The sequence below is a fragment of the Amphibalanus amphitrite genome, unplaced genomic scaffold, assembly GCF_019059575.1.
Source record: "Amphibalanus amphitrite isolate SeventyFive unplaced genomic scaffold, NRLGWU_Aamphi_draft 000511F_arrow, whole genome shotgun sequence".
Taxonomy (NCBI): domain Eukaryota; kingdom Metazoa; phylum Arthropoda; class Thecostraca; order Balanomorpha; family Balanidae; genus Amphibalanus; species Amphibalanus amphitrite.
In genome coordinates this window covers 11483-83571 of record NW_024882005.1, presented here as the reverse complement: position 1 = coordinate 83571, position 72089 = coordinate 11483, and the positions used below count along the sequence as shown (strand labels likewise).

General features: G+C 49.5%; 1 protein-coding gene across 2 annotated transcripts; it reads left to right on the top strand.

Moving 5' to 3' along the window:
• The first annotated feature begins 19365 nt into the window (after positions 1–19365).
• Positions 19366–53085, top strand: LOC122392996. Of its 2 annotated transcripts, none has more exons than XM_043388437.1 (7): positions 19366–19950; positions 47435–47595; positions 49533–49655; positions 49990–50094; positions 51167–51412; positions 51673–51772; positions 52201–53085. In XM_043388437.1, exons 2-7 carry the CDS (start codon positions 47440–47442, stop codon positions 52389–52391), a joined length of 921 nt encoding a protein of 306 aa, XP_043244372.1. In that variant the 5' UTR covers positions 19366–19950; positions 47435–47439; the 3' UTR covers positions 52392–53085. The 2 variants fall into 2 exon arrangements, with proteins under 2 accessions (XP_043244372.1, XP_043244373.1); XM_043388438.1 differs by lacking the exon at positions 19366–19950 and adding an exon at positions 20496–20831.
• The last annotated feature ends 19004 nt before the right edge of the window (positions 53086–72089 follow it).

Below are 72089 nucleotides of genomic sequence, written 5' to 3'. Positions count from 1 at the left end.
ATTTACACTACGTAGTAGATTTTGTGTATATCACACCGGGGTGGGTGTGATTTACACAAATGGCCGGTATTGTGTAAATCTCACCGTGGTGTGATATACACGGTCCCTTTCCTTTAAGCTGCTTATAGCAGGTCACGTGATTGCTACCAGATTATGTGCTCAGAAAGCATCTTTTCAACTTCGATTTTGAACAATTTTTACCTCCTTTGAGGCCAAATGATGGACGGTTTGAGGCACACGATGAAATGCTGAATCTATTGATGCCAAAATTTGTTCGTTTTTTGCATTTTTAGACTAGTATATCCTGGCTCAAACTTTGACCAGTTTGTGTGTAAACCCTATGGTGAAGGGAAAACTTCACGCCCAGCAGGCCTCATTACAGTGCTGCCAAATCGTGTTTGGTGGGGGTCGTGACAATTTCTGTACAAAATTTCGATAACAAGTAGGGGGACTATTAAAGCATCCAAGAGCGCAGCATCCAAAATACGCAACAACCAAAACCGCAGCATCCAGCGATCAAAACCTCCAAATAACATCCAAAATCGGCCCTTTTGGGAGCATTCAGAGCATCCAAGAGCGAAACACCCAGGGATGCAGAATCCAAAACCGTATCATCCAAAATGGCAGCACGAGAATATCTGAGAATCGTATCATCCAGGGACGGTTCATCCAAGAGCGAAACATCCAAGCATGCAACATCCAGAATCGTATCATCCAAAACAATACAGAAAAGATGGAGCCACTCAAGAGACTCAGTAGCGCCACCTGGCATATGTGTTATAAACTATTAGTTTTAGGCTTGCTTGACAGGTGGCGAATGTGTCGTGCTTAGCGGCACATCTTCACGATGTGACGTCACTAGGTAATATGACGCCACTAGGTATTCTACAGTGGATCCCCATTATATCTATTAACAACCAGAGCCGACTGCCGGTGGCTGCTCTGTGCTCCCGCCGCCGCCGCCGCCGCCACTCTGTCTCCCGCCAAATAGCAGGAAAGCGCGGGAACCAAAAGCGCGCCAAATCGGCGCGCCGCGTGCTAGCTCTTCGCTCGCTAGGTGCAGCTGCACTTGGCGCCGGCTGCGCGCCGCGTGGCAACTCGTTGCTCGGCCGGTACAGATGCACTTAACAAAGCAATGAATTGCGGACAGAGCTGTTAGCTGTTGGCGCCTGGTGGCATTACCGAAAGGTTAGGAGGTCGATGGTATTTGGTTTGATTGATAACTTTACTAGAAGTTATTTGTTGAGGCTGCAGGCAGGGGCGTCGCCACGGATTTTTGACTGGGGGGGGGACGATCGACAGAGGTGAAATCTATAAAAAAACATAAACACTGCTCTCCGCTTTCTTTTCAAAATCGCTGCATCACATGTTAAACCCGCTCCTGACTTCATAACGTGACTGCCTGAGGGGACAGGGCGGGGGGGGGGGGTACATTGGGCTAGGAGAATAGGTACATAAGGCTGTACATACAGGGGAAGCCGGGGTAACCCCGGGCGCGGGGAAGCCCGGCCACTCCGTTTCCGGCTAAATTATTCATTATAAAGTGCTTTGTCCCTTCAGCGTAGCAGCTATAAAGCAAAAATGATATTTTAAGGGTTTCTAGCTAAAAACTGAGATATGTTGCACTGTTAATCCTCGCCGGCACAAGGGGGGTTGATGCAGCCCCCCTAAGGTTTTTCGCGAATTTCTCGCGTAAAAAGCGGCCGATCGCGACGAAACTTTCAGGACCCTCGCATTGATAAATTTTACACCTACCCTCAAAATTTCATGACCCTGACCCGAATGACCTTTGACCTGTGACCTCTTTTCCGTGACCATGTTTGGCCGAAATCGCGATTCGGCGCATGTCGGCTCGCATTAGCCGCGCGTTTGCAAGCTTTTCGTGGTTTCAAACGTTCAAACATGTGATTTGATGTTGCTCCCATGCATTACGGTGGGTGTCAAGGTCACCTGAAGGTCAGGTCAGGTCATTGACCTTTGGTGACCTCGGATGACCTCGGTTCACTTTTTCGAGTTTTACATGTTTCTAGGCTAGTTTTTTTAGCTGAATTCGAATTTAGCAACCATTTGTACATTTACGGAGTAGTTTTGGTGCCTTCATAACATGTTACGAAGCTGTCAGAGGCGGTTGACACGTATTACGAATACCCGTCACGACCCCTACCGGTTGACCTGACCTGACCTGACCCAACCTGGTCTAAATGCTTAAAGACATCATCTCTGATCAAAACTAACACGATATTCGTGATCAGCACCCCGGAAAACCACCTAGCAGCCACGCTTAACGACTTTCTAACAGGTCCCGATTTTCCCGGTTTTCGGGCCATTGACCTGACCTGGAAGGTCACCCGATGACCTAGGACCTTAAAATTGAGTATCATCGGCTTCCTCTAGTGACGAGCAACACGCTCGTTCTTTCCGCGAAGCTCTAGCTCGATCAGGGGCCAAACGCGAGGTGGGTCGAACCAACCCCCCCCCCCCTTGTGCCGTCGAAGGACGCAAAATGGCCTGTGCCGGCGAGGGTTAATGACTAATGTTATACCATACAACCCTTAGACCCATGGGTGGAGAACCTGCCCCGGCCACCCCGGCCGTGGCCGGGGTAACTTTCAGCCTACCCCGGCGCGGCCGGGGTAACTTTTCTACTCTTTTAACTCCTAAAAGCTGTCTCCATACGAGAAAAGAAAACTCACGCTCTTCGAATGTTGACTTTCATGGGCGTAATATTGCAAATCAGGTAGGTATTTACCATTTACTTAACTTGCCATAATCTCCAACCCTAAGACCCGCGTGTGGTCGCCAATGCCAAGATTGCTCTCACATCCTGTTCAGTTTCGAAATTTTGGCGCGCCTTCGGCGCACTTTTTCAAAACTACTGTTTGACCTCCTTGCCTTCAACTGACCTGCCACCAACCGCAACCACACCCGTTTATGAGCGTACCCGTCAGGGTGCTCATAAACACCGAGCGGCCATCATGCTTCGAACTCGGACTGTTGTAACCGGGCCGCGTGCTCTCGCCACGCGGAATCCAACGCTCTAGCAACTGAGCTACGAGACCGGGACCGGTCGATATTCCTGGATCGACTCCCTGTTTGTATTATAAGAGCCGTCCAACATTGAAAAAGGCTACGCCCGTGGATTTCAGTGACCTATTTTAGTGCTTTGCTTGGTTCGATCTGTCAATTTCTCTGTAAAGCTTCTACTATGGTGAGTTGTCTTTTTGTAGCTATTTTGAGACACAATAAAAAGCTGAAAACGCAACATTTAGGTACTCAAAATGGCATATGGTTTGGTTTGGGTTCGGTGTGAAATTGGAAGTTTAAGTAAAAAGAAATAATAATTTAAAAGGAAATTGCCTTTTCGATCATTCCAAAAATGTTATGAATAATACGGTGTCGGATACAACGCTCATCCTTGAGCAAACACAGCATCCTATTCCATGCGTCAGAATAGGGGTTTGATGATGACCGTTGAGAACAACGTGAGTATATCGTCTTCCCGCGACTATCGGTCGCCGGCCGGGGTAACTTTTTCAAACATTCTCCACCCATGCTTAGACCCTAATATTTATACGAATGTTATGAAAGGATCGTTTAAGTGTTTGTAGTGAGGGGTGACGAGGCAAGCTGGCTTAAGTATGACATTTTTTCCAAACATCGCTGTTCTAAAATAAAATTAGCACATTGGGGTAACCCCGGGCGAGTGGGCGAGCTTACCCCCAACCGAGAGCAATGCCACTATACCACTGTTTTCCATGAGATGATATGTACTGAGTAGGTTTGGGTTTGGTTGCCCAAAGATAAACTTCGAAAATAAACATGTTATCATAGACAAAGGCTCTTCGGCCTGTCGCTCTATTCCAGTGCCTATACCTACCTATCAGGTATGGATGAAAGGCGATTGCTTGCCTGGTTTTTACTGTAAAATATGGGAGATATCCGCTCCATTTTAACGGTTTTTAGTTACCCTTCATCAGTTTATATCAATAGTGACTAAGTTTATGTTTGCATGCTACAAGAACAGTCATGTCACTTGAGGTCAACTAGGGTCAAACTACGTTTTTGCAGATAACGCGACAGACAAAAATGGTGTCGTTGTGTTCTTATTCATCAGCCGAGTCGTATGATATGCAATATGATGCATTTAGGTAAATAAAAAATGGTTTAAAGGAGTTTTGAAATACACATTTTTGTCAATTTTGCATCACGATTTTCATCGAGCTGTGCTCTATATGTGATAGAGGCTAGTTAAAATACCAGTCGTGACATAAACTGTAAGATGTCTAGAGCTAAACAGTACCTTAACCCGCGCCCCACTGGGGGGGGGGCTATTTATAGCCCCCCCCTCCCGTTTTTCTGCAATAACTTCCAAACCGCTGGACGTATCGACGCCAAACTTTCAGTACCTTTGGCTGCATCAATTTGACACCTTGTGTCAAAATTTGAACTTCGTAGCTACCATGGGTCGGCCGGAAATGACGTCAGAGTGACGTCATGTTCGTTCGATTTCGACGCAAAACATTGAACCACGGCAATCGCTCCCAAGAGCTCAGTTTTTAAGCTAGATCCAATTTCTTTGCATGAAAGGACTCAAAATTGACCGCGCTATCAAACTGCTATCTCGGATTTTCAAAATTTTGAAAATTTCGAAAATTTCATATAATAATATTCAAAATTTATATTTTTATATTTTTTTCAAAAAGTTTTTGACTTTTCGAAAAAACCGGAATATATGTGAAAGAACGTATGATTAACTATGATACGTATGATGAACGTATGATAAAATCATGAAAAACGTATGACTAACTCTAGCAAGTTTTAGCTAAATATCTTCAAAAATGGCCAAGTTATACGCATTATTGCAAAAAATTCACAATTATTAATTTTTCAAATCACTTTTTCAGTACGTATTTGACATCGTACACCAATATAAATGGCACCATCGTGTTCCTGAGCTCAAACTGCATCCAATAGACACCTTTTTTGTTGAAAAATTTTAACTTCAAAATTTGACCTTTTTTGACCTGAAAGTGACCTGACCTAAGCTAAATTCGACTCAAAATGACCTCGAATGACACAGACGACATCAAATTCGAAATATATGGCCTAAATGGACCATAAAACATGTGTCACGTGACCGACGCATGATATAATATTTTCGTGACCTGTGATGACCTGACCCTGACCTGAAAATCAAAGTACAAGCTTGGTACCCTCAAGGTATCTAGAGCATCTGTTCACGAGTGTGGAAACCAAAAATGAGCCTGATCTGACTTGTAAGACGGCGGCCAGAGCCCAAAATGTGAACAAGCCAAAGTGCTAATAATTTTTACTTTGACCTGACCTGTGACGTCATCGGTGACCTCGAGGTCAATGAAATTAGGTTTCGCTCGACAGTTTTTCCGGGGCTATCAGACGCCGTTTGAATTTTGACGATCGGCCCAGTAGTTTCGGAGTTAGGAGGGGGGCTATGAATAGCCCCCCCCCCCAGTAGGGCGTGTTATACACAGACCCCAGTGGGGCGCGGGTTAATATTTCACTTTCCGTCAATATTTGGAAGACACATAATGGTTTCATCAACTCGTTGTAAAGCGCTGGAAAAGTGGCCGGCGTTACCCCTATGCCGGGCTTACCCCAGAAAAATTAATACTTTTTTTAAAACTCGAATTTTGCAGCTTTATGCTATTTCCACAAAACCAAGTTTTTGGGACAACACGGCCAGTTAACTTATCAAGCTAACAGGGTATCAACATTTTATACATCACGCAAGGTATGTCATAAAAATCAAAAAGAGCTTATTATGCCGGGCTTCCCCCGGCTTCCCCCACTGTAGGGTAAGGTGCCTAATTAGCGACCCTTCCCTATTTGCGACCTACCTCCCTACAGAAAAGCTGGGAAGATAAATCGGGGTAAAAACAATGTCAAAAGGTCTGCCATACTTTGGTTATCAAACTAAATTCTTTTCCGGTTGTTGGTGCTTCTGGTGGAACGTTTTAGGGGAGTTGCGATAAAAATGGCCAGTTTCTTATCCAAAACGTGTGCATTTGGACCCTATCTGATGAAAAGCGATGCACATTAAGATAATGCACCTTTTTTATTCTAAATCGACAATCCTTTTCCAATTGATTGCCGTTTTCCCGTAGGGAATCACGTTACTGTGCACTGCATGGTAGTCAAAAATGTGTCGCAACCCATATTTCCTATTTGCGCCCAACACGGTCGCAAATAGCTTAAGAAGGGAAAGAAAGGAAACAGACAGAAATTAAAATGAGTTGTTGCTGAAGTTTGCGATGTGTGGCGGGTGATACCAACTGTCGTCGCCGACTGCAGGGGTGCCGATGCCGAATCCAGGGCGGGCCTCGAATATCATGCGAGATAGCCCGCAATATAGATATGGGGGTTTCGCCTTATTTTTGCCTTTGGCGCATCACGTGATCAGTTTTCACCTTCATTAAGGTGTTGGACAAACGCTCCTGTTCCAATGATTGAGTGCTTTGCGTATAAGTTGCTTGTTTGGAACCATATTGCAAATTTTCAGGCGTCGCATTTTTTTGTCATTTTTATTATGGGAAAACCCACAGACTTATTAGCGACCCTCACCGTGGTCGCTAATCGGGACGAGTTCCCCATTAGCGTTTTTGCAATGGTTTGTCAAAATGCTCAGTGCAAATAAATTAGTGGATATTGGTGCAGAAAATGAATGGATTTTAATAGCAAAATGTACGATCTCTTCGAAGATCAAGCCAGTAATACAGTGGCACCCATATAGAGCGTGATCAATGACGGTTCAAATTAAGGGGGTCGCTAATTATGCACCTTACCCTACAGATCCATATGTAATGTATTCTGAGTTCTCTCATCTAAGAAAAATGATTAAGTTAAGAAACTAAGCTCTTGGGAGCGATTACCGTAGCTGAATGTTTTGCATCGAAATTGGCCGAACATGACGGTACTCTGACGTTATTTCCGGTTGACCTATGAGAAGCGAAGAAATTTTCATTGGAACACGAGGTGTCAAAGTGATGGAGCCGAAGGTTCAAGGTACTGCAAGTTTCGTGTGGATGGATACGCCCAGTGGTTTAACAGATGTTGCAGAAAAGCGAGGGGAGTTCTCTGTAAAGTCCCCCACCCCCCAACCCCAGCGCGGGTTAATGGCAGCCGACCGATTACCTGTACCTACATTTGCAACCCAATAATTCAACTTAGTACGGTTACAGGCAAAGCCTCTGGGCTTCAATCATTATCGTCGCCACGGGGATGGGGGGGGGGGGGGGCAGGCGGGGTAGCTTCCCCGCCCAAGCTCCGACCGTTTTAGCTTAATCGTTTTGAACTCGTTAGACATAAAATTTGTACCATCCTTTTTCCGTCGAGATGGTTCGAAATATGTATTTGATAGACCTCGGTAGTCGGTAAGTCACTTTCACTATTCGACCCAGGTCAAGGTCAGGTCTTGTCTTGACCCAAGCAGGTCTTTTTGCACCTAGCGATCGACATGTCTTGACAGTTTGGTACCACACTATTCACTAGTTTTAAGCACCATTATATCGTGGAAAAACTACTTTTTACCATATTTGACCTCAGATGACCTATTTATTTCAGTAAATGGTATCCGGGTCATCCTCACCACTCCAGAGCCACTGAGGGCCCTTAGAAACTGGCGTGGGGCCAGCTGGGATAACTGGGCTTTTAGGTACCGGTGCGGGGCCCTCAGACTTCGGCCCCAAGAGACCTAAGGGGGCTGGGGCCCTTAAGAGCCGGCGAGAGCCTTTCGATACTGGCCCATGGGGCCCTGAGATAACCTGCAAGATAACACCCGCACGTACAGCCCACCGCTAAAGTAATGTGTGGTTTTACCAATCTCAACAGATGGCTTTGGCCGACGATTTTTAAATGCGGACTGATTGAAGAGAAGACGTCAATAGATAAAGTTGTAGATGCAAGGGTGAAGATACATGTAAGTTACATTTTAAGTCTCGTTGCAGTCTGGCTAATCGTTCCTAGGCTTCAGAAGCAGAACATACCCATGACTGAAACCACACATTACTTCTGCTGTGGACTGTACCTGTTTATTAAAGTTCCGGTGCGGGGCCATCAGGCTCGGGCTGGGGCTCTCGAGCATCGGGCTGAGACAAGCAAGCGCCTGTGAGAGCCCTTATTGTTATTAGCCCGCATGAGCCCCGCAATGAAATGTGGATGTGCAAAAAATAGTGTTTGCAGTTTGCACACCTTGGGATTTTCACCGTCTGCAATTGCACATGCCCTGCCTCCCCCCTCGCCGGAATCCGCAGCCCCATAATCCAAAGTGTTTTTAAAAATATAACTATTCTTTATAATAAAATATCAAAATCAGCGCAAAAGATCTACACGTAAAAGCTCTACAGTCTTGCTTTTTATAGAACACTTAACACTTAAGTATGTTTAACGTTACGGTCCGTTTGAAAACTCGGCCCGTATTAATGCTGCCCGGCCCGTATCAATAATGACCGTAAGGCCGGCCCGTATAAATTCGGGCCGGTCAGTAGGTAATCGGCCGGTAGGGCAGTTCTAATACCGACCGGGCGGTATTAGAATCCACTGTTTTCCTCACGGCCATATCAAAACTCGGGCCATATCAAAACTAAGCAAATAGTCACTATTCGATGTACCTACCCATTAGCAACGTAGGCCTGCAGTGGACTTATTTTTTAATGCTGTACAGTGGAATCCGCTTAATAAATCCTCGAATAATAAATCCAGCCGCTTATTGTGGCTGCTTGAGCCATAGGCGGCGGAACGGGGAGGGCACCGGGGTACCGTGCCCCCTTTTGATTTTGGCATTTTAACCCTATTATTATAGTGGCAGGGGGGGGGGGGGGGTGTTTTCATCCACCCCTCAGGTTTTTCGGGAATATCTCCGAAACCGCGGAAGCTATGATGCTGAAATTTCCTGACTTTTCCGAAAACTAAATTGGGCACATTCCCTGAAAATTTCAAGTTCATAACTTTACCAGGGGCGGCTCCAGAGCACTGGGAATTGGGGGTCCTATTCGTGAAGCGAGTCATTTGGGCGAAGATCACGATGCTGCACCAGTTTTACGAACAGTGAATGAAAGGTATCATGTGATAACATATACAAAGTTATTGTGCATCCTCTTTTGACACGTTTTTGCTATAATAGGCGGATCCAGGCGTCCAAAAAGGGGGGTTATGTTTTACCTCCCAACATAGGTGCCCTGACACCGCTTATGCATGACCAATACAATTGTAGTCGTTCTCTCATAAGAAAATTGTAACATAACAAGACCATTACCACCCTTTTTAGAAACAGTACCAACAAAAACCTTATTTACTATACTTTTTGTGTACCACCAATCTCAATGATCTGTATCCGCCTATGATTTTTGAAAATGCATATTTTTAGGATCCATGTGAATTCCTGGTTCATTCTCTATCGATCGGCAAAAGTTGCGTTAAGATTGGTTCAGAAACCTGGCAGTGATAAACAGTCTAAAATGTATCTGCAATTTGCCCGTTTTTACCCCCCTCTACCCCCCCCCCCCTATTGACATTTTTTAATTTTTATTTTTTAGAAATGTAGATCACGTTAAGCGAAATCGAATGCCGTTTGAATTTTGAAAATCGGCCTGTTAGATCTCGAGATAACAAGGGGGGTCGTAAACAGCCCCCCCCCCTGCCACTAATAGGGGTAGCCAGGAGCCTGCCACTAACAGGGTTAACATTAACCTTATGGGCGATGCATGGAAAGAATGGGACCAAAAGTCGGCAGTGCCCCCCCCCTCCTTAATTGAAAGTGTTCCGCCGCTACTGGCTTGAGCTGTTCCCGGATTTTCTCCATAGATATCCATAGTTTATTAATCCGCTTAATAAATCCACGCACTCCGCTTAATAAAGCCACTTTGGAGTTTCGAAGTCTGCAGTGACGTCTCCCGACTCGAAATGTGGCATCCAACCCGCTCCTTAACTAAGGTCCGCTCCTTATCACTTAACTAAGGTCTGGGCACAAAGTCAAGTAGCCCTCTACTAGAGGGCTACTGAAAAAAAATGTGGTCCTTTAACCGTATAACTTATTTCCTAGAAGTTTGAAATTTTGTGTAGTGCAAGTGCAGGACTGCGGGATCGGAGCCGGAGCTTGACAGCTCGTCAGCTTGACTTGACAGCTCTGGCCAGAGTCGGAGCTGGAGTCACCGAAGTCGTTTGTACTTCGACTCCGAAGTCAGAGTCGACATTCTCTGGCTTGAAGTCATGCTCATTGCTCTTAACTGGTTAGTCGAAATTTATGAAGCCGTTTTAGCCGATCGTGGGCAGGTGGGATAAGAGCTGTAGGTTCTGTTGACCGTTGTGACTGGTGGACGGTGGTTGTATCAGTAAAGAGGTCAGACCAATATAGGCCCACACTGAGTATTCAAACCTCCTGGACCCTCTCATACCACACACCGTTCCGTCATTTCTATCCTCAGGACAGTCAAATCCCTCTCCTCCACGCCTCAACTCCTTGTTCCGGGCTGGACGGGCAACTTTATTCCATGCGGGAACCCCCGATAAGAGCACGCCCGTAACCGGGTGCGGTGACTGGTGTGTGCTTGGGGTGCTGGTCAGCCTGCCCTCTGGACGGGCTCAGCCTCGTCGACTCACCAGGGTGCTCGCCCAGACCAAATGTCCCCCCGCCCTCCCCCTAATTCCCATCTCCTTCCGGCTCTGAAATGGTCTCGTCAGACCGAAAAGTCCTAACCCAATAAAAAAATCCCAGACCGTGGCGAGGTCCTCTGACCCTCACACCAGCATCAGGTACTCTAAGGTCATGGTGAACTGGTGAGCCCCTTCGGCTGTCGTTTTGCCTAGCACGGGAGGATGGCCGTTTAGAAGTGGGGTTCTTGCTTGAGTATTGTGAATACTCGAATGTGTGGCTTATGCAGCTGTCACCCCACCCAGAGGACCGAACTTCAGCCTTTGGTGGGTGTACCTGAGCCGCTGAAATGTCTGAGTTCTCAGTTGTACCGTCGAACTGACCAGCATCAGTATTCTTTAAAAAATGGTTTATTTCTGTTTACATGACTCCATATTGAATGACCGTTGCAAATAGTCACTTTTGAAATCCTTTATGGCTGATTTTTTGGAGGGGACGTCCCCCCGGATTCCTCGACTGCCGGCGGGGGGGGGGGGGCGTCCCCCGCCCCCCCCCCCCGCTTTCGACGCCCATGCTATCTACAGGGTGTTTCACTAAAAGTGTCAAAAAGTAAAAGGTCATAATGCACATAATGACAATGTTTTCTAAGGAACTTTGCATATCATTTCATCCGCAATTGTTGGACATTTGAATATATAAAAACGATATCACCGTCACTCAAACCTATTCCACATATCCGCCCCTTCTTTTGATGCACCGTTTCGGCACGTGTCCGGAGGTGCCTCACAGCCCGTTTTCATCCTCAGCGTCCAGACTGTCGGCAAAGCCTTGAATTGTGCTCTTCAGCTCCCGAAGTGATGCGACTTGAGTCTTCCTCAGCTCTGCGAGAGCTACTGAGTCACTGACCAAACCAGAGGCTTAGCGGTGACAGATCGGGGCTTCGCGCTGGCCAGGGGCGGGCGGCGAGGCAGCTGATTATTCGGCCCAGGAGCTTCTGGTCCAGTCAGTTCCTGGTGGCTACAGCTGTTACAGTGGTTGATTTTAATATCTTGTAAGGCCCTGGCTATTTCTGATGTTGGAATTAGCTTCTTGTTATCTTCAAAGGCCCTCAAAAAGACCCTGACCTTCTCAACGGTTTCCGCCGAGAGGTGGGGGCGACCCCGCTTTTTTTTTGGACTGGAACCGGCATCGAAGGAACCCTTTTAAACCTCTCAACAAGCCCTTTGAAACTTGTATAATCTGGAACGTAGCGAGGTGAGAGAGTAAAAAGTTTCCTGAAAAGTCGGCATACGGTTTCAATGTTTCTGATGGCACCAAATGTAAGTGTAATTCACCCCTCCTGTTGCGGTGTAAATAACCTGTTCTTGTTCTGCATAAGGAAAAAAATGACTAGTAACTTTGGCCTCCTGCCCTCGCTCCGTATGAGTGTAAAATATATCTTAAATGGACAAACAATAAATGTCCAAAAATTTGCAACAAAGCCACGTGCGCAGCCACGTGATTTGCATATTCTATATATCTTTAATAAGCATTTACTTTTTGACACTTTTAGTGAAACACCCTGTATAAACACTCTCAAACATCGGTTTATTGGAAAACATGACACACCCGAATATTGCACCCGTTACCCCTCTGTGTGACCCTGAGGTTATCTCGGGTCATGAAGGGTCACCAGTTTTTTTTTAACTATTTCTTTTGAATTGATATAAGAGACGACAGACGTGCTAGAGCGGTAAAAACATGTCAGATGTGTTCAACTCGGCGATACGGATCGACTGATATGCAGCATGACTCTTTCCGGTCAGGCCATGCCCTGACCCGAGGCTAGATTTTCCAAATGACCTTAAAAGTCCGAATTTCATTCGACGCGACTCGACGAGGGGAACACGTTGCTGGCAAAAGTAATGCCGTGGCTCCCTTTAGTCAAAATCTGTTACCTAAAACTTTTTTTCGTATAAACCAGGGATGCTGAGCCGTGGAAATTTCAGACGGTCCGGCTCCGGCTCCGGCTCCGAGTAAAATGGTCCGGCTCCGGCGGCTCCGGCTCCTTCATGCGATTAATTAAATGCCTACGGGTGGAAGAGAAAGGGCGATTGAAATTGGATGGGTACACGTTGCCTCTGTATTTGCATAACAAGGCTAATTTGAATAGTGAATACCACATGGCCTTGTACTGTCAAACCGAACTAGGTCAATATTTTTTCCTCTTAAAAAAAGAGCCGGAGTCGCCCCCTTTTTTGACGGCTCCGGCTCCGGCTCCGGCTCCGGGCTATATTACATATTTCACGGCTCCGGCTCCGGCTCTGGGCAAAATATGCCGGCTCCGGCTGCTCCGGCTCCGGCTCCGCACCCCTGGTATAAACGGCTATTTTTTATATTTTTGCCCTCTGGAACATGAAATATATCACATAGGACAGGAAAAAAGTTAACTGTGAAGGAACGGGAGGAGCTGACGATGATAAGCGCGATCTGATGGTGAGATGAAGATCCTTACGGAGGCTTGGTTACGGGGATAGTGGACACTACACGACTTATTAGGCACTTCTGGTGTGAAAACTGAAAGGGCAATAAATAAACCCACTTTCGGTATCGGTCTCCATTATCGACACTTCAGCCTACCTACATACGTGCCGCGCTTGGATACGCTGCAATGCGTCTTCATGTCATCTGTCAGGTTTGTAGTGGTATCGCAGCGATGTCGCTACCAGCACCTACGCACCTCCGTCTTGAGGATGTAAGGTCATTATAGGGATGCCACTGTATAGACTCAGTGATGTCATACAATTCCGTCACTTAGGAACCGTACGTGCCACCACCTATCGGACAGCCATTGAACTAATAGTTTCCAGCTTGTGCAACAGATGTCACTATTTTGGATGATACGGTCTTGGATGCTGCGGTACCAAAAATGTTTTTTGGATGATACGGTTTTGGATGCTGCACCCTTGGATGTTTCACTCTTGGATGCTGCAATTCCTCGTCCTTGGTTGCTGCCAATTTGGATGATACGGTTTTGGATGCTGTGGTCCTGGATGTTGCAGTTTTGGATGTTTCGCTCTTGGATGCTCTGAATCATCCCTAAGGGGTCGGTTTTGGATGTTATTTGGACGTTTTGATCGCTGGATGCTAAGGTTTTGGATGTTGCGTCCCTTGGATGCTGCGCTCTTGGATGCTTCAATACTCACCCAACAAGTAGCATCGACTAGAGAGGGTGAAAATTGGCCAATCAGCGCTCGCAGCAGCATGATGTTCGTACGGTCGTCGGTCGTCAAGTAAGGTATAAGACGTTTGTCAAGCTAGATTTAACTGAATCCTAATCTTCACGGTGACTATAAATACTAATCTTTAAAGGGATCCTCCCACCTTAACATTAGATTTGAGTTGAGATAGCCAAAATGGGGTCCCTGGCTCACAATTACCGGTTTCGGCACTCACAACATCGAGAAATGCCTTAAATCTGAAATATTGAATTTCAAAATTGCAGCATTTTGATTCAGAGGGGCTAATGCATAGGAATACCCCTCTGAATGTGTGACGTCAGCGCAGATATCTAACGATTTTTAAATGTTTGACTAAAACGTTTTGTAGCACGCGGTGGTATATGCTGCTTTGCGCGCAACATCTGCCGCGAACGCCGCACTTCCAAAATTAAGTCGCTAGGAACAGCGGAGATCCAAAAAAAGTAAACAAAAGTAAAAGTCTAATATCTTGAAAACCGGTAAATATTTTTCGGTGAAATTTGGTACATATTCGTTTTTGCTCTTTCTGAATCGAGCGACATCACTTTCATGCTAATTCATTAACTTTTTTGAAGGTGGGAGGGTCCCTTTAAAGGGACACTCCCACCTTAACATTAGTTTTGAGTTGAGATAGCCAAATTGGTGGCCATGGCCTGCAAATACCGGTTTGGGCACTCACAACATCGACAAATGCTTTAATTCGGAGATATGGAATTTCAAACTTGCAGTTTTCGGATTCTAAGGGGCTAGTGCATTGGTATGCCCCCTTAGAATTTGTGACGTCAGCGGAGATCTAACGATTTTTAAATCTTTTACTAAAACGTTTGGTAGCACGCGGTGGTATATGCTGCTTTGCGCGCAACAAATGCCGCACTTTCAAATAAAGTCGCTAGGAACAGCGGAGATCCCAAAAAGTAAACAAAAGTAAAAGTCTAATATCTTGAAAACCGGTGAATATTTTTCGATGAAATTTGGTAGATATTCGTTTTCGCTCTTTCTGAACCGAGCGACATCACTTTCGTGCCAATTCATTAACTTTTTTGAAGGTGGGAGGGTCCCTTTAACCCGCGCCCTGCTGGGGGGGGGGGGGGTGTTTGAACACCTTACACCCCCCTTGTGGTTTTTCGCGAATATCTCAAAAACGGCGGCGCGGAGCGCCGCCGTTTTTTGTTACACCTTATTATACATCAATTCTACACATGTTGTGAAAATTTCAGACCAAGGTCATTCAAGGTCAGGTCACCAGGTCACTTCAAGTGACCTCACCTCATAAAAAGTTTCAATGTCTGCCATAGCTACACCGAGTGACCGATCGCTTTGAAACTTTCAGCGATTGTTAAGAGCAATAGCATGTACAAAATGTTTATCTCAGAATTTTGATATCGATGACCTAAGGTCAGGTCAATTTTGCGATCTCCCCATTACCTATAAGTCAATGGGAGAAAATTGAAATGCGCCTCTTTTGGACGGAAGACATTATTAACACTCCCAAACACCGAATTACAAGTGGATTAGACACATTGAACATGAAAATGTTGTCCGTGACCCTTGCTTATGCCCTGAGGTCATCTTAGGTCACGAATGGTATCTAACAGTTTTTCGCAAATAACTTTTGATAGAGGCATGCTAGAGCGATGAAAACGCCTTAGATGTGTTCAGCTCGACGATACGGATCGACTGATATGCAACATGACCCTTTCCGGTCAGGTCATGACCTTGACCTGAGGTCAAATTTTCAAGTTGACCTTTCAAAGTCAGGTTATAGTTCATTCGATGCGTCTTGACGAGAGGAACACGATGCCGGTAAAAGTAAGCTCGTACAAGGCTTGGGTCAAAAGTTATTGCAGAAAAACTATTTCCGAAAAATCGGCTATTTTTGCAGTTTTTGCCCCCTGCAGGCAAAACCGTTGACGTTAGGTCAAATCTGAGAGCATTAATCAGAAAGGGCGTTAATAGGGCTATCGAATGCGTTTTTCCGCGGCGCTGTAGCTCTATTGGTTCCCGAGTTATGCGTTGGCTTCTTGGAAATTTTCGACATTCGACCTGGAAATCGGCGAAATTTTGCCTTCAATGACCTCTGGTGACCTGACCTTTGAACTGACCAAAAAATTGACCGAAGTGATTTCGTCTTTATTTTTGACGCTCTTTCTAACGCCGCCTTCCGCGTATCGCTACGTGGCCCAGGAGCCGAGTTACAAGGGGGGGGGGTGTTCAAACACCCCCCCCCCCCAGCAGGGCGTGGAAATCCATGAGGACCCCCAGCCGGGCGCGGGATAATATAAGATTTGTCGTCAGGCGATCCCCTCCGATTTGGACCAAACTTGATCAGTAGATAGAACGTAACGTCCTAATTACGATGCATCCAAAATCTGAGCTCAGTCCGCCATATTACCGAAGTTGCGGAAGTTTAAATTTCAAGGTCATTTGGGTGAGCCCCTGTGAGCCCCTTATGCGGGGCTGGGCGCTGTAGGTATATGCGGTGTGCAATGAATGGACAGAGATGAAGTATTGCATTCAGGGGTGTAATTTTATTTTTATATCTCTTTGTGGGGGCAGATGCACCCACACTATCCTGAAATATGCCCCAACAATGATGAAAATGCACCCACAAGTCTTCTTTTACAGCCTTTCGAGAGCACGGCGCCCCTCGCATGCTCTAACGGCGTCCTCCTGACCGCCTCGCGTTCCTGGATAATATAGCGTTTTTAATTACTCGCCGCCATTCTGGGAGAATGGCGCCCTTTTGACAGCACTGCGACCTTCTCATGATCCAACGGCGCCCGTCTCGCGCCCTTATGTCTCTGTCCACCGTGCATCCCTCGACTGTTCGGCGCCCTTCTGACCTCTCAGCGCCCCTGGACCTCATATAGGGTTTTCAATCACTCGACGCCCTTCATAGGAGAATGGTGCCCTTTTCATGGTCTCACAGCGCCCTCGTAACCGTCTGGCGCCCCTACGTCCCCACCAACTTAGCATTACTTACTGTGCGGCGCCCTTCTGACCTCTCTGGACTCTGTGCCCCTGGATCATAAAGCATTTTTAATCACTTGGCGCCCTTCTGGGATAATGGCGCCCTTGTCATGTTCTCACGGCGCCCTTGTAGCCTTCTGGCGCCCCTGGTCCCCTAAGCGGCCTGGCGCCCCTACAGCTGGGCACCCACAATCATTTTGGGAAAATTACACCCCTGATTGCATTTTAATTCCTTATCATCAGCAATCGGGTGGGGAGAGAGAACGTTTCTTAATCGAACTTGGGATGGGGAAAATGTCACGATCGGCTAAGAGCTCCGGCGGGGCCGGGCGCCGTACGTACCTACGGTGTGCAGGTTCCTGAACTAGGGCCTATATGCGAGCATACGCCTTCTGCACGAATCTCGTATAGGTACTGCCTTTCCCGAAGCACTTGAGACCAACTGACTGTATTAATGCGACTAATCTCGGGCATTTGTTGCGAGCTGCGCTGGTCGGTGAAAGAACCTGGCCGTCTTGCCCTACCCATGTGACCGTCTTACCCTATGGGGTGGGGTAAGACGTTTTTTTTGCAAGGTCTTGCAAGATGTAGTTTTTTGTTGAATCAGCTCTAAGTCTCATCTTCTGGCAAATGGAAGTAAAATGTCTAAAAAAGGTTTTCACTCAGTTTCCCGTTTCTATGATGTTTCTAACCGGCCGAAAATGGTTCCAAAGTTAAGGTGCCCGTCTTACCCAACTTTCCTCTAACTTATATCATTCCAAGCTGTCACTATAAATCTTGCTTGTCAAAGTGAGCTGATGTCTCCTGAACTGACATTCTACCGAGTGGAGCTACAGGGTGGACCAAAAAGGATGGAAACATTTTGAACTCGCACTAAACGTGCATTATTGCATGTATATTGTACACACAGAAAAATATTGACACCGTTAGCGGTGTAATTGCACAGTACATATCTGAGCACTTGAGGAAAGTTAATTTAGTCCCTTCCCCGCTTAAATTACTCGCGCTTCTAAATGAACACCAGGAAGAAGGTAATAGAACACTGTTAGGAGGGTTGGGTGTTTTACTACATGTACAGTCCACAGCAGAAGTAATGTGGGGTTTCAGTCATGGGTATGTTCTGCTTCTGAAGCTTAGGAACGATTAGCCAGACTACAATGAAACTTTGAATGCAGCTTATATGTATCGTCACCCTTGCAGCTGCAACTTTAGCTATTGACATCTTCTTTTCGATCACTCCGCATTAAACAATCGCCAGTCAAAGCCAACCGTTGAGATTGGTAAAACCCTACATTACTTTAGCGGTGGGCTGTACATGTAGCAAAACACCCAACCCTCCTAACAGTGTTCTATTACCTTCTTCCTGGTGTTCATTTAGAAGCGCGAGTAATTTAAGCGGGGAAGGGACTAAATTAACTTTCCTCAAGTGCTCAGATATGTACTGTGCAATTACACCGCTAACGGTGTTAATATTTTTCTGTGTGTATATGACTGGCAATGGTACCAAACGAGAGTACATTTCGTGGAAAATCATAACGGCATCACTTTCATCTGCTTTCTCTCGTTTTCAGTCTCTCACAGCAAATGTTCGAAAAGACCGCCTTCGCGAGACAGGCACAGAGCGGCCGGTCTGGTGGCTGACGCGATAGCCCTACGACACATGTTCGCTGGTGCGGCTCACACAGTCTTGGTGATCGCTCTCTTCAGGTCACAGAGACCTTCCTTGTAGACCTGGCCCTTGAGATGAGATGATAAAGAAGTCGCTGCACAGCAGCAAGGTCACTGAAATGGTGTGCCCTCAGCGGAAAAGGAATCGTGGGTCCACTTTGGTTCGAGGAAGGGAGCGGCGACACCATGACAGTCAATCAACAGCGCATACCATGGGCGGCGCTGAGGAAGTTCTGAGAGCGAGTCCAAACGAAGCATGGCAGCCCCATCATAGACCTTATGTGGTTCCAGCAAGACGGTGCGCCTCCTCACTGCGCCTCCTCACATCGCAAAAACAACGCTCAAGTGCATCGAAAACCACTTCGGTGACCGGCTGATATCCCGCGGTGCCAGTCGGGACTGGCCTACCTGCTCATCCGACCTGACCCCTATGGATGTTTTACTGTGGGGTCATCTTTAGGGTCCCCACAAAGTCTACATGAGGTCCAGAAAGCCTCTGAACTGAAGAGAGCGATCAGCAAGGCTGTGTGAGCCATACAAGCGGGCTATCGTGTCAAGAGTGATGCCATTATGAATTTCCACGAAATGTATTCTTGTTTGGTATCATTCCCAGTCACATGCATGCAATGATACATGTTTTATACGAGTTTATAATGTTTCCATCCTTTTTGGTCCACCCTGTATGTAAGTTTACCGAAATACCATGCCTTTGCCGTGTGACTTGGTGAGGGCGAGTAGAGGGGAGGGGGCCCGGGCAGAGGCCGGGGAGGGGTGCGTCTGGCGCGTGCCACGAATCACTCACGCGGGTTGTGGGGGGGGGGCGGGAGGGGGGAGATGACTGACTGCAGGCCTCCGATCGGACCCAGTCGGCGGCTGGCCGTGTTCGCCGTCACAGTGGCGCCGAGAGGAGGTGGCAGATCCACGGCAGAACGCGGCGACAGTGGGGCCAGCCGCTGCGCAACCAGTCACCAGCGCAGCAGCCGACCAGCTGCGCAACCAGCCACCAGCGGAGCAACCGACCAGCTGCGCAACCAGCCACCAGCGGAGCAACCGACCAGCTGTCAACCAACCACCAGCGGAGCAGCCGGCCAGCTGCGCAACCAGCCACCAGCGGAGCAGCCGACCAGCTGTCAACCAGCCACCAGCGGAGCAACCGACCGGCTGCGCAACCAGCCACCAGCGGAGCAGCCGACCAGCTGTCAACCAGCGGGGCGGTCAGACTGCGCGACTAAGGTCAACCAGTAGATAAGTCAGACTGCGTAAGTCGAGACTAGCGCAGCTACGACAGTGCGCGGAAGCCGGACGGAGGACCAGCCTCACTGCGTGCTGAGGCCGGCTGGTGCTGGAACAGAGGAGCAGTTCCACCGCCGCTGGACTGACCGGCAGGCCCGGGCCGACTTCACCGACTACCGAGCCTAGGAGCAGTGAGCACTGCGAACACCAGAGCTGGTAAGAAAGGCGCGCTGATGATGCGATGATAACCGGTGAGTGAGTGGTGATATGTAGATGTGCTTTTCGAGGACTCTTATTGCAAAGACAGTGAATGAAGGGCTAACTTCTAATTCAGGCAAAGGTTTTCGTTTCGGCCTTCCATCAAAGGTGAGCCTAATATTAGTGACGAGATTTATCACTATAATTTCTCTCGATTATGTCTTCTAGCATCAAGAAAGAAATTAGATATAGGCCTAAGATCGTTTCGAGATGATATCGAGAATAGGTGTTATCATCAAAATGCCGAGACTAGTCAGGATTGACCATTTTCTACGAAATGACACGAAGCTGCATGACGCGGTCGTCGAATATTTATCAATAGTTGCTTCCGCAATCCGCGATAAACATTATTTATTGTTCGCTGTCGTCTCTCTGTGTAAAAACATGGGGACGGGATCATGGCGGACGCCAGGTCATCTCCACAAAAAGTGGGATGGCCGGACGGGAGCCGGCAGTGGCCGTCGCTCGGTGTCCGGTGACCGTCTAACCATGCCAGCCGCGTCCTCTTTCCGTCTGCGTCGCCGAGGGCCGTCTGACAGGGTCCCGTCAGTCGCTGTGAGGCTGCGACGACTCTGGGTCGGTCGGTCCGTTTCTGCCCGCCGGCTACTTTCTGGCCGGGGTGCGGGCAGCAGGCCCGGTGCGGCTCCTCCCCGTTTTGGAGGTTCCGCGGGCGCTTGCCGCCTCCGTCAGCCCGCTCCACCTCCGGTCATGACCGCACTGGAGGCTGTGGTCGTTACTCTAAAGGTGGTCGGTGTTCTCAGTGCCATAGTCGCTGCAGCCTCACAGGCCATGGCCGGCCTGATCAAACTCTTCCTACTCTAGAGGGCCGAGGAATTCCGGTACGTATATTTCGGGCATGCAGTTCAATGAGGATTTCTATAACGTTGGTATTTGGTGCGATCAAATAATACCGCGCGACAAGTAGGTACCTATCATACCTATATCAACAAGTCATTACGCAATTCATAAATATCTACTGTAAATAGCGCTAAATTCGTCACTCGGTTTATTGGTTTGTAAACGTTATAGGGAAGTGTTGGTTATTGCAAAATTTGTTGGCATGAAGTGATACTATAAGTATATTGGGTCCAACGAACAAGTTAGGGGAGAGTGAGGCTATGAGTTACACTTTTTGGTCTTCTGCACTTAGTGGCCAAGCTATTCAATGAAATTGCACCAAATTTGGTCACATGCTAGCTGAATCAATTTGGAAAGCACATGCAAACTTTCACTTCTTTACGACTATTCACTTTTATGTGAAATTCAGAAAACCAAAGCAAGATTTTTGGGGTAAGTTGAAAAATTGTGGGGCAACTTGATACACGATATGGGGTAACATGTTACACTTCTTTTTTCGTAGTTTCTTCATCATTATAACGGTCATTGGCCGTCCTATCGGAACCGATCGTAAGCCTCCCTAATGGATAATACTAAACATGCTTTCCTTTCTCATTGAAAGGCAAGAACAATAAAGCATAAACCATTACTGTACTCCACACGCATGAAAAGGCTCATCAAACATGGCTCAATCTCTGATTTGCCTTTACTGCGACGCCAAGGGCACCATGCATTGCCATACTGACCGGAGTTTGATTTTCTGCACGAAATTTACGCCCAGGTGAAATGGAGCACGCTATAAGCAGTCTTGGGTAACCATCTTTAAACATGCCCCGGCCCTGCGGCGGCCGACTTTCACAAGACTGAACTCAAATGTTTGTTTACATGAAGAGGCTAGTGCGTTTTAATTGGTGATCTTACAAAAGAAATCATCGCTTAATTTTGTGAACATACATTCAACATTCTTACACAAATAACCTTGACAAAAAACGATCCAAAGTGTTGGCCAGCAAAAAATACTTTTGCTGTCACAACTTACCCCAGTGCGCCTACCACTGGCGGATCCAGGGGGGGGGGGCATTAGGGGCATATGCCCCCCCCCCCGACAGGAGCCTGGGGAGGGCATTCAGTACAAGTATGCCCCCCCCGTTCAGACTTACACTTCTTACGCCTATAACGAGGAACTAAATAAAAATGGATTAGAAATCCTTCCTAGTAACTACTTTTGTGATCAGAGTCGTTTTAGTAGCCTCAATTTAGTTGTCATTGCTTTATTTTGTAAGTATGTTGCTTCTTAGTTCTTACCACAGGGGAGTCATGCCGCTTCAACACTTTTGACCGTATTGTCTAACGATGGCACTCATATTGCGCAAACCAGGTATCGGCCGCCGCCTATGCTTGAGAATAGGGACGGTTAGAATATGATTTACCTTTATCAGTATGGCCGCAGCCAGTGCAGCGTAACCGGGGGGGGGGGGGGGGCACAAGGGGCGCGTGCCGCCTCATTAGATGCATGGTGCCCTATGGGCCCGAGAGGCCCTGCAGTGCCAATTGGCCGCTCAGGGTCCAAGCATGCCTTATTTCGACTGAGATAAGACCCGCAGGACTCGTGAGAGCACCTCACGGAGTCACGGCCTCCTGAGTCGCCACACATCACACATCTCCATAAGGGCCCCACTCCGGCTTCTGAGGGCCCTGTGCTGACCTCTGAGTGACCTTGCTGACCCATTAAGCGTCAGCTCAGCTTTAATTAGGGTCCTGACCCATACCCGCATGGAACGGCTCCACACCAGTGCCTCTGAGGGCCCATAACGGCGCCTGTGAGGGTCTCACACTGGCGCCTTTGAGGGCCCAACACCGCCAATCTGAGGGACTAACACCAATATTTCTTAAGGCCCTACATCGGCGGCCGCTCTGAGGGCCCCACACTGGCGCCTCTGAAGGTCTTACACAGGCGCATCTGACGGCTACCTACCTGCAACTCTGTGGGCCCCACACTGGTGACTCTGAGGGCTCCCACGCCTGAGAGTACCACGCCGGTCTCCTGGATCCCACAGGGCTCCTGAAGGCCTCTGCTGGCCCTTGCTGGTCTCTTGAAGACCCCTTGCCCCCATGCATGTGTCTCTGAGGAGTGAGGACTCCCACAACGATGCCTTTGAAAGTCTTCACCGGCGACTGAGAGGGCACCACACAGACACGTCTGAGGGCCCTACACCGCCACCTCTGACACACCAGTGTCTCCTGAGGTCCCACATAGGCGACTCTGAGGGTCCCACACTGGCGCCTCTGGGGCCCCACACCAATGCCTCTGGCAGTCAGCCACCGGTAACACCGGTGACTCTGAGGGCCCCACCGGCGTCTGAGAGTACCATGCCGATCTCTAAGGACTCCACAGGGCTCCTGAAGATATTGCCGGCCCTCACTTGCCGGCCTGTGAAGGCCCATTGTTGGCATCATACGGCCCGTTACCGGCCTCTGAGGGCCCTTTGTCGGTCTCTGAGAGGTCCTACTGGGTTATTAAGCATTCGCATTTCGCACCAACCACTCCAAGGGCCCCACACACAGCCATCTGTGAATGGTGTGGGCTTAGCGCCACACCAGTGTCTGAGGCACCACAACGGCGTCCATGTGAGGGCCTCACACCAGCACCTTAGAGGGCCCACACCGGCTCCTTTGTGGTTCCTGCACCAGTGCCTCTGAGGGCTCCACACCACTGCCTCTGGGGAACCCACACCGATACCTTTGATGGTCCCACGCCAGTACCTCTTAAGGTTCCACACCGGCGACCCTGGGTCGGCTCTTTACCTACACCAGTCATTCTGAGGGCCCCACCGGCCCCACCAATTTTCGTCGATTTCTGGCGCTGCCCGGGTGTTTGTCCCAAAAGCCTCCTCCTCCTGGATCTGCCAATGGGGGTCAGGTGTCCTACCATTTTTTTTTTTAGAAAAAAAAACTCGTGTCAGGGCTATGACGAAAAATAAGTGGCCTAAATCCGATGAGAAAACAGGATTTGGGGGTACCCTAGGTTTGGCTCCGTGACCTGGTATGCCCCCCCCCCGCGCTGACACCCTGGATCCGCCAGTGGCGCCTACAGGGCGACATGGCGTTCCACCAGGTCTGAGCCTGCAGTGACATGTAAAATGTGCGTAACCCACTGAACTCTATAATGTGGAATGCGCATCGGCCGCCAAATGGTGTCCAACGGTGCCGCCATGTTGCGCAGACCAGAAACCGGCCGCCGCCTGTGCTGGGGAATAGGGAATTCGGGACCTCGATTTACGTTTGCGGTCGCTGCATCCGTTACGCTCAAGCTATGTGGACACGGAACCCGGCATCTTACGCAGAATTGAGTGGAGAACAAGATAAAATCCTAAAAAATCATCAGCTATAGGGAACTAATACGTTAAACCCTTATAAGTCAATGGGGAAATATGAAAATTGTTATTTTGGCGCCGAGAATGATCTGAAACTATCTCAAGCATATAAAATCATGATTTCATGCACTCTTTGCAAGGTTCTGTGCTTCATATTTGCATTGTTGCCCTTGCGTGACGTCATTTGTGACGTCACAAGGGTCACCATTTTTCTTCAATAACTCCCGATCAAATTGAGCTAGCGAGTCGGGAAAGCCACCAATGGACTCAGGAAGACCTGCCGAATCGAATGATATGCGACATGACCTCTTTCGACCAACTTCGTGACCTGGGGGTGCTGACCTGACCTTGACCTGAGGTCAACACCCTAAGTTGACCTGACCCGAACAAAAAGTATATCACTCGATGCGCCTGAGCTAGCTGAACACGATGATGCCAAAATCGCGGCTCTACGGCCATTTTTGGCGAAGTTATTTACCAAAAACCGAACCCGTGCCTTAGATCACTTGACCTGACCTCAGAGGTCACCGGTTGACCTGAGACCCTTACAGCGGGTTCCTACCAGTCACTCTGCATTATAATTTGCCACATACGACCACTTTACCGCTTAATTCTAGTTTAATTAGCGGTGCATTAGCGAGGTGGGTTCAATCAACCCCCTCGGCCGGGGCAAATGTAGGTCAGGCGAGTGAAGTTGAGGAATTCTGAAGATACGATCGTGTTCCCCACTCAATTCTGCGTAAGATGCCGGGTTCCGTATCTACGTAACTTGAACGTAACGGATACGGCGGCCGCAAACGTAAATCGAGGTCCCGAATTCCCTATTCCTCAACACAGGCGGCAGCCGGTTTCTGGTCTGCGCAATATGGCCGCCACCGTTAGACACTACGGCCAATAGGGTTGAAGCGGCATTGCTCCCCTGTGGCGTAACCTTTCTGTTAGCGTAAATTTTGGCGCCATATCAAGAGTATTTTAAAAGATATTTCCTTTGTAACAACTTACCCTTGTAACAACTAGCCCCACTCCCCCTACATATCAGGGCATATTTTAACAAATTTTTACTGCGTCCCAAAGTTGAGCAGAAGGCACGTGCTACGACTAAGGGCACAGGGCAAGGAACAGAGTAGGGCACTGAGGAGGGCAGAAAGTAGGGCGCGGCAGGTTGCAGGTCATGGCACAGGACATTTTAGAGGGAAGGCCGGGTACAGGTCAGGGCAGACAGCAGGGCACAGGTCAGGGAACCGGACAGGGCAGGGACGCAGTGGGCCAAATCAGCAGGGGCTACGTCCCAAGGCGAGGGGGCTGCGTCCCAAAATGGGACGCAGTAAGTGCCTTAAAATATGCCCTGCTACATATAACTTTTCGGTCATTGTCCAATGAGGTGTCACAGAAACCTGGTCGATTATTGTTTGTGCTTTGGGCTGGTATGCAGGATCACCAGATTGTCATTCTGGCTCTGCCAAGTGATTACATCAGTTAACACGCGTAGTGGAAGGGTTGTGAGTACTACGCCCAGTGAAAAGGGGGGGGGCGAATGCCGCCCCCTCCCCTAAGATCTCAGCTCCCACTGGAGCTAGAAAGACTAAATTTGGAGGGTAGGTGGGGGCCATGGGGGACTCTGTTGTGTGTGAATTTCATTACCCTAGGTCAATATCTTCAAGGTCAAATGAGGTCAAATGTGGTCAAATCTGCCATATGAGCGACTTTTTTCATTTACACGCCAAAAACTCAAAAAGTTACCGGCTGATTTTCTTTTTGCTTTCACTATACGAAAGAACATACATTTGTGAGTATGTATGGTGACTTTCTAGTTAATCCAACAATAAATATGGCAGTTAGAAGCCTGCTAAGGGTAAGATGTCGCCGGCTGAAGCGGGATCGGCCGACGCGGGAAACGCGGCAATCACAATTTTGTGTTTACACACTCATAACTCAAGTTGTTATAGGCCGATTTTCAAAATTCTTTAACCATAAGATTGCCTGTACCTTTTTTAGTCTTCTCACACAATTTGACGCGAATCGAACAGTGGCGTAGCCAGAAATCAGCGAAAGGGGGGCCATGGTGCTCGAGAGGGCGACTTTTTCCCTTGAGAGGGGCGCTATCGTCAGCTCGCGACAGGGGCGTCAGTCTAAAATGTAACGTCATGTTCATGCATGATTTACTAGGTGCTGCAAAATACGAGTGTAAAAACTAGGTTTCGCTGATTTGTCATAAAATCCAATTAATGGAATTTGCAGCCCGGTGTTGTTTTATCAAAAAACCTTGATCTTGATGAATATTTAGCACAATATATAGGAAACGAGCTCAGGCTACGGACATTTTATTATCAAAAAACGCATCCATGCGAATTCGAAACGGTAAAACATACATTGATCAATGAGTACATTTTTTATTCTTTGCAAAAAAATTATACAGGTTCACTCACTGATCCAAAGTGACCTGTGGGCTGCAGCCTGTGGTCGACCGGAGTGGCCGTGCTTAGAATTTAAGACCGCACGTAGTATGAAGGATTCACGCTGCGACTTATTGCCGAAATTGGAGTCCAGGAAAGACTTGAACATTTCAGACCATAAGATCCACCATGAGATCCCAACTGATTGTCATATCTAGCAGCGACTGCAGTCAGAGGCGACCGAACGCTTACATACGTTCTGGATTTTTTTCTCCACAAATTACCTTAAATTCGATGGCTATAGTGCGCGCAGCCCCTACTTGTGGACATGGGTGACTGAATGAGTGCCAGATGGATGAGGCGTGAGACTGTCCCATATAGTGGCACTAAGGTAAAGGATGTCCTCGGACGACGTAGTAGAGAAGACGACCTTTGATGATGTGAGTGTGCATGATGGACTTTGAATAAGCGCGATAGATACCTGCTGATCTCACCGAACATTCGCCTTGCGTAATTCCCAGACAATATAGGTCTACACTGAGGGACAGGTCAATTTTGCGACCTCTCCATTACCTTTTTTTTAAATATATTTTTGTTGCCCGACCCGGGCTTTTGTCGTTAGTAGCACACATTCATACTGGGTTAGTACACTATATACACGGCAGTGGTACGAGTACGAATCGTTTTCAGCACCCGCTACGCGGGACAGCCTTGACCGCACGCTTCCTGTCACGCACCCCAGGTGACACCGCACTGGTGCGCACGCTGGGGCTATCCCGATTTCTCGGGCCCGGCAGGTCAGAGGGCTGCTCCGGGACATGAAGCGAGGCCGTGCCCTCGGGACATGTCACCGGACCGAAGGATCTGTTTAAAGGCGGATCAGGCCCGTATACCTGCGGCCGGGGGCGCTGGCTGGCACAGCGGTAATCCCCACGACCGAGCGAACACTCCCCAGTTACTGCCATCTCCTGGGTAGGAGCCGGTAGAGGAAAACGCTGCCAGAGGTCAGCTTTGATCCAAGGACCTCCCACACCAAACGTGAACGCACTTGCCAACTGCGCCACAAGGGTGGTCACCATTACCGCGCCGTGCTGGTGGCCTGTGTTTTCCGTGTCATGCGGGGGGGGGGGGCGTTTTCACGCGACCCACTCTAACTTGGCTCCTGGGCCACGTATAGCGACACGCGGTAAGCGGCAATCGAAAGAGCGTCAAATAATGACGGAAACACTTTGTTTAGTTTTCAGGTCAGGTCAAAGGTCAGGTCGCCAGAGCCCAGAGGTCATCAAAGGTCAAATTTAGTCCATTTAAACAATTTTGGAAACTGCCAACGGCTATCTCGGGAACCAATAGAGCTACAGCGACGCGGAAAAGCACATTCGATAGCCATTTTACAAACCTTTCTGAATTCTGATTATTGCCTTCATAATTGACCTCGGGACGGGTCCACGGTTTAGCCTCCAGATGGTAAAACTCCAAAAATATCAATATCTGTTTTTAAGAAAAGCGTTTTCTGCAATACCTTTTGCCTGAAGACAGTGACGAGATTTATTTTGCCAGCATCGTGTTTTGCCAGCAGCCCTCGAGACGCGTCTAAAGAACTATGCGTTGCCATTGAAATGCCATTTTAAAAATTTGACCTCAGGTCAAGGTCATGACCTGACCGGAAAGGGTCATGCTGCATATCAATCGATCCGTATCGTCGAGCTGAACACATCTGACGTAGTTTCACCGCTCTAGCATATTTTTATCAAAAGTTATAGCCAAAAAACTGCTGTTGACCGTTCATGGCCTGAGATGACCTCAGGAGCATACAAAAGAGTCACAGGTGCATTTTTCCTATTCAGTGTGTTTTGGTTAGGTACCTATGAACCGATGTTTGAGAGGGCATTGAACAACATTCGTCCAAAAGAGGCGCATTTCATAGTTTCTCCCATTGACTTGTAATGGAGAGGTCGCAAAATTGACCTTGCTTCTTTCCCCGGGCCTGTCCCACCATCCCTCCCTCCCTCTGTTTACTGCGCGTGCCTGTGCAGGTCTGAACCAAAGGTATTACAGGTAAACGTCCCACGAGAATCCGTATATTTTACGGCTGAACGTTTACCTACCTTAGGTCAAATCTGAGATAATTAACAAGAAAGAGCAAAAAAAGAGGTATCGATTGCGCTTTGCTGCGGCGCTGTAGCTCAATCTCTTTCTGAATCCTGACTTATGCGCCGCTTTGTCAAAAAATACCAAAATCGACGAAATTTGATTTTTGGTTGTCTGGTGACCTGACCTTCGACCAGTTCGACCTAACCTTAACAATAACCTAAGTAGTTTTATAATAGTTTTTGACGCTCTTTCGAACGCCGCCTACTGCGTGTCTCGACGTGGCCCACAAGCTGAGTTAGAAGTGGGTGCTCGAACACCCCCAGCAGGTTCAATTGAAAAACGCATACGCTGGGGGCGGTACCGCACTGCTAGGCGGGGGCGGCATCGCAATAATGGGCGGCACTGCGCCTGAGGGGTACCACTTGCATTGAGAAGTGGCATTGTACGGTGAAGGGGCGCAAATTGAGGGGCGGTATCGCAACGAGGGGTGGCATTAACGAGGCTGCCTTATAAGAAACACTTGGCACATCCTAGCCCAGCTCGGCGCCGCCTGGCTGCTGCATCTTGAAAAAGGCCCTTGGTGTCGATGAGAAAGCCCCATTGTCAAATAATTACCTAGCGTCAGCCGTCAGTGGTTTCAGGAGGGGGGGGGGGGGCGCTATCGATCTTGAATGGGGCGGGGCGCCATTGATCTCGGATGGTTCGATTGGGATTTTCAGAGGGGCGCCAGTGGTTTCATAGGGTCGCCATTGATCTAGGATGGGCCGACTGAAGTCCCGGTTCAGGTGGGCGCCAGTGGCTCTTGAGGGGCGCCAGCGATCTCTGATTGATGTGGGGACTGTGATCTTTAGACTGTGTTGAATGCACCATTGGGCATGGATGGGGCCACTGTTACCTTCAGCAGGGCGCCGCAGCCCGCACGCTCTGGAGGGGCGCTTTGAGCTTGGGTGGGGCGACTGTAGTGTCAAGGGGCGTTGTCTCGGATGGGGCGAATGTGACTTTCAGAGGGGCGCCGGGTACTATAAGAATGGTGCCAATGGTTAAAGAGGGTTGCCATCGATCTTAAGATGAGGCAGCTGTAATCTCCGTTTAGATGGGCGCCAGTGACTTTTGAGGGGCGCCAGCGACCTCGGATGAGGACGACTGTGATCTTCAGAAGCGCGCCGGACGCTCTGGAGGTGCGTCGTTGGGCTTGAATGGCGACTTTAGTCTCAATCGGAACAACTTCAGCCTCAAGGGGGGGGGGGGGCGCTAGTGGCTCTTGAGGGCGCTATTGATCTCGGATAGGGCGACTGTGATCTTGAGAAGAATGCGGGTGCCTTAGAGGGGTGCCAGTGGTTTCAGGGGTGCCATCGATCTTGAATGGGGCCGATTGGGGCAGCTGTGAACTTCAGAGGGGCGCCGGGTGCTCTAGGGGGCGCCATCAACCTTTAAAGGGGCGACTGTTCCGTTCAGCTGGGTTCCGTTCAGCGTCCAGCGGCTCTTCAGGGGCGCCATCTACCCTGGGGATTCGGAATATTCTGTTTTCCGGAGGGGTGCCCTTCATAATTGGGGGGGGGGGGCTCAGGTCCTAGTTGGGGGTGTCCTGTAGAACATTCGGGTGTCCAGGCACCCCCAAAGAGATATTGAGTTCGATCCCTGCCTTCACATCACTCTTTAATTCATGTTCCCTCTGTAAAACGGCATCAGCCTAGTCGGCGCTAATCGGGGCGCCATCTGGGCGGCTGGGCGGAAAGGGGGGGCATGGCCTCCATGCCCCCCCCCCTGAATACGCCACTGGAATCGAATATAATCAGCGGTAAGAAGCGCGATGTAAAGACGGAACGGTCCCGCCCCGGCACAGTCTACAATTCAGGCGGCGCGTAACGGCTAGCGCCGGCCGCCGCGCCGTCGCGGCGGCAGGATGTTTGACTTTACACCGCTCACGGGCGTAGGAACGTCATGAAAAGTGGGTGGGCCACCCTGCCAAGGGGCCTCCTTTTCCAGGGGGCCTCCTATTTTCAGGGACCTCCAACTTTTGCCTCGTCCTGCTGGCTGCTTTCAAGTATGACCTCCAAATCTAGCTCCTGAGATCGGGCAGATGTACCCAGGGGCGTAACCGCTTAAACGAACAGTGCGGAAAGTCCGCACCATTATTAAAGCTTATTCCCCCTCCGATTTTTTAGAATCTATTTGCCGCAAACGGCGCATGACCCCTGAAAACCCTTACACAAATGTCTTCCTCGTTTCCCAGGTGCCCCCATTAGCTTCATAGGCGCCCTCTTTGGCATATAAGCGCCCTATAGTCATCAGAGACATCCCTATGCCGGGGGGATCCAGGGCGTCGCAAGTCCATCTACGACACGTCGCAAGTTACGACACATATGCCGTCGCAAGTTGTGTCGTAGCGGAAAAGGAGGGATGTTGAGGAAAGAGGGGTTTGTCGGAGGATACGACAGAACGTAGCTGCGACGAGGCTTAAATACCCGCTTTACTCGAGAATTTAAAAGGCTACAGATCAGCTGATCCCGTAGTAAACATCAGTAAGGTCGAAAACTCTATCACGCATAAAGGAACATTCGCCTTTCTGGTTTGCGAGCTTATGAGACAGCAAGGTCAAGCATGTTCTCTGATTCTGAAGCTTTGTATTAACTGGGTGACTTGTGGTTGCTAACGCTCACGTGGTTTGCCATAAAATTTGGGATCGATCACAGGAGATTCGTGGCTATAGGGCATCTAGAATCGATGCTTTAGAAGAAATGAGTTCCGAGAGTTTGAGGTCACAGAGAGGTAAGAATTTGTAGATGGAGGTCACAATTGGAGGTTACAGAGGTCATCTGGGACACGTCAGGTCACAGAGGTCAGCTTGGGGTCATCACAGAGCTCAATTGGAGACCACGGAGGTAATCTGAGACACGTCAGGTCACAGAGGGCAACTTGGGGGCACGTCAGGTCACAGAGGCCAACCTAGGGTCATCACAGAGCTCAATTGGAGGTCACGGAGGTCATCTGGGACACATCAAGTCACAGAGGTCAACTTGGGGTCATCACAGAGCTCAATTGAAGGTCATTGGGGCCATCTGGGACACGTCAGGTCACAGAGGTCAGCTTGGTGCCATCAGAGAGGTCACTTAGAGGTCACAGAGGTCATATGGGACACTTCAGGTCACAGAGGTCAACTAAAGGTCATCAGAGAGCTCAATTGGAGGTCATCTGGGACACGTCAGGTCACAGAGGTCAGCTTGGAGTCATTAGAGAGCTCAATTGGAGGTCACGGAGGTCATCTGGGACACGTCAGGTAGCAGAGGTCAACTTGGGGTCATCACAGAGCTCTATTGGAGGTTATGAGGGTCATCTGGGACACGTCAGGTCACAGAGGTTGGCTTGGGGTCATCATAGAGGTCACTTAGAGGTTACAGAGGTCATATGGGACACGCCAGGTCACAAAGGTCATGTTGGGGTCACCACATAGCTCTATTGGAGGTCATGGGGGTTATCTGGGACACGTCAGGTCACAGAGGTCAGCTTGGAGTCATCAGAGAGCTCAATTGGATGTCACGGAGGTCATCTGGGACAGGTCAGGTCAAAAAGGTCAACTTGGGGTCATCACAGAGCTCATTGGAGGTCATCGGGGTCAGCTGGGAGTGGGACACGTCGTTTTTGGAATTGGGAGAATATTTTGGGGGATGCCCCTTGCAACGTCCAAGACCGCCTTTCTGGATTCGCCAGTAGTTGCTGGAATGGTGTTAGGCTACTTCATATCCCCGAATACCCCAATAAATGTGAATATAACATATTATGCACCATTTTCAACACTCTCGCTGGCACGGATTGAGGCCTCATAGACGACCCGTCAGTTCAAGCTCTATAACTTGCGTTAGCGTCAACGGATTGCAGCCAAATTTTCAGGATCTAAAGTTTAAACAATTTTACACCTCTCATGTAAATTTCGTGACCATGACCCGAATGACCTGTGACCTGTGACCTCTTCCTCAAGGCAAGGTCAACTTGCGACACAACTTACGACTGCTATTTCAAATTCGTAAGTTGTGTCGCAAATCAGGCTATTTGCGATAGACTTGACTACTTAAGTAACGCTACTCATCGATTGATCCCTTCAAAAACGACTTACTACACAACTTGCGACACGTCGCAGCTACGACGAGGCTTACGACGCTCTGGATCCCCTATGGCTATATGTCTTGGACAGTCGCCCCGTTGTCGCATACAATGTGCGCTTATCATAGGCGTCTCTCTTTTATGGACACTTGAAGGCGCCTCTCTTTGCCATGCCGGCGCCCCTGTTTCTTATGAATGCACCCCCATGGCATTGATCAATTGCAGAGCTCTATTGCATGTGGACGCCCATATATGTAGGCCTCAGAGGCGCCCCTCTTTCGTATTGAGGCGCCCCTATGGGCTTTATAGGCGCCCCTCTGTTGCACGTAGGTGCCCTACTGTCTCAGAACCGCTCCCCTTTGGCATGCAGACGCCCATCTTTCGTATGGAGGAGCCACTGTGGTTCTTAGAGACGGCATGGTGCTCCCAGACGCAGATGGGGCTCTCGGAGTCGACATTGTGGGACTTTCAGTCGCTGATGGGTGCCCGCCAGATGTGGACCCTCGGAGACGCCGGTATGGGGCCCTCAGAGATGCCGGTATGTGGCCCTTAGAGCCACCGGTGTGGAACCCTCAGATACTTCAGTGTGAAGCCCTTACAATTGCTGGTGTGGAGCTATGAATGCGCTGGCTTAAATTACACAGAGGCCGGTACATGGACATTAGAGCTCAGTGAGAGCTTGTGTGGTGCCTTCAGTGGCCTTGTGGAGCCGTTAGACATCAACATGGTGCTCTCAGGAGCCGGTGAGTCCTCAGAGTCACTGGTGTGGGGCCTTCAGAGCTCGATACTGGTGTGGGGCCCTCAGAGGTGTCGGTGAGGGTCCTTCAGATGTACCTATAGAGCTTTGAGATGCACAGGTGTGGTGGCCCACAGAGGCGCCGGTGTGGCGCCCCCAGAGCCACCGATATAGGGCCCTAAGAGACACTAGTATGACCCTCAAAGGCGCCGCTGTGTGGCGCTCATAAACACTGTTGTGGAGCCATCACAGGCGGGTGGAGCCGTTAGAGGCCGGAAAGGGCCCTTAGATGCCTACAAGGAGCCTTCAGAAGCCGGCATGGCACCCTTATGGGGATAAGCGTGTCTACTTAGGAGCCCTTGAGGTGCTCTCATGAGCTCTGTGGGGCCCTACCGAGCCGAAAAATGACCACGGCCAGTTGCCGCCGCATGGCTCTTCGGACTATCATTCTCAGGGGCCTCATCTGCCTAGTTCAAATAGAAGGCCAAGGGCCTCTCAGACCATCAGTCTCATGGGCCTCCTCTGGCTAGTATAAATAGAAGGGCCTGTTAGACCATCAATCCTAGGGGCCTCCTCTGGTTAGTATAAATAGAAGAGCCTCTCAGACCATATCTCAGGGGGGTCCTGTGGACAGTAAAAATAAAAGGGCCTCTCAGACCATCAGTCTCGGGGGCCTTCCTAGAAAAGTGCAAATGTGGATAGAGGGCCCCCTCAGATTCATTAGGAGTGGACCTCTCTGACTATCAGTCTCAGGGGCCTCTTGCCAGTATGAATATAAGAGCCTCTCAGACCATCGGTCTCAGGGGCCTCTTCTGACTAACTAGTGTGTGGATAGAGGGCCCTCCCAGACCACCGGTTTCAGGGGCCTCCAGTGGCCAGTTATATGAACAGAAGGGCCTCACAGCCATCAGCCTCGGGGGCCTCTTCTGACTGGTGTGAATATGAGGACCTCTCATACTATCATTCTCAGGGGCCTCCTCTGCCTAGTGTGAATATAAGGACTTCCCAGGTCTTCAGTCTCAGGAGACTCTTCTGACTGGTGTGGATTGAGGGACCTCCCAGACCGAAAGTTTTGGGGGTCTCCTGTGGCCAGTATGAATAGAAGGGCCTCTCAGTCCATCAGTCTCATGGGCCTCTTCTGCCTGGTGTGATTATAAGGGCCTCTCAGGTCATCAGTCTCAGGGGCCTCTTCTGACTATTGAGGATAGAGGGGCCTCCTCTGACTAGTGAGGGTAGGGGGCCTCGACTAGACCGCCAGTGTCAGGAGCCTATTCTGACTAGTGTGGATGGAGGGGCCTCCAAGACCACCAGTCTCAGACCTCTGACTAGTGTGGATAGAGGGGCCTCCCAGACCGCCAGTGTCAGGGGCCTCAGTGTGGATATTGGGGCCTCCTCAGATCCACTAGGGCCTCTCAGGCCATCAGTCTCAGGGGCTTCGACTGACAAGTATGAACAGAGGGCCTCCTTGGATCCATCACGGCCCCTTGGAGTCCGTGCGTAGGGATTCGTGGAACTTATTTTTACCGAGTTTGTTTATTCTGGAAGGTGACGACGTCCTCTCAAATCGAGACTAGGGGCCTCGAGTAAAAAGTGGGTGGGCCAAAACACATGGTTGGCCCCCCCACCTCGAAAAGTGGGTGGGCACTTGCCCACCTGCCCCCCCCCCCTGTTCCTACGCCTATGACACCGCTATTACCTAGGTACTAGAAAAGTTGTGAACCGATTTTCTTATGTTTTGCACAAGAAGATCCGCAATTCAATTCTGGACAGTAGCCAAAATTTCACATTAATATTATGTTTGCGGCGCGAGTTATTGGCGAAAAACAGGAGGGGTGGGCGAAATGCGCTCCCCTTCCACTGCGCGTGTTAACCCGAGATTTGCTGGGGGGGGGCACTTTTTTTCGCCGGACCATAGCGAAAAAACGCCGCGCCACAGGCGCGCCAAATTTTAGGTACCTGTAGGGAATTGATTGAAGTTTATTGTGACAAAGTTAAAAAAAAAATCAAGCGGAAAATTTTTGAGATATCGAGGTTTTAGTGACGTCATGATTTCTGAGTTTCCGACCACAAACGGCATATGTTCAAAAAATCATATAAAATCACAGAATGGACAAACAGACATGTCGTAAACGCCATTAGACTGCCAATACCATGAACAATCAAATGGCTATCTTCGATTCTTGATTATCGTTCCGCATTTTCCAAAATATTGAACTGAAGCTTGCCAATTTCTCATGACTACTTCACGACCATGATACATGCATTTCTTAAATTGAACTTCTTGAGCCAAACACGTACACATATGATAGAATGAATGTCACCATCGTATTCTACGCCCCAAATTACCCATTAAACATGTGTCACAGGCTGCGAATATCAGTTTTGCTTTTCGGGGATATGTGCCTACCCGGTTGACCTGACCTTGACCCTGACCTATGCTTGACTGACCCCTGCATGGAGCTGACACACTTGTAGGCAGGGTTGTGCTCGACTAAAAAAAATTGCCGACTCAACTCATCATTCAACTTCAGAAAGCCCTGACTCAACTCTGACTCAAACAAAGAGCTGATTTTTTCTCTTGACTCGACTCATGACTCAAGTGGCTCAATGAAAATATGAGTCGACTCAAACTTGACTCAAATTTTTTGTTGAGTCAAGTGAGTTGACTCAAAATTGACTCAGATAAAAAAGTTGTTGAGCGGGTGGGGGGGGGGGGGGGAAATCCGGCAGCAGGGCCAGGGCAGTTAAGCGGAGGGGGAATGAAAAGCTTATTTCTAGAAAGTTGAGTCAGCTGACTCATGTTCCTAAATGTTTGACTCAACTCAATGTCAAAAGTTATGTTACTGACTCAACTCTGACTCAACTCAACGCCTTAATATTTTTGTCCGACTCAACTCTGACTCAACTCAACAGCTCAACATTTTATCCGACTCGACTCAAATCTGACTCATTTGAGTCAGAGTTGAGCCAAATTTCTGACTCGACTCATGAGTCAAGCACAACCCTGCTTGTAGGCCTTATATGATGGATTTTGCACCGTTTTGACAGAGTTTATGACGAGAGGCGCCCATTGCGAAGTCCTGAAGTCCATGCTACTGAAAGTCCGATTTCAGGTGTTTGACCTGACCTTGACCCGACCTGTGACATCAAAATTCAACTTTAAAGTACTCATCTGAAGCGTCTCGTCGCGTTCTTTCGTTGATTTGCCGCCTCGTGCGTTTCGCTGAGCCTATTGGTTCTCGAGTTATCGGCTGGGGGCGTTTAACGCCCCCTCCCCCCAGCAAACGGTGGGTGGCGAAATACCCCAACAACTGCCGGGTGAAAGCTCATAAACCTGAATTCCTCGAACAAATGTCAACAATTCCAAATTTCTAATGCACCATATTTTTATGGATGATCCAGTTTAGCGGAATTGAATTTTCCCTCATTAAACACAAATACAGTGGAATCCGCTTAATAAATCTTCGGATAATAAATCCAGCCGCTTATTATGGCCGCTTGAGCTGTTCCCGGATTTTCTCCATAGATAGGGGAAGCGGGGGTAACACCGCCCCCCTAAGCTTTTCGCGAAAATGAGAGAATATGTGTGAAGTCTCTTGGTAGTTATTGTCTTGGTTACAATATTTAAACATTTTCTCACGTGTTTTAGGTACTAATTTTGCATGCTGCTAAAAGGTTTTCATGCATCACGACTTTTAAAAATACCTTGCATATTTGCCGCCTACAAATTGTGTGGGTAACCGGGGTAACCCCGCCACCGGTGTTAATGTTAACCCAACCCATCCCTATGAAAGCTTTTCATTGCTCAGAGATCGCGTGCGATGAGTTTCCTGTCGGTAAGTGGTGATTTTCGTAAACAATCGGTAATGGACACCTAAATAGGTATAGGTTCACCAGCTGTTTGCCAGTTTTATACAAATGGCAGTGCTTGATCGGGATGCATGAAAAAATATAAAGTAAAAAATAAAATAAGCTGCTTGTTCCCGACTTGGGAACATCTACGAACATAAATAAACGCGTGTCTTTGGAGTTCATCACTTATCACGCTAAGAACAGAAAACACCACAACCTCAATTGGGGGAGCACCGCCACGGGGTGGCGGTGTTCCCCAACTAGTATAAACACAAGCAAAAATCGCCAGCGGCAAGAATGTACTAGACGGTTCAAGCAAACCTATCTTCCTGGAGAAAGCCGATCAGTCATTGTTCGATGTAATCAAGTAAATTAAAATGAATCTCTACTTAAAGACATTCAAAAGTGTTCCCAACTCATCGAATTTTTATAAGAGAATGTGCACTTTTGTTTAAATGCCCACATTGAGCTTCAATTACACTGAAACATCGGAACACAAATCAGAAGACGCTTACCTTCGTGCAATTAATAGGAAATAACGGATTTTTACACTTTACAGTTTATACTTTCCCCGCCAGATGGGGTGGCGGTGTTTCCCACAGTGGCGGTGTTCCCCCCGCTTCCCCTACCCATAGTTAAAGGGACTATCCCACCTTCTAAAATGTTGTTAAAACCAGTTAAATTGTGCCCGACTTTATAGATTGGATGACCAGGAACACGGTTCTGGCATTTATTTTTCATTAGACATCTTAGGCTTCCCATATTCCAAACACAAACTTTCAAATATATGACGTCACAGTCCAAAATTATCTCCTTCCCCAGGCCACATTACTGTCATAAAGCTGATTCTTTTTACTCTGTAGGCACCACAACAAAGTTCAGACCAAGTTTTAAGCGATTTTTCAACGAACAAACCCATTTAAATCAGAATGACTAAACGAGGTGACGTCACACTAACGGTCGCTCCATGTTGAAGATAGGGCCTTGCGCAAGGCCCATTTTCAAACGAAGGGAACGAATTTCTTCAACGCCATGAGGCCGCGGGGGTTGCAACCTAGATAGATAGTGGTTTCTGAACCTCGCCGCAAACTTGGCCATCTCAACTCAAACCCCATGTTAAAGGTGGGATAGTCCCTTTAATAAATCCGCTTAATAAATCCACGCACTCCGCTTAATAAAGCCACTTGGGAGTTTCGAAATCTGCAGAGACGTCTCCCCACTAGAAATGTGGCATCCAACCCGCTCCCAAAGAACCGCTCTGGAGCAGCGGTCTGCAGCAGTTGGAGTTCTAAAAAGCAGGGTTGTGCTCGACTAAAAAAAATTGCCGACTCGACTCATCATTCAACTTCAGAGAGCCCTGACTCAACTCTGACTCAAACAAGGAGCTGATTTTTTCCCTTGACTCGACTCATGACTCAAGCGGCTCAATGAAAATATGAGTTGACTCAAACTTGACTCAAATTTCTTGTTGAGTCAAGTGTGTTGACTCAAAATTGACTCAGATAAAAAGTTGCTGAGCGGGGGGGGGGGGGTGAAAAAATCCGTCAGCAGGGCCAGGCCTAAGTTGTTAAGCGGGGGGAGAATGAAAAACTTATACTATATTGTTTCTAAAAAGTTGAGTCAGCTGACTCATGCTCCTAAATGTTCTTGACTCAACTCAATGTCAAAAGTTATTTTAATGACTTAACTCTGACTCAACTCAACACCTTAACCCGCGCCGGGCCGGGGGGTGTTTGAACACCCCCCTTGCGGTTTTTCGCAGATATCTCAAAAACGGCGGCGCGGAGCGCCGCCGTTTTTGGCACACCTGTTCGTGCATCTTTTCCGCACATGTTGTGAAAATTTCAGACCCAGGTCACCTTAGGTCAGGTCACCAGGTCACGCCAAGTGACCTCACCTCAGAAAAAATAAGAATGCTCGTCATAGCTACACCGACTGACCGATTGCCTTGAAACTTTCAGCGATTGATTAGAGCAACACTATCTATAAAATGTATATCTCGGAATTTTGATATCGGTGACCTAAGGTCAGGTCAATTTTGTGGCCTCTCCATTATAAGTCAATGGCAGAAAATAGAAAAGCGCCTGTTTTGCACGAACGCTATTCTAGACACTCTCAAACATCGAGATGTAGGTAAAATAGACACACTGAACCAGAAAATGGCAACTGTGACCCCTCGTTATGTCCCCGAGGTCATCTCAGGTCACGAAGAGAATCTAACAGTTTTTCGATGATAACTTCTGATAGAGGCGTGCTAGAGCGCTGAAAACGCCTTAGATATGTTCGGCTCGACGTTGCGGATCGACTGATATGCAACACGACCTTTTCCGGTCAGGTCATGACCTTGACCTGAGGTCAAATTTTCAAGTTGACCTTTCAAGGTCAAATTATAGTTCATTCGACGCGTCTCGATGAGAGGAACACGATGCTGGCAAAATTAATGTCATAGCTCTTTTGAGTCAAAAGTTATTGCCGAAAAAACGTTTTTCGTAAAAACGGCTATTTTTGGAGTTTTTGCCCTCTGGAGGCTAAACCGTTGACCTGAGGTCAAATCTGAGAACATTGCTCAGAAAGGTCTGTAAAAGGGCTATCGAATGCGCTTTTTCGCGGCGCTGTAGCTCTATCGGTTCCCGAGATAGCCGTTGGCAGTTTCCAAAATGTTGAAATAGTCAACATTTTACCTTTGGTGACCTCTGGTGACCTGACCTTTGACCTGACCCAAAAAATGACCGAAGTGTTTTCGTCCTTATTTTTGACGTTCTTTCGATTGCCGCTTACCGCGTGTCGCTACGTGGCCCAGGAGCCGAGTTAGAAGGGGGGGGTGTTCAAACACCCCCCGCGGCCCGGCGCGGAATTTCAGAGCACCGGCCCGGCGCGGGTTAATATTTTTGTCCGACTCAACTCTGACTCAACTCAACAGCTCAACATTTTATCCGACTCGACTCAAATCTGACTCATTTGAGTCAGAGTTGAGTCAAATTTCTGACTCGACTCATGAGTCAAGCACAACCCTGCTAAAAAGATAAGGATTTCAGGGCTTTTTGGACTTATAGAGCGCAATCACCATGCACCTCAAAGAAATGTTCCCGGCAAAGTAGGCACGCTCGGCTATTCCGTTGGCATGGCAGGCATGACGGCAGTGATCGCGGATGGATTTGTTGACTTAATTGGTGTGATAGCTGTGCAGTGTACGCTGGTCACTTTCAGGGGCATTTTTACGGTCGCAGGTTTGAAGGATGTCCAGCCCTAAAAGGCACGCCTTTATAAATTATACTGCGTTACAAAAGTCCAATTATTGGGGGCAAGGTGGCGCGGACCCGGCGACCCGGCGACCCCACTAGTGGCGGAGACCCTGGTCACTTTCATTGGAATAAGTAAGACGATGAGGAATGTTAGCCAAAACGCTTGTATTGCAGAGGAACGGACCGTGCAGCTGCAAAACATGCTTTTTTGATGAAAATAACTGACTTCAGTTAATAAAGCCACCGCTTAATAAACCCAAAACACCTTCTCACCAAGGTGGATTTGTTAAGCGGATTCCACTGTACCCATTCTAATCTTTGGCTATGTGAAATGCCTAGCGTGAGCCTAATTATCAATGGCAATTAAATCATTAACCCTCGCCGGCACAGAGGGGGGGGGGTTGATGCAACCCTTCCTTAAGGTTTTTCGCAAATAACTCGCGTAAAAAGTGGCCGATCGCGACGAAACTTTCAGTACCCTCGCATTGATCAATTTTACACCTACTCTGAAAATTTCATGACCCTGACCCAAATGACCTTTGACCTGTAACCTCTTTTCCGAGACCATGTTTGGCTGGAATCGCGATTCGGCGTATGTCGGCTCGCATTAGCCGCGCGTTTGCAAGCTTTTCGTGGTTTCAAACATTCAAACATGTGATTTGATGTTGCTCCCATACATTAGGGTGGGTTTGAAGGTCACCTGAAGCTCAGGTCAGGTCATTGACCTTTGGTGACCTCGGGTGACCTCGGTTCACTTTTTCGAGTTTTACATGTTTCTAGGCTAGTTTTTGGAGCTGAGTTCGAATTAAGCAACCATTTGAATATTTACGAAGTAGTTTTGGTGCCTTCGTAACATGTTACGAAGCTGTCAGAGGCAGTTGATACGTGTTACAAATACCCGTCACAACCCCTTCCGGTTGACCTGACCTGACCTACCCGACCTGGTCTAAATGCTTAAAGACATCATCTCTGATCAAAACTAACACGATATTCGTAATCAGCACCCCGGAAAACCACTAGCAGCCACACTTTACGACTTTCTAACAGGTCCCGATTTTCCCGGTTTTCGGGTCATTGACCTGACCTGGAACGTCACCCGATGACCTAGGACCTTAAAATTGGGTATCATCGGCTTCCTCTCGTGACGGGCAACACCCTCGTTTTTTCCGCGAAGCTCTAGCTCGATCAGGGGCCAAACGCGAGGGGGGGGGGGTGTACCAACCGCCCCCCCCCTTGTGCCGTCGAAGGACGCAAAATGGCCTGTGCGGGCAAGGGTTAACCCGCGCCCCAGTGGCGGTCTCAGCCAACTTCGCCCTGGTGGGGGGGGGGGGGCATATGTTACCACCCACCTCTAACTAAAAAACTAAGAGGGCTAGAAAGACGCGGTAAAAGGCAGTCGATAGCTCTCAATGCGTACGTTTGAAATTATTTCGGTTATTTTTCACCTTAGAGCAATATTGGGGTCACCAGAGGTCATCAAAGGTCAAAATTTGCCAATTGTCATTATATTTTTCAGAAAACATGCCGCTATCTCAGGAACTATGGTAGCTAGAAAAACGCATGGAAGAGCAAACGATAGCTTTTGAACTCTTCTTTTGAAAAGGTCATTATCAATATTGACCTCAGGTCAACGGTTTAGCCTCCAGAGGGCAAAAACTCCAAAAATAGCTGTTTTTACGAAAAGTGTTTTTCGACAATAACTTTCGACTACAAAAAGCCACGGCATTTATATTGCCAGAATCGTGTTTCCTTCGCCGAGACGCGTCGAATGAACTATAATTTGACCTTGAAAGGTCAACTTGAAAATTTGACCTCAGGTCAAGGTCATGACCTTACCGGAAAGGTCATGTTGCATATCAGTCGATGCGTCTCAACAAGACAAACACAATGAGACCATCCCCAGCGTTCTATCTCTTTCCAATCGCGAGTTATTGGCAAAAAACTGTTTGTAGCCTCAAGTGACCTCGGATGACCTGTCTAGAGGCTATCAGCAAAAATTGCACCTTGGTCATCACGAGTGGACTAAATCATTGTGATTCTGAAATATTTGGACTGTTCCGATGCGTACACACGGATCTAGAGGCATTTTCATTTTTTCTCCATTGACTTGTAATGGAAAGGTCACGCCACTGACCTGACCTTAGGTCACGGATATAAAAAATCCGAGATATACAAATTGTAGGCGCCCATAACAGCATGCAATCCACAAAGTTTCAAACCTTTTTGACAAACACTGCAGGCTGGACATGATTGCAAACTTTTTTTTAGGCTTGGTCAGTTAACTTGACCTGGTGACCTGACCTGACATGACCTGGGGTCAAAAATTTCACACATTGTCCAAAATTGATGTACCAAAAGCTACCCCAAGCGGCGAGGCGCTACGCGCCGCGGTTTTTTATTCACACGCAAAAAAACGCGACAGGGTGGTAACATATGCCCCCCCCCCCCACTGGGGCGAAGGTTAAATGAATTCACCCACACATGTGCACTTAACACGATTCTAAGAAATTAATTTATGGATCTCATCCCTTTGATTTTGACGCCATGGAAACATGTTATCTTTTATTGAGTTATGCTAGTGTGATCACCTATATGTATATTTTGAAATGATACCACCAACCAGGAACCACACAATTGAAAAAATAAGCATAGGCATACTTGCATCAGTACCTTGAGTCATTGACATCACTGTAATGCGGCTTAATTGCCCTGCTGACTGCTGAGTCCGAGTCGGAACCTCAATGGACAATGCAGCCCTGGTACCCATTTTCAATAAAGCTGCATACACGATAGAGCCTGGATGAGGTAATGGCTATTTTTCCACGCCGTACGCGAGCACTTTTCTTCATCCATGACTGGTACGAACATTACGCCACCAATTTGTCTTGCGAACGAACCGGCTCATGAGCAATACGACAAAAGAATGCGACTGAGGTTCTATTTCTTTGACCAAATCATTTTCTTAATTGTCCTAAAATAACAGATCAGATGCTAGTGTGGCGTACCAAGACATTGACAAATTGCACCAATCTGGTCAGAGTGGCAAGCTGCCTCAAACCAATCGAAGCCTAATAAGGGATTGCAGCAATTATGGCTCATTTCATTGACGAAGTACGATTTCGACATATCGATTGAATGACTCGTCGCGCGGTGACCGTCGGAAAAGAGACCCTAACAACCGAACCAGGCGGCACTTCAGAAGTCCGTAAAGCCTGATGGGAATCGGGTGAAGTGTGGCGCCTCCCAAAAGGTTTTGACTGAATAAGTAATTGTCAGCCAGTTTTGGAATAATCGAAATCGAAATGCTACCTGAGACAACTACAGCAGCATTTGTGTCTTGGTGAACTAGTGGTAACTCACGCCCGGGAGTGTTCAGCAGCTCAATTTGGACTTCAAAAGACGAAGAAAAGAGGAAGCAAGGAGGAAGTTAGAGGGAGATCCTATCCTGCAGCGAATTTGGATATTAGGCGCAAATCAAGATACTAGACGGACGACAAAGGAAATTAGGACAGAAGTTGAGTTGCGGCACGGCTGTGGTTTCGTTGACATTTGTCGGGAGTTCCCGCGCGTTCGGTGTGGTGCGTCAGGCGGAGGTCCACCCTCCCCGCGCTGTCTCCGGAGGTCATGCAGTCCGCGGCCGCCGCGCTGCTGCTGCTGGTGTCCGCCGCGCTCGGCGCCGAGCGGTTCGACCGCCACCAGGACCTGGAGCCGGTCGCCTGGATCCACCAGCTGTCGGCGCCCTCGCTGATCAGCTGCACGACCCTCTGCGTGGCACTCTCCTCCTGTGGCCAGGTGAACTGGGAGAGCGCCGATCGCCTCTGCAGGCTGGCCGAGTCGACCGCGGATGGCGGCCAGCCGCCCAGTGACGCGCCGCAGCTGACCCTCTACCGACCCGCGGCCGCTGCGGTGACCACTCCTCCGCCGACCACAACTCCGCCGACCACCACTCCGCTGACCACCACTCCAACTACTCCGGTGGCGAGCAGCCTCGTGGACGGCCGCTACTACTGGCACGCCGTCTCCTCCTCGGCGATTGGCTACGACGACGCCCGCTCCCACTGCCAGGGCCTGATGTCGGGTGCTGACCTGGCCAGTCTCCACACGCAGGCCCAGCTCGACTTCCTGTGGGCGGACACAGCGCGCCCGACGTCCCTGGAGTTCATCGGTGTCACCTACAGCAATAGCGGCGGTGTTAGAAGACCGAGAAACCCAGACGGCGCCGACCTGCCGTTCGACATCACTGGCTACATCACGGGCGGCAGCGGCTCGCGTCTCCTGCTGCCCGCCAGCCACGGGACCGGGGAGCTGCAGCGGTCGAGCTACAGTAGCACCACACTGACACACATGGTGTGCGAGTCTCTCACCGCTCCTCCCAGTGGCGTGGCCGTCACCCCGCCCAGCGTCTAGCTCCCTCAGCTCCTCAGAGCAGTGGCCGTCACCCCTCCCATGGGAGGGGTGACGGAGACGTTGCAGCGTCTAGCTCCCTCAGCTCCCCAGTGCCGTGGCCGTCGCCCTGCCCAGTGTCTAGCTCCCTAACCTCCCCCATTCTCCCCAGCTGCCACCCTACCCGATAGCGCCTAGCGCCTAGCGCCTAGCTCCCTCAGTTCCCCGGTCTCCCCAGCGGCGTGGCTGCCACCCCGCGCGCCTAGCGCCTAGCGCCTAGCTACCTCGCGTGCCGGCATACTTTACCCAGTGGTATAGATCAAACTAGCGAGAAATACTGTCAAATTTGTCCCGCACAGTCTAATAAGAAATGGTTGGTTTATCAAGACTAGTATGTAAGTCGGAAACCGTACAGCTATAACCTGTGGTGAAATACACGCAAATTGCATTTTGGTTTGTTTATTGATGTAGGAATGTACCTACATCTAGTTAATTAAGTGGCTAATAGTTACTATTTTAGTGAAGTTCTTATGACATAGGCCTACTATTGGAGTAGGTATTGCACAGCAAGCACGATTTAATAGCTATTCACTAGGTGCGTTAAATTCGTCCAGGAAATGCTATTAAACCAGTATAGCGCCTTTTGGGGCGACTAACGTAGCGAGCGAGGGGGTGAGTCTTGCACGTGCAAAATTTCGAGGGGGTACCTCCAACTGACTTGTGCACGGCACCCTACTGACTGGTCTCTAGCGATGTGCCAAATTTGGGCACAATCGGCCCAGCCGTTCTCGAGATCTGGAAGCGGCACCCTGCACGTGCGCACGTGCAAAATGGGTCCCAACTGACTTGTGCACGGCACCCTAGTAACCGGTCCCTAACTGTGTACCAAATTTGAGCGCAATCGGTCGAGCCGTTCTCGAGATCTGGAAACGACCCCTGCACGTGCGCACGTGCAGCGGCACCCCAACTCTGGCACAATGGATATGCAGTGCCTAGTGGGTGCCTACCTACATGCCAACTTTCAGCGCAATCGGCCAAGTAGTTACCGAGATATTGCAACAATTGCAAAAGTGACACCTCTTCGTTTTGCACGTGGCACGTGCATAAGGGGTCACCCACATGCATCGGGAATAGTCCAATACTTGGTAGAAGGAATGAAGCTACCCTACAAAAATTACCGCATGTAAATCGGTCAAGTGGTTGCTGAGATATAAGCCTCGCAAAAGCGTCCGCACGGCCGGCCGGCCGGGGCCGCTCATACTAAGAAATTTCCGTTATTCTACAGACTCCGCTCGCTTCGCTCGCTCCGTAATGAAGAATAAATGCACACTTTCTAGTACCTACTTTGTGATTGTGTCTATAATTAGGTAAATGATATTGGCTGCAATAGAATTAGGCACTAAAATATACTTGCTATGAAAACATGGCAGCCGCTTTATAATCGTGGAATATTTGTTTATTCATCTCGAATTGCAATCAATATTGGGACGAGATCGAAAATAAACGAATAACTCCTCGCCGGGGCTTTTTATCGCTGCGTGCTGCGGAGTGCTGGGGTTGTCGAGACTCCGAGTGCCGCCAGTTCTTCCGGGCTTGGCTCGAGAGCACGGAACGAAGAGCGACTGTTCATCGTCAGAATAGTATGGCTTGTGATAATGCTGATCGAGTGGTAAGGGGGGGGGGGGGAGGGTCGCTATGGTGACAGTTGTGATCGTCCGACGGGAGCTTGTATAACTGGTGACGGGGCTAACCCTGCCGGAGGAGGTGTCAATGCTACTGACCCTGTCCTAAGGGATATTGTGACGGAGCAGTCCCTGTCCTCAGGAAGATAGGAGTGGTCACTGTGGTGACGATGATACGGACGCTGTCCTCAGACAGGATGGCGCGGTTGGTCACGGAGCTGACCCTGTCTTCCTCATGGGGCGGCTGGTCACGGAGCTGACCCTGTCTTCCTCAGGGCGGCTGGTCACGGAGCTGACCCTGTCTTCCTCAGGGCGGCTGGTCACGGAGCTGACCCTGTCTGCCCTCAGGGCGGCTGGTCACGGAGCTGACCCTGTCTGCCCTCAGGGCGGCTGGTCACGGAGCTGACCCTGTCTGCCCTCAGGGTGATGGTGACAATGATACTGACCCTGTCTGCCCTCAGGGCGGCTGGTCACGGAGCTGACCCTGTCTGCCCTCAGGGCGGCTGGTCACGGAGCTGACCCTGTCTGTCCCCAGGGCGGCTGGTCACGGAGCTGACCCTGTCTGCCCTCAGGGCGGCTAGTCACTGAGATGACCCTGTCTGTCCCCGGCTGGTCACGGAGCTGACCCTGTCTGCCCTCAGGGCGGCTGGTCACGGAGCTGACCCTGTCTGCCCTCAGGGCGGCTGGTCACGGAGCTGACCCTGTCTGTCCTCAGGTCGATGGTGACAATGATACTGACCCTGTCTGTCCTCAGGCAGGATGGCGCGTCTGGTGACCGAGCTGGACATCCAGCAGTTCGCCATGGACGGCGCCGTCTGCCTGAGACGCGTCTTCTCTGAGCGCTGGGTGGACGCCGTGCGACAGGGCATCGAGGCCAACAAGGCGGCGCCCAGCCCCTGCGCTGAGTCACTCAAGGTGGGTCATTGGAGATTCATGGGCGACATGTGGGGGTGCTTACGGGGAATAGCTCTACTTAGTCGGAAATGATGCTACTGAAGAGGTACCGAGCGAAAATTACTCTCGTTTAGGTCATTACGATATAACAGCTGATATGCTTCCACTATTTTTTCTTTTTGGGATAAAATAATGTACGGAAGAAACGCAAAGACTTTGCACTAAAGAACCTACAGCTTCCGCTTGAAGCACAACTTAATTGTTTTCTAAAGCATGCGCACCTCTGTCATTATGTGATGTCTGCATAATCTATCAAGGCTGGCAATCATGCTCGGTAGGTAGTACAGCTTAATTTTTTTTAAATTTCTGCAAATGCAATTTGCAAACGTAGGTAATACGCACCCGAAGCTAGTTTTGATGTTGTCTGTCGAAAACGCTTAGTAATGAAAATACTAAAAGTTAAGTCTATTTTTGTAGTAACGAAGTCTTTCTGATGAAAAGTTAGGTATTGCTTCAATTAATTAACAAAAAATAAGATGATAATTTCATATTTTAGGTTCATCGATATAGTCCGACCTACTGTACGTATTTGTGCGCATATATAACCCGGCAGTTGCTGGGGTATTTCGCCACCCACCGTTTGCTGGGGGGGGGGGGGCGTTAAACGCCCCCAGCCGATAACTCGAGAACCAATAGGCGCAGCGAAACGCACGAGGCGGCAAACGAAAGAACGCGACGAGACGCTTCAGATGAGTACTTTAAAGTTGAATTTTGAGGTAACAGGTCGGGTCAAGGTCAGGTCAAACACCTGAAATCGGGCTTTCAGTAGCATGGACTTCAGGACTTCGCAATGGGCGCCTCTCGTCATAAACTCTGTCAAAACGGTGCACAATCCATCATATAAGGCCTACAAGAGTGTCAGCTCCATGTAGGGGTCAGGTAAGCATAGGTCAGGGTCAAGGTCAGGTCAACCGGGTAGGCAAATATCCCCGAAAATCAAAACTGATATTCGCAGCCTGTGACACATGTTTAATGGGTAATTTGGGGCGTAGAACACGATGGTGACATTCATTTTATCATATGTGTACGTGTTTGGCTCAAAAAGTTCAATTTAAGAAATGCATGTATCATGGTCGTGAAGTAGTCACGAGAAATTGCCAAGATTCAGTTCAAGATTTTGGAAAATGCGGAACGATAATCAATAATCGAAGATAGCCATTTGATTGTTCATGGTATTGGCAGTCTAATGGCGTTTACGGCATGTATGTATGTCTATTCTGTGATTTTATATGATTTTTCGAACATATGCCGTTTTTGGTCGAAAAATCAGAAATCATGACGTCACCAAAACCTCGATATCTCAAAAATTTTCCAACCGATTTTTTTGAAACTTTGTCACAATACACTTCAATCAATTTCCTACAGGTACCCAAAATTTGGCGCGCCTGCGGCGCGCCGTTTTTATGCTATGGCCCGGCGAAAAAAGTGGGGGCGTTTAACGCCCCCCCCAGCAACTCGCGGGATAATGCATGCACCATGTGTTTATGCTCATTACTCGTTTGATTAACCGTGGGCCTCGACAGTCCGCTGACACCTTATGTCGGAGTCGATCAGTGTCGTATGTGAGGGACACCGACGCGACGGTCGTCCCCTCGAACCGAACCGGCCCCTCCCCTCCCCTCCCCCTCGGTACCGTGTCGACGATCCTACTGACAGGTGACATATAATTTATAAACAGCACCGACCCAGTCCTTCAGTCCTGTATTCCAGAGCGCTGTTGGTGCAGATTGGTCACTGACAGGCAGACGGCGCCCGCGCCGCCCCCCCAGCGTCACATTTGCCCCGACCTGAGTCAGCCCTGCGCAACCGCTCTGTCAGCCGCAGTCATGTTTGATGCGATTGTTTTAAAAACATTGAATAGCTGGCAATAGTTCATGATGCAACGCCGTTCCACACAGGGTGTTGACAGCGAGGGCGCCTACTTCAACGACTACTGTAACTGGGAGAAGATTCCCCAGTTTCGAGAGTATATCACGGAGTCGCCGGCAGCTGAGATCGCCGGCAGACTGATGGAGTCCCAGGTCAGCTCATATCAAATCTGTTTGTCAGTTAGTGCTCGTTCTGCGGTCGATCAGCTGCAATCCATACCAGAAGACCCAATGTAAAACGTCGTTTTTGAGTAAACATGCGATGCGTGATTATTCAGTTACTTTGAAATACCTACTCAGTAACAAACTTATTTCAATGACGAGAGGTGCCATTCAATAGCAATTGAAAATGGAATTATTACGTCTTATTATCGCGCCATTGATGCTGACCGGTAAAGCAACATGTTCTCAGGTATCAGCCATTTTTTGATAAGGCAATATGTCCTCAAGTGTCGCCATTTGACTGGATAACGCGCAATGTCCTCAGGTATCAGCAATCTACCACGAGCACGTGCTGACGAAGGAGCCGGGCACGGTCAAATTGACGCCGTGGCACCACGACCAGAGTTACTACCCCATCGACGGCACAAAGGTGAGGTGAAAGAGACGGAGCACCGTCTCCGTCCCCTTCCGCACATATAGACTCAGCCACAGACCGTCATTATACCTCCCTTCGGCGAACAGCGGTGCGCAGCGCACAGTCACGGTCACGTACCGTCCGTCCAGATTATTGTCATTTCTGAGAATGACCGTGTCCTGTTTTCAGTTCCTGCCTATGTGTGCAATAAGTGCACCATGCATGTGTGCTTTATGCCCCATGTCCATTTCCTGAAACAACAGTGCGAAGTTGGTTCATATTTCAGCCGTTTTGTGATCAGGGCTCCAGCTACGTAAACTTTCTCTTGGCTCAAGGTTCTTCACGATCGTTATGATTCATTTCTGACATAAACAAATCATATATTTAACTATCAGATTTAGTTAGCTAAACGTAGGATGTTTGTTAACTGTTCATAACTACCAGAGTCTTAGATGACCGACTCAGTACCCGCTACAGATATTGGTACTCTCCCCAGTGGTTAGTTTACACTGCATCTGTTTCAAGGAACTTGCGCATCTATTTAGGTCTAACAACAACATGAGCTCCAAACTCTGAAATAAGAAAACAGTGAACAGGAGATCGGGTCCCAGCCTGCTTTGAACGGTTGAAATAAGGTCGTGCCCCCGGATGTCCCAGCCAGTCACTGTGAACTATATGTATCTCCACAGAGGGCTGGTGGAATGTCCTCGACCTATGTTTACGGACATTGCCTAAACACAGTGTCAGTACCTACCGGACTGTATCCTTTGTAGGGCTGGTTTGGCCTTTCCAGTCACCCGAAATGCCCTAAGCTGGATCACTCGTCTGAAGGATACCTGCACAGCCATTCCACCATGCAGTGCCTGGTGTGGTTTGTGTGCAGTATCTTTGGATTGTTTGTGCGGTATCTGCAGTATCTGTGGATTATCTGTGCGGTATCTGTGCAGTACCTGTGCAGTAAGGTCCTACTGTCTGAGGGTGACCGGTAGCTTCGTGCTCCGCAGGTGTGCAATGTCTGTCCTGTCTCTGAGGTTGTGCAGTGTCTGACCGCTAGCTGAGTTTGTGCAGTACCTCCCTGCTGCCGCAGGTGTGCAGTATCTGGATGCCGGTGGACCCGGTGCCTCTGGAGGCGGCCATCCAGTTTGTGCGCGGCTCGCACCTTTGGAGTTCGTGGTTCTACCCGCGGAAATTCGCCACTGGCCGGCGCTACCCGCCGCTCTCGGAGAGACCGGACGCCGCCGCGGGGGAAGGCGGTGCCGAAAGGGTGTACGAAGACGTGCCTGAGGAGGATATCGAGGCCGGCAAGCACGAGCTGCTCAGCTGGGCTGTCGAGGTCAGTCAGCGCGGCGTCCGCCTCGAGCCATCATTAGTTATGGAGTCTTGCGCTGTTCTTAGGAACACGATTGCTAATAAATTGAGATGACGCATGGTCGAAGGCAGTTCAATGTCGAAACGGATTGTTATACGAATATACCTATATGCGCGTTTTTTTTTTTTTTTTAGGCATTCAGGCTTAGTCCAGCCACGGCGTTTGTGTCTGTTTTCTGGCCTTTGTGCTGAGTCCAGCTAATCCCGCTCTGTTTCTCCCCTCAGCCGGGCGACTGTATAGTGTTCCACATGAAGACGGTGCACGGTGCGCCCGGTAACACCTCGGTGACGACACACAGACGCGTCCTCTCCACTAGGTGGTTCGGTGAGCGTGGCGATATATTTTTTCTTGTTCATACATGACGCGTTGTATGAGTTAACATGCGGCTTTCGAAATTTGATCGCTATTTTTACGAGGGTTTCGTTATTATTTTTTTTTAAAGAAAATAATGTTTGGTTCGTAAAATATTTTTTCCCACCTTCACCATTTTTTTTTTTAATATTGGATATTTCACTTCAAATCCGGCATAGTTCAGCCCTATTTTTGGGTGAAATATCAACCCTATTTTCACTCTCCGACTCGGCGTAGAACCTATTGCCGTCACTCGTCAGTCGAACACGATCTGACGGCCCCGCCGGGTAGAGGATGGGGCCCATTACGGCTAGTTTGGACCGGCGCGGCGCGGCCGGCGGTGCCCGATCCGCCGAATACCGGCTCAGTTTCCGAGCTCGGTCGGCTGCTGTTGTTTACAGGCGATGATGCCGTGGTGGCCAGTCGGCCCTGGGACGTGTCACCGCCTCTGATGGCGCCGCTGCGGCCCGGCGACCGCGCCGCCTCCGAGCACTTCCCTGTCCTCTGGCGGCGGGACCAGCAACCAGAGGTTTCGTTCAAGACCGGCAGTGTCGCCGAGGTCATCAAAGCAGCCCGCAACTTCCAGCTCTGAGCGTTATTGCCGTTCAAGAAAAATGTTTTGCAAAAATATAGGAGGGCATAATCCAGGCAATTATGTTGTTTATTCCAATGAATTGGCTATCGTTTTGCTAGCAACTGGCCGGAGCTTAGCTATTGTTACTTAGGATGCCTTCCGACCGATGTTGAAACTCATGGCTCCAATCAGAGTCGAGCGCCTCGAGCGGTACCTTTATATGTATGGTATATTGTGTGTAGGGTTAAGATAACTCAACTATGCATGACTGTCTGGTGCTGAGATGTTCAACTGCCATCGTTGCATTGGGGGTTTGGCCTTCGGCGGACACAAGTTTTGTAAGTGGTCTCGAAACTCCCTGGTATCTTGGGTTGAAAAGAACACCTTTGTTTAAAAGTGGATTGATTTATCTATCGGTACCTTATTTGAACTGCGACAGAATATAACATATCAATGACATGCATATGTACTGGTCCACTCAATAACTGTGCATAACAGCTATTGCCGATCGCTGCATTTACGTTCTAACACGTATCGCATGCCTCGTATAAATATGTAATAACATGCCGGTCATGGCAGTAACTTTAAATGAGTTTAGAATAAAACATTCACGTTTCCTGCCATGCTATTGACAATTTCATTGTGTATCTATTTCCTGTTTTATATAATACGTTGATAAACGTTGGTACGTACTACGTGGAACGATGAGGGAAGCCATTAACTGTTAGTGTACGCGGGTGCCTCATGTGCTGGTGGCATTTCCTTCCGTTGTGAAGGAACGTCCGCTATCATGGGACACAATTAACGTGGCCCTGTGGCACTGTCAGCGGCTATGGCCCGTTTAACAGCCTTCCCCGCCGTCCCATTACTGAGAGAGCGGCCCCCGGGCTCTGTGTCTGCCCTCTCCCGTCATCCTCTCCGGGGCGGGGGAGGGAGAAGTGACCGCTGGATATGAACAGACCCCTCATTACCCTCACCCACGTGAGCTACTGCGCGGAGGGGGGGGGGCGGTCGCACTCGGTCCCGCAGCTCTGGTGGTCACAGTGCTGTGTCATATAGAGCCCTCGGCTACGGCCCCACCCCTGACCCCGACCCAGCTGCTGTCGATCCAGACACTGCCCAGTAGGCATCGTTATTCGATAACCACCTAAGCAAGCCAAGGAAGGCAAATAAAAACCAGGTAACAATCCTAGATAAACCAGAAGGCCAGCGACGAGTAGAAAAAGGAGAAACCAACAGCATGAATCAATTAAAAGACAAAATGTGGAACCAACAAAACGAGTGAGCTCCTACCAAACTCCTATCAAAGACCAAACAAAGAGCAGCACAACTAAACCAGTGGAGGCAAAGCACTGAGCTGAGTGGCCGCGAGCTCGGTCTCAAACCATACAAATGAATCGTGGAAGGAGGGACAGAGGCCAGAGGCCGTCAGTGCGTCAGCCTAAACAACAGCGGACCTCCGAACCCTTCGGGCCACCGAGCGAGAATGACCCGGGGACTGGGTGGGGACCTCCGACGTCACCTCCCCACCACGTGGGGCGAAACAACACGAACCCGGCGCACCACCGCTGCCAAACTGAGGTGGCAGCTCGCAAAGGGAAGCCTTCACCGTCAGGCAACCGTGCCAAACTAACGGCCGCGCCGCGGTCCCACCAAGCTACAACTGGTAGGCATGACTGATCCCGCCTGGCCCGGTCCGAACCGCTATGATACAACTCCCAACTCGACCCCGCAGCTATGGTTCACCATCCCGGGGCCTGGTCAATCAGGTTATCGCGATGCTAAGCCGGCAAGTGTTTTTAGCTAATGTGATATACGAACAGTGTGCACACTGCACAGTGCACAGTGCACACATAGGCACTGGTGGAGCCAGGGGGGGGGGGGGATTTGGGGCAAATGTTCCCCCTACGGCGCTCGATATCGACAAAATTTAAAAATGTGGTTTTGTGGTGCTGTGGGGCTGTTCACCACATATCAGTGACTGGATTTTACGTCAATCAGAAATGCAAAATATCAACCTGGTGCGTGTTCCAAAAATTCAATCAGTTCGATCCAAACGGCCCCAAGTAAAAGAATTAATTAAAAGAGCGGGTTGTTATATTTTTAAGTTCCAAAACGAAGTCAAAAACCGAAACAATGAATCATGCAGTGGAGTGACGAAAAGAAGAGAATGGAATCCAAGTTTGCCAAATATGCCCTGCCTAATCTAAGTTATAAATCCCGGACAGAACGGGCCTAATGGAGCCAGACGTGACGCGTCTGCTCGGGTCAAGAGCTCGGCCTAGAAGTCCCCGGGAGCGCGCGGCCCGACGCAGCGGGCCGGGCCCAGACATGCGCAGAAGCACTCGGACACCACGTGGCTGCCGATCGGAGCGCGGATTGGTCACTGGCCGACGCACTGCGGCAGCGCAGGCCGCAGCCACGCGGTCGCATCGTGATGGGACAAAGTTCACGAACAGACACGTCCTGGGCCGCCCCCCCAGCGCCGGGGCGGGGTAGCGACGTCACAAGTCGGCGCGCGAATCGGTCTGCGCCGGGAACTCCCGTGCCGGCCGGCGACACACGTGGTTACCACAGTACTCACCGCCTCAGCGCGGAGCGCATACACGATAAGCCAAAACAATCACTTTTCACATCACTCGGTGCGCGACGTGATCGACACTTCACTGCGCGACGCAATAATCACTACACGGTACGGCGCAACGCAATTGTCACTGCACGGTCCTGCGCGACGCAAGAATCACTACACCGCGCGACGCAGTTATCACTTCACTGTCGGCGCCACGCGATCAGGATCGTCCTCGAACGCACGTACGCGGGCGCACTTAAAAGTATCGGAAGTCCGGTTGCGGCCGGAACTGCACGCGGCGGCCGCTGCGGGTGTGCACCGGCGCAGCCGCGGACGGCTTGTCGTCCTTGGCCGGCGATGCGGAAGACGTCACTCCAGGTTTTGAAGTCCTCTTGCTGGACGGTCTTGTAGTCGTCGGCGTCTGTGTCGGCTCGTCGGGCGCCCCAGTGGCGAGGGGCCCGAGCGAGGTCGACGGTGACGGCTGCTGCTCCGAAGCCGTAGGCTCGGTACTGCTCGGACCAAGCGTGTCCGCAGATGGCGGCATGTGTGCCGGTTTGAGTCTGTCGACGCTTACAGTGTCGTGGGCGCCAGTCGGCAGCTCCAACGTGAACACTTTAGGGCTGCGTCTGATGACTCGCATGGGGCCGCGGTACGGGGACTCCAGAGAGTGCCGCACGCGGTCAACGCGTACCCACACGTGTGTGCATGTCATGAGATCGGGTGGCACGTGCGTCGGTGGTGTGCGGGCGTGGTTCGAGCCCTGTGAGAGTGTGACGAAATCGATTTCTGACATACGTTTTGCCAGTTCTTGGACGTACTTTGTCCCGACGGGGACCTTCTCGACGGCGCAGCGGGGAAACAGCACCTGCGCGCCTGTGACGGCAGTGAATGCCGAAAAACCTGACTCTGCTGGCATAGCTCTTATACCTAGCAAAACGACGGGTAGCGCGCGCAGCCACTCTTGCCTGCGCGCCCGGATGGCGGCTTTGAGCGTTCGGTGGACTCTTTCCACCATCCCATTACATGTCGGATGATAAGCAGTGGTTCGGAGGCGATGGAAACCTATCATTGAAGACAAGTGTGAAAACAGTTCTGATTCGAATTGGGAACCGCGGTCTGTGACTACATGCAGCGGAACTCCGAATCGGGACACCCAAGTGTCGAGGAAAGCAGAGGCTACACTTTCCGCGGTGATCGAGACCAACGGCACGGCCTCGACCCAACGCGTGGCGCGATCGATGCATGTCAACAAATAACGAAATGGTGCGGTGAAGGGGTGCCCGTGAGGTACTGACGGGGGCAGCGGCCCGACTATGTCTATATGTACAGTTTCGAACCGCTGTGAGGGCACGTCAAACCGACCGGGCGGAGAACGAGTGTGCCTGTGCACCTTGGCTTCCTGGCATGCTTCACACTCCTTCACCCATCGCGCAATGTCACGGCGCATATCATGCCAGAAATAGCGAGAGCTGATGAGACGGGTGGTGCCTTTCCTACCCGGGTGTGACAGGCCGTGGAAACGATCAAACACGGCGCGCCTGCATGCCTCTGGTACGTACGGGCGTGGATGTGGTCCAGAGTTTTCACACAGGACTGTGATGTCGCCAGACAGTGTTACTGGCTCCAATCGGGAGGTGTCCTGCGGGTTTGAGCGCGATTCTGAACCTGACTCGGAATCCTGGTGCTCTGAATCGGCACTGCCGGCGTCTCTCTCCTTTTCCTGCTTCTGAGCCGCCGCGATAAAATGGAGGTCACATGCATCGAGGGACACTGCATTCACCGGGCGACTGAGACAGTCCGCCACCACGTTGTCACTGCCACGAATGTACGAGACCTCCGTGATGTATTCCGTGATGACACACCAGTGGCGCTGTTGGCGGTCAGACTTAGCCGTGTGCGGGCTGTGAAAAGCGCGCACGAGTGGCTTGTGGTCCGTTCGCAGGGTAACGTGGCGGCCTTCGATCATGTCACGAAAGTGGAGTGTGGCCAGATAAGCCGCGAGTAGCTCTCTGTCATACGCGGCGTACTTCTGTTGGGCCTGACTGAGCTTCCGTGAGAAGAAGCCAATGGGAACGGGTACTCCGTCCACAATCTGATGGAGCGCGGCACCCACCGCGACTTGTGATGCGTCAGTAACGAGCTCGTACTGCTCGCAGTGTGGCACTGGGTGTGGAAGAGTGCAGGCGCCGGCCAGCGCCGCTTTACTGTCACTGAACGCCTGAGTCTGTTCCTCTGTCCACGTCAGTTCTTTGCTTTTTGGGTCGAGTCGAATCAGTTCGGTCAGGTGGAACGTGACATCGGCGAATCGCGGAATCATACGCCGGTAGAAGCCGATGAGTCCCAGATAGCGACGCAGTGACTCTGAGTCATGCGGTAGAGGGAGGTCCAGAATCTCCTTCACTCTGGCCTTGGGAGGTGTGACACCTGTGCTGGTGACGTCATGGCCGAGGAAAACGAGCGACCTTTTCATGAACTCGCATTTCTCCAGTGAGATGCGAAGCTTGTGCTCAGCCAGCTTGCTGAACACGAGGCGCAGATCTTTCTCATGCTGCTCCTGGTTCTCGGAAAATACCAGGATATCGTCGAGATAGACGAATACGCACGGCACGTCTCGGAAGATGCCGTCCATGACCCTTTGGAATGTGGCGCCTGCGTTGCGAAGCCCCATTGGAATGAAGGCGTATTCGTACAAGCCGAAGGGCGTGGTGACTGCCGTCTTCTCTGAGTCAGCGGGGTTCATAGGCACCTGGTGATATGCACGGAGCAGATCGATTTTGCTGAACCACTGAGCGTTGTGGAGCTTGGTTGAGAGGCTCTGAATGTGCGGCAGTGGGTAGCGGTCCGGTTTGGTTACGGCGTTGAGCGCGCGGTAATCACCGGTGACACGCCACTCACCAGGGGTACTCTTCGGAACCATGTGGATGGGTGAGGCCCACGGGGACCTAGACGGACGAATCACTCCTGTTTTGAGCAGCACATCGAGTGCTTGCTTTGCTGCGGTTAGTTTGTCGGGCGGCAGCTTGCGTGGGCTGGCGAACGTGGGTGGAGCGCTGCCGGTGTCGATGAAGTGCGTGGTTTTGATTGGCGAGTCTGTGTAATCCGGCTGGTTAGGGCTGAGAACAGCGGGGTGATCCTCTAGGATGGGCCGCACTGCCTCAGGCACCTGAGCGAGATCATTTATGACCAAATGAACAGACTCCCCGGTCGTCGGTACACCGGGAGCAGAGAGCAGAGTGGTGGAGTCGCGGAGAACTTGGGAACCACAATCGACAACCAACGAGTTGTGAGCGAGAAAATCGTTACCGAGTAGTGGCTCTGTCACTTCAGCCACTACAAATGTCCATGTGTAACTGCGTCTGAGTGTGGGGAGGACAATATCGAGAGTGGCCTCGCCATGCACGCGCAGTGGCTGCCCGCTGGCAGTCGTGATCGAAACAGCGGACGGGTGAATTAGAGTTCCATTCACATAGGAGGGTGGAACCAGGGATACACCAGCGCCAGTATCCACGATGAATTTCAGGGGCTGATCATTCACCTTGGCTGTTACCCTAAGGAGCGGCAGGCCGAGGGCTGCGTTTACGGCCTGCTCCTCTCGTTTCCCGACTCTGAGGCTGCACGGAAGGGAGATGCAGCTCGTGAGGATGGCTGCATGGTCAGATCAGCAGCTTTGTCGGGCCAGTGACACCATGGCTTGCAAGTGCGTGCTCGGCTGCCGAAAAACAGGTGAGCACGGCATACTTTCGGCTTCTGGTCAGGGTGGAACGGCGTGAGACCGAGAGACGCCCTTGAATCACGAGCACCACGAGCAGGGGAGTGTGTGGCGGCTCGGCTCTGCGGCTGAGTGGCCCTTTGGTACCTTGGGTGCTGCTGAGCCACAAGGAACGCCTGTGAGTCAGACTGTGGGTCCTGATCCTGACAGTGAACCATGTTAGCAGCTGAGTTTTGCACAAGAGGCATCAGTTCGTCCGCGAGTTTGCCCAACTGCGACAGTGAGAGCTCGCGCTGAGAAGCCAGGGCCGTTGCAATGCCTGTGGGTAGCGACTGGATAAATTTGTGCCGAACGAGATCGTCTCCGACACCGACCTTGTCGGCCACCTCTCTGAGCTCGCTTAGAAAGAGTGAGGGGCGGCCCGTCAGACGCGTTTTGCTGATCAGTTTCTCAAACATCTCTGGCTTTGTCTTTTCGTACATGTCAGTGACGGCTGTCTGTAGCTCAGAGAAATTTTTGTTGCTCAAGACAGCACGCGGAATGTGCGAGATGGTTTCCGGAGGCAGGGCAGAGAGAACGTGGTAGAATTTGGTCTGCGAGTTGGTGATTTTGGCAATGTTAAATTGGGCGTCCATAATAGCAAACCAGCCGTCAACCGCGGTGTCCATAAAAACCGGCGGCTTGATCGACATATGATGGACCGGCTCAGCATGAGCGGGTTCCATCGTGCCCTCGTTCGTCATGATCGTTAAAATATAGCCGGTGTTTGCAATGCACTGAACAATTAAAATTTAAAACACCGAGTGCAAAATCCAAAAGAGCCAATGGAACGCCAAAATAAAATCACCGAGAAGATAAATGCCTAACTAATCACACGGCGGAGAGATGGCACAGAAACCATCATGGAAAAGTGGCGCAGAAGCCACTGTGGAGCGACGGAATAGCAATCCATGTGGGGAATAATATAAAATAATTGATTCGGGAATGAGCGGAGGCGACAACCCGGAAGTATGGAAAAATCGAACAAGAATCACGTCGGGGTCACCAATATGTGGTGCTGTGGGGCTGTTCACCACATATCAGTGACTGGATTTTACGTCAATCAGAAATGCAAAATATCAACCTGGTGCGTGTTCCAAAAATTCAATCAGTTCGATCCAAACGGCCCCAAGTAAAAGAATTAATTAAAAGAGCGGGTTGTTATATTTTTAAGTTCCAAAACGAAGTCAAAAACCGAAACAATGAATCATGCAGTGGAGTGACGAAAAGAAGAGAATGGAATCCAAGTTTGCCAAATATGCCCTGCCTAATCTAAGTTATAAATCCCGGACAGAACGGGCCTAATGGAGCCAGACGTGACGCGTCTGCTCGGGTCAAGAGCTCGGCCTAGAAGTCCCCGGGAGCGCGCGGCCCGACGCAGCGGGCCGGGCCCAGACATGCGCAGAAGCACTCGGACACCACGTGGCTGCCGATCGGAGCGCGGATTGGTCACTGGCCGACGCACTGCGGCAGCGCAGGCCGCAGCCACGCGGTCGCATCGTGATGGGACAAAGTTCACGAACAGACACGTCCTGGGCCGCCCCCCCAGCGCCGGGGCGGGGTAGCGACGTCACAAGTCGGCGCGCGAATCGGTCTGCGCCGGGAACTCCCGTGCCGGCCGGCGACACACGTGGTTACCACAGTTTTCCGAGAATCAAAAGAAAACTAGGTGGTTCGGTGAGTTCAGGAAATTATTAGGACATTTATTAGGAAAAGTTTGCCTTAAACAGCTCAGTGGTGCGTAAATAATCTAAATCCGGGAGTTTTTTTGAATTGGAAAATTTTTCATATGTCTCCGGCCACAGCGGCCAAGAATAAATTACCTTTCCGGATCCGCCAGTGGACAGAGGTACACTGAAAAAAATAATGACACCTAAAAGGGGTGTTTTTTGAAGCGTACCAAAAACGCGCAGTTTTCTGGAGTCCGATTACACCCGGAATCAGACACTTTCTAGGGTATTATGACACTGGTTGAGGGTGTATTTTTATACCGTACGGCGTCAAATGATTCCCGGGATCATACGCCTTATGGAATAAAAATACACCCCAAATCAGAGTCATAATACTCTAGGAAGTGTCTGATTCCGGGTGTAATCTGACTCCTGGAAACTGCGCGTTTTTGGTACGCTTCAAAAAACACCCCTTTTAGGTGTCACTTCAGGGAGTAATCGGATTTTGAGGGTGTATTTTGATCCCACACGGTGTATGATTCCGGGAATCATTTGACGACATGTGGTATAAAAAAAAACACTCCCAACCAGAGTCAGATTACCTCGGGGGTGTCTGATTCCGGGTGTAATGGGACTCCTGAAAACTGCACGTTTTTGGTACGCTTCAAAAAAAACACCCCTCGTAGGTGTCACCTCAACGGTGTCAAATGACTCTTGGGATGGTTTTTCTCGGCCCCCGCCGAAGTTAGTTGGTAGCACTGCTGCTCCACGGCGTACATTTCCTACCAGCCCATAGGGCTTACATGTTAAATGGCCTGTTTTCGGCGAGCGATATCTCGGTCAACCTTTGAAGGAATCAATGGTTCTTAGTCTCAAATGATAGATCGATGAATTTTCTCTCGACAATTCCTCTACCATTTTTCACGAAACCCAGCCGATCTTCTACGGCGTACAGGGTAAAGATTTCTCTGCACGCCAGCACCCGCGATCCGGCTCTCCGATCGTCGGCGCGCGGTCCTCGGTAGCGCAGTCGGTAGCGTATTGGGCTACGGATCCGAGGGTCGTGAGTTCGAATCCTGGGAGCGCCGCGTGATTTCGGCTAGAATTGAATGATGTAGATTCTTGAATGTTTGAATAATCAATTATTAATAGCTAATTGAATGTATCTGCCCACTAATCGGCTCCTAAAACCTGTTATTTAAGAAATTAATAAATGAATGTCACGTGCGCGTCACGACTGCCAACCATAAGCGCTACCATATTCTAGTTTGGGCTGAGTTTTAGCTGGTCCCGACCACATATAGTAGGTTTTCTAGTAGTTATACTAGAAATTCCTACCAAAGTTCGTCCTACCCTTCACTCAATATACCCTGGGTTTTTCTATACCGGCTCAGAGCCTGTTCCTGTTAGCGTCATACATCAACTAATATCAATATTACCGGTACTATTGGTCTCCTATATAAGGAATACCGGATATTCGAATGCGGGGATTGGGTTGTGTGCAGGGGTGAGGGATGCACTCGAACCGAGCTGCGGCGAGGGTATAAAGGGTATATTCATCGCATCAGAAAACAGGTCGCCTGGGCCCTTATCTTGAGACCAATAGTATGGTACAACTAACCAACATACCCATGGGTATGTTCTGCTTCTGAAGCTTATAGGAACGATTAGCCAGACTGCAACGAGACTTTAAATGTAACATGTGTCTTCACTCTTGCAGCTACAATTTTATCTATTGACGATGACGTCTTCTTTTCACTCAGTCTTTATACCAGATATTGTCAAATGATTCTCGGAATCATACACCTTATGGGATCAAAATACACTCTCCAACAGAGTCATAATTGCAGTTGTTAACCACGTGACGCAAATTAACAATACATGCATGTCATTCTTTATTTTATATGCAACAATAAATTCCAAACCATTTGGGCACGAAATGTATGGCGAAATCTAATGAAAACTTATCGTAAGGCTCATGGGTCCGTGACTACATTCACCGTAAGGAATTACTCACATTTCAACAATGTTCCATCAACCGGTGACTATTGCTACTTACTTAGGTAAAGTTATTCTGCAGCTTAATGACATAAAAACTTACCTCCGTCTCCATGGTGCGTTGCTATCTTGTCTAACTTCAAAATTTCGCCGAGTGCAGGGCGCCTCGTTGTTTAAATACGCATGTTGAGCAAACTACAAATAATATCTGAAGTTTATCGTTAAAGCACTATAACTTGAAGTAAATCTACACTTTAAACAACATTTGGCGACATTAAAAGCGCGTTAATTCAAATAAGTTCCTCTCCCCGCTCACACCACACGCACCCACCGCACACTTCCGGCAACTGAGGTCAACGGCTTTCCTAATGGTTTTCCTGCAAGGTCGAGCTATTTCATCTTCGTGGCGGACCGGCATGGCTAGAACACAAATGACGTCACACGACAATGCAGCTTGCTGATTGGCCGGGCATTGACTCAAACTACTGGACCTGAGCTGTGGTTCGCACCAGGGTTACAGAGTCAGAGTCAGAGTCGGGTGGAGTTGACAGTTGTGGCCGGAGTCAGAGTCGGAGTCGACGGCGACTTTGGAAGCCGGAGCTGGAGTCGGAGTCTGGGTCACCGAAAATCAATTGATACCGCAGCGTATCCGGACAAATCTTTGCATGGCATTTCTTCGTCGCGCAATTCTTCGTCCGCAAAACTTCGTCCGCTCATTTCTTCGTCCGCGCATTTCTTCGTCTCCGCCTTTCTTCGTCTTGCATTTCTTCGTCTCGCATTTCTTCGTCTCGCATTTCTTCGTCCGAGCATTTCTTCGTCTCCGCATTTCTTCGTCCGCGCATTTCTTCGTCCGCGCATTTCCTTGTCTCGCATTTCTTCGTCTCGCGTTTCTTCGTTTCGCATTTCTCCGTCTCGCATTTCATCGTCTCGCATTTCTTCTTCTCGCATTTCTTCGTTTCGCATTTCTTCGTCTCGCATTTCTTCGTCTCGCATTTCTTCGTCGCGCATTTCTTCGCCTCCTATGTCTTCTTCTTGCGTGTCTTCGTCTCGCATTTCTTCGTCTCGCATTTCTTCGTCTCCATATTTTTTCGTCTCGCATTTCTTCGTCCGCACATTTCTTCGTCTCGCATTTTTTTCCGCAAATCTTCGTCCGCAAATTTACAGTGCAGCCTGCTGATTGGGCTATTGCCTATTTCATCTTCGTAGCGGACCAGCCATGGCTAGCTCACACATGACGTCACTCGGGGCATTGATTCAAATCACTGAACCTACACCAGGGTTACGGAGTCAGAGTCGGAGTCCGTTGGAGTCGACAGTTCTGGCCGTAGTCGGAGTGGGTTGGAAACGACAGTTCTGGCCGTAGTCGGAGTCGGAGTCGATATTGGAAGCCGGAGCTGGATTCGGGGTCTGATTCACCGAAAATCTCTTGACTCTGCAGTGTTGGTTCCTAGGAACCAACACTGCAGAGTCAAGAGATGGTGGTATACCACCAGTGACGTCAAAACAATTTCTGTAATAATTTAGTGTTTTTTGATACTATCATGTGTAGTTTTTGAACCCTATGGGTGTCATTTCACTCAGTTGAGCGTTTCCGTAATCCGTGACTCGCTTATTAGGTGTAATTTGCCCCTCATTGGTGCCATAATATTCCGGTGTCATTTGAACCCAATGGGGCTCAAATGACACCGGAATATTATGACACTACCGAGGGTCAAATTACACTCAATAAGTCATTTGAAAGGAATCTTATCCCGCGCCGGGCCGGGGGGGGGGGTGTTTGAACACCCCCCCTTGCGGTTTTTCCAGGGCATATTTTAACATACTGACTGCGTCCCATTTTGGGACGCAGCCCCCTGCCTTTGGGACGTAGCCCTCGCAAAATTTGGACCACTGCGTCCCACACTGAAATGCCACGGTTTCAGCCGAAAAGTGCGAGCAAAAATAAGTAACATGCCTCGGTCTTTTACTGTGTAAAAGATGTAGGCTTTCCGATTGCTTTGTGCCCTGATTTACTATGTACCTAAGCACATACATGCCCTCTCCAGTCCTTGTGCCCTGCCCTACCCTTGGTCATACACCTTATTATGTTCTTCCCTACTATACCCCTAGGATATGTGCCCTGCCCAGTGCCCTGTCCTTAGGTCTTGTACCTTGCCCTGCCGTTTCTTCAGGCCCTGTGCCCTGCTCTGCATTCAGGCCCTGTGCCCCGCTCTGCCCTGCCCTCAAACACGATACTTTATATATTCTGCCTGGAAATTTGATGCGCTGCCTTCCCGTCTTTTGGCCCCGTGCCCTGCCCTACCCTAGTTTGGGGCCCCTGCAGGGCCTCCTCTAACATACCCACTGGGTGGGCAAATGCCCACCCAGTCACCACAATTGCCCACCCAGTGGCGTCGATTTGCCCACCCAGAAGCAAATGCAAAAATTCTGGTCCGGCCGGACGTCCGGTACTACCTTTCTGGTCTTAAGCAAACTAGATGCTGTTTGAAGGTCAAAAAAGTTTTCTGGTTGCCCGATATTCAGGGGCGTAGCCAGGATTTCCTCAAGGAGGGGGCCAAACGCACAGGGGCCCAAGATAACCCCCTCAAAATCCAAAAAGCCATCTGGTTGCATCCAATATTTTTTGGAGGGGGCCCAAATAAATAGGAAAAAAATATTTATTAACAAAAATATTAGAACTTAGGGGGTAAGCAGTCCATGGGCCCTGTTAGATAGGCCCACGAATAGCTTCATAGAGTCGCCAGTCGGTTTTGAGGGCGGTCTGAGGGCTCGTAGGTCGGATGAGGGTTCTTCAGACCGTCAGAGGCCCCTACAGCGCATGAGAGCCTCGTAAGCCGTCTGAGGGTCATATAAGCCGCCTAAGGGCCACTAAGACCGACAAAAGCCCTCCTTGCACTTGCAGAGGCCCAGTCATGCCGACGGAGGGCTCTCTTAGACAAACTAAGGACCCGTTCAGGGCATTTGAGGGCTTCCTCAAACCGATAGGGGCCCCTCAGATCGACAGTGGATCCGATCCGAGCTCCCTCAAACCGATATAGGGTCAGACCAACAGTCGGAACGCATTGATTCTGTTTACACACCGTTGGACCCAAGTTGGACCCATCCCATCCAACTGGCCCCCTGGTTTCAATAGGGCCCCAAGGCTCTAAAATTGGGGCTCTCTTGGCCAAAGTATAACTACTCAGCTGTGTCAAAGGATCTGCCGCAGGGGCCTTTGCGTCGCCAAGGGCCCACTGTGTCAGCCAGGGGCCCCTATAGAATAAGGACCCCTGGCTTCCAGGGGGGGCATGGTCCCTTTGGCCCCCTCCTTGGCTATGCCACTGCAGGTGACAAACGTTCTTCCAGGCGACCAGGGGGCAGGGGCCAGGCGACCAGGCCCCCAGGCGACCAGGGGCCCCCAAGCGACTAGCCCTCAAGCGACCGGGGCCCCCTAGGCGACCAGGGGCCCCAGAAAACCGGGGGTCATCGGATGAGTGCAGGGGCCCATTGGGTCATCAGAAGGCCAGAGAAATGAAACTTCGATATCAATTTTCTTCCGAGTAAAAGACGTTTTATCCAGTGTTTGAAAAAAATATCCCGGGGCCTGAGGGGCTCTCCCATGGCGCGTTTTGCGCTCAAGGGAGGGGGCCATTGCCCCCGTGGCCCCTCCCCCTTGGCTACGCCCCTGCCGATATTGTTATTCATGGACAAAGCCAGCTAAATCTCTAAATACGGCTGAGCTGAACAAATAAGCAAGAATCATTACCGGTTCGGGTAGCCTTTACTACAATGTATTATGTTAGTTAGCCCTCGCCCGATGAGGGGGGTTGATGCACCCCCCTAAGGTTTTTCACAAATAACGTAAAAACGGCGGCGCTCAAATTTCGCATACCCTCTGGGGCAACCTTTTGGCACTTGTCCTGAAAATTTCAGGTCTCTAGTCTTTTCAGGTCAGGTCACCAGGTCACAAACCCGGTACAAGGTCAGGGGAAAATTGGACTAACAGTTTAGCGGCAACCGAATGCCAGAGTTTTTCGTTGATAGCGTGAGTTCTATAGCACGTAGCGCTACCAAATTTAAGACACGACTTGGAGCATCTGTTTGTCACTTGGCCTTGGAGTTTTAGGTTCCAGTGACCCGAGGTCAGGTCTCAAGGTCACAAAAACTGGTGCATTGTCAAAATAGCAAGAATACCGAATAAGAATACCTACCTACCACGCAGTTTGCAGAGGGCTGTAGGTACATGTAACTCTGGAACGAATCGCTCGAGCATTGCTAACCATAAAACATACGACAAACGTTAACTTTGCAAACTATCATCTTATTTCCAATAACGGCACTGCTTATTTCGCCTCACCCCCGCCCCCCCCCCCGGTAACAGGTTATGAAATTGGTTGAACCCCAAAACAGTGGCTGGATCCACCCTTGGGCAGGGGAGTAGCGAAAATTTTGCCCACCCAGTGAAAAATCCTTAGAGGAGGCCCTGGGCCCCTGCCCTTCTCTGCCCTCAAGCCTTGTGACACGTCCTGCCATCAGACCCCGTGCCGCTGCCTTGTCTTCAGGTACTGTGCCCTGCCCTGCCATCAGGCCTTGTGCCTTCCCATGTCCTCATGCCCCGGCCCCGCGCCCATCCTCGAGCCTAATGCCTTGCCCTGCCTCAGGCCCTGTCCTGTCATGTTCTGCTTCCAGGCCTCATGTGCATTGCCCTGCCCTTAGACCCTGTGCCCTATTCTGTCATTAAGCCTTATGCGTGGTATCGCCCTCAGGCCCGTGCCCTGCCTCGCCCTAAGTTGCTGTGCTCTGCCCTGTCGTCAGGCCTTGTGCCGTCCCATGCCATCAGACACTGTGTCCTACTCTGCCCTCAAGCCCTGTATTCTGCATTGCCCTAAGATCTCGTGTCCCATGCCCGCTCTCAGGCGCTGTGCCCTGCCCTGTCATCAGGCCCTGTGGTGTCTCCCGCCCTCAGGTCCCGTGCCGTTTCCCGTCCTCATGCCCCGTGCCCTTACCTGTCCTCAGAACCCGTGCTTTGTTCTGCCTTCATGCCCTGAGCCTTGCCCTGCCCACAGGCCCCATACCCTGGCCCTGTTTCACCGGTGATAGCACTAGCAGCACGCTGCTATTACACGTGTCAAATTGGGTTTCCATGGAGACATCAACAGGCCCATTGCTCAAACACTACCACAAGTATGACGTCAGCTCGCGGAATTTAATAGCAGCGTCCGTGAAACACCGCCCACGTCTTGTCATACCTTCGGGGCCCGAAGGTATGACAAGACGTGGGCGGTGTTTCGGGCCTTGTGCCATACCTGTGTCTTATGTCTTGCTCTACCTTTAGGTACTATTTCTTGCTATTTCTAGGTACTGGCCTCTTGCACCAAACTACCTAGCTAGGTAACATCGAAAAACCGGTTTCAGAATAAGCTAATCTAAGGGTGGTAAATTTGTTTGCAATAGCCCAATACATAATCCTACATGTGCTTGCTAAATTTTGCACGCAAATTGTTACATTTGAGACTTGGACTGGGTATACGATGCAAAATAATCCAAGCAAATAATCCAAGCATCCACACCTCTAAGATCCTGCGTGTTGCCCTGCCATCAGGTGTGTTGATCATCAGGTGTTCTAAGGTCCTGTGTCTTGCACTACTCTCCGGCCTTGTGTAATGATAGCCTCAGACCCTAGCCTTGCCTTGCCCTCGGACCCTGCATCCTACCCAGCCCTCAAGTATCCGTCTTATCTTAGCTTCATGGCCTGTGCCTGCCCTGTCCTTAGGGCTCAAACTCTGTGTCCTGCCCTTCCCTACAGTCCTGTTTAGAGATGTCAAGTTGGAGCCCGCAGGCCCAGAGCCTGGCCCAAAATCCGGCCCTACAGGGCTTTTGCATGCACAGTGGATTGTATCATTGTTTTGAGGTACCTCATCGAAACGCATCGACTGATATGCGACATGATCTATCTTGGTCACGAAATGACCTTAATGTGAGGTCAAGTTCTGACCTTGACATTCCGAGGTAAAAATGAGAGAAGAACGATCGTGCAAACGAAAATTCTCTACCTTTTTTTTAGTTCAAAAGCTTTTCATGAAACCTATATTGACAAAAATTGTAATTTTACCCGTTTTTGGCTATGGAGCCTTAACCGTTGATCTGAACTCAATTCTGACGAAATATTGACAAAAGAGCTGTTCAAGATATATCGATTGCTTTTCTCCTATCGATTGCGTCCTCCTAGCTATAATAGTTTTTGAGATACCGGCACGTTTTCCGAAAAAAATATCGCATCATTGCGAAGTTTGACGTTTGATGGCATACGGTCAGATCAGGGCCGTCATGGCCGTCTGGCCATAGGAGGATATAGAGGGCCAGAGGGGGCCACGGGGCCATGCTCCCCCCCCCAAAGCGCCCGGAAATGGCACAAAATCGACACATTTCTGGGCATAATAATTAAACAAAGGAACTTCCATTGGGAAAAGTTTGGGTTATATTACATGATAGGCAGTAAGGAAGCGAAATCCGAAGCATCCAAAGCATCCGTTCATCCAAAGCATTAATCGATGATGGATTTTTTATGTAGCTTTAAAATCCGATGATTTCTTGTCACAACTTAGGTGGGTAGGTTTGACCTACTGTTTGACCTTACGTCATCTAATTATTTCAAACACATAGTATCTTCAATGCAAATTGGCAAGTCAACCTCTATTTTGAATCTTTTAATATGTGAGATGGTGCTTTTTGCCATGATGAATAGATATAAATATGTGAAAATGATCAATAACATGGCAGAAATACAATAAAACAATAAAATAATAGTTTTTAAAATAATAGTTACAATAAAAGTTTTACATTTCTGCCATGTTATTGATCATTTTCACATATTTATATCTATTTTGAATCGATTGATAAGGGTGAAAAACGCATGAAGAGACGTATGTATCACATTTTAATCATGTGCATATTCATTTTTATTCTCTAAGCATAGGTACAATTTGGTGCGTCAAGGGAGGTCAAACACGCCCAACGCCGTTCAGGAAAACGAGTGACTAACAACAATGTAAATGTCATTAAATCGCCGGTCCGCCCTTTGAATGCGAATAAAGAACGCACTACGACTGGGCGAATTTCGAGACTGGCCAAAAGCAATCACAGCCTGCTCCCAATATCCCGCTTGCAGTGCCCCTCCACCAGCACAGTACACAATGTATCTGTAGATTATCTCACTTGCATTATATACTATTTCGCTTGCAATGTGCCCTTTCCGATCAAAGCGTGTGCCCTATGCCACCTTTGGGACGCAGTGAAAAATCCTTAAAATATGCCCTGGGTTTTTCGCAGATATCTCAAAAACGGCGGCGCGGAGCGCCGCCGTTTTTGGCACACCTGTTTGTGCATCTTTTCCGCACATGTGAAAATTTCAGACCCAGGTCACCTTAGGTCAGGTCACCAGGTCACGCCAAGTGACCTCACCTCAGAAAAAATAAGAATGCTCGTCATAGCTACACCGACTGAACGATTGCCTTGAAACTTTCAGCGATTGATTAAAGCAACACTATCTATAAAATGTATATCTAGGAGGCGCCTCGAGGGAATGAGTGAACGCGGCCCCAGTAAACCCGCTTTTCACTCCATCTCAGGTGCCACTACCGAGCACGTGAGACAGGACATCAGCCAGGCCATACGAAAATGTGGGGCTAAACGGGTTGTTATACATGCTGGGACTAATGACGTAACTCGCAAAGGATCCGAACTGGTCGCAAAGGACATATTCAGTTTAGCTGACCAAACTAAGCGTAGGGATGGTGTAAGCGATGTGTTTATATGTAGTATAATCCCAAGAAAGGACACCGGATCCTTCATCTACAGCAGATCTGAGAGCGTCAACAATAGGCTGCGCACTCTCTGCTCACAGAGTCCTGACATCAAATTTATTGACTTGCGGCAGGCTCTGCACAGCTGTAGATTCAGCGGATTAGCGAGAGACGCAGTTCACTACAATAGGGAGGGTGCCACGCAGACCCTCAGATCGATCTTACAGTTGACAGGAAATACTTTTTTATAGGGTCTGAGCACCGAAGACCCAAACATAGTGTAGTTAATGAGCCAGCCAAGGAATCGTCAGGTTCCCCAGTCCCCGCGTCTCGTACCTCGCCTTCCTTGCCATCAGTAGCCGCTGCCTTGGTCTCGAGTCCATGTAGAGTGCTGGGTACCAGCATCAGCCATAGTCGCGTGCCGTCATCAAAATACGTCTTATCAGTAGGTAACCTGAATGTAAGATCTTTGACACCCTCATCAGATATTGTGTCAGATTATGTTAAGCGTCACCACATTGATGTGTTGTGCCTTACAGAGACTTGGCTAAGGAGGGGTGAGCCTGATGTACCCATTGCCAGTATGAAGTTGGCCAGTAGAGTCGATAGGTCGAGGAAGAAGGGCGGCGGTGTAGCCATCTACTGCCGCAATGACCTTACGTTCTCGAAACTCTCTAGCCCGGCTCTTCATGGCTCCAGCCGGCTTGAGTTAACTTGGATAAATGTACAGTGTGGCCATAACCGAGCACTGGCCATAGGTTGTGTCTATAGACCGCCCAAGTACGATGGCATTAAATTAGATTTTGAGGCGCTAGAGCTATCGATTCAAAAGCTCTTATCGGCAGGTAAATGTGTTGTATTGTGTGGCGACTTAAACTGTGATCTGCTTCAACCAAACCTTCCCCACGTTCGATCACTGCTTTCTGTCATCGGCAATACTGGACTGCAACAGTGCGTCAGCCACCCGACCCGCATTACAAGCTCTAGTTCCACCCTCATTGACATAGTTCTTGTTAGTGATTCTTCTATTGTGACAGAATGCTCTTCGCTAGACTGTATTGCATCCGATCATAACTTAGTTATAGCAAAAATTAAAGTAAGGAGAACTAAAGTGAAACCCAAAGCAATAACATTCCGCAACTGGAAAAATATCGATTTTGAGTCATTTTCTAGAGATTTACGGACGATTTCCTGGTCACAAATAGGTGATGATACTTCTCTTGATGAGGCATGGAAAGGGTGGACAGACTCTGTAACTCCTGTCATCGATCGTCATGCCCCATTCATTACTATTTCACTTAAACATAAATCTGGTTTTGGTATTTCAGCTGAAACAAGACAGCTTATCCGTTCAGCAACTATTCAGCTGCGTGTGTCTCGTGTCTCTGGTTCCCCAGCTGACATTGCTCTTTATAAGCGCATGCGCCGGCAGGTAAGGAGTGCCATCTCCTCAGAGCGACGTTTAAAATTTGAGTCCAGTATCACAACTCATTCATCCAGCAGAGATACGTGGGATCTGATAAATTCGACCTTGGGTAGGTCAAAGGCCACTCAGGTCCTAGATAAGCATACAGCACAGTCATTTAATGACTTCTTCTGTTCGTTAGGGTCTAATTCATCCACCAGTGCTAATGTTGTTGGGAATAGGAATGACACTGACGTTGTTTCTGGTCCAACTAGAGTTTTATCCACCAAATTTGATCTTCGTCCAGCAACGCTGGCCGAACTTCGTTCTGTAGTGCGTTCGCTCAAAATGCATTCATCAGCTGGTCCCGATAAGCTGCCTACATTTTTATTTAAGTCTTTCTCAGGCAGGCAGCTTCTGCCGCTTTTGCGTATTTTGAACGCCTCCATCAACAGCGGTACCATACCACTGTGTTGGAAAACTGCAGAAGTTGTCCCTATTTTTAAGGGTAAAGGTGACCCCAGGGATGCGACTAATTACAGACC

What these genes read in the sequence shown, in the direction of transcription:
- LOC122392996 (XM_043388437.1), top strand. Translation starts at nt 47,440, where the DNA reads ATGGCGCGTCTGGTGACCGAGCTGGACATCCAGCAGTTCGCCATGGAC. An exon ending in ACCCCATCGACGGCACAAAG is followed by an intron (nt 50,095 to 51,166) that starts GTGAGGTGAAAG and finishes CTGCTGCCGCAG; the next exon opens with GTGTGCAGTATCTGGATGCC. An exon ending in CCTCTCCACTAGGTGGTTCG is followed by an intron (nt 51,773 to 52,200) that starts GTGAGCGTGGCG and finishes TGTTGTTTACAG; the next exon opens with GCGATGATGCCGTGGTGGCC.